At 48.6% G+C, this 72,089-nt stretch overlaps 2 long non-coding RNA genes across 2 annotated transcripts; both read right to left on the bottom strand.

The window, feature by feature from the left end:
- Positions 1–21,978: 21,978 nt before the first annotated feature.
- Positions 21,979–51,562, bottom strand: LOC118910498 (uncharacterized). Its single transcript, XR_005024009.2, has 4 exons — positions 50,659–51,562; positions 29,928–31,448; positions 23,835–25,598; positions 21,979–22,327 (listed from the first exon to the last, which is right to left on the bottom strand). It is a non-coding gene; the product is annotated as an uncharacterized LOC118910498 (long non-coding RNA).
- On the bottom strand, positions 43,668–45,667 carry LOC130682641 (uncharacterized). The gene is made up of 2 exons (XR_008995956.1): positions 45,098–45,667; positions 43,668–44,556 (listed from the first exon to the last, which is right to left on the bottom strand). It is a non-coding gene; the product is annotated as an uncharacterized LOC130682641 (long non-coding RNA).
- Positions 51,563–72,089: the final 20,527 nt, after the last annotated feature.

The raw sequence follows: 72,089 nt of genomic DNA, 5'->3' as shown, positions 1-72,089 counted from the left end.
CAATGCACATTACCATTTTTAAACCCCATAAGAAAGCCTTTGATTAAAAAAATCTTTAAATGTGTTTACCTCATAATTCTTCAAAACCCCTTTTTTGATTTAGCACCTATCACAATCTCATAGAACACCCATGTTTCATGAATCAAAAGCTAATCTAAATTGTACATATGAGCCCATGGGCACCAAAACTGATCCCTTGTAACTAGAGATGCAATGATAAACTGGATCCATTTTTAAAAAAAAAAAGAAAAATCCCAGATTTGCAGTGTCTCCCATTTCCATGGTGTAAATGCTCCTGCTCTGGCTGATTTGAAGGAAGACTGTGTTTAACAACCAAGGGAGACTTCAAGGAGCTGGTTTAGGCTATTTCTCGAAAGTTGAAGGTGTTCAGCCTTCCTGAATAGCGAGACAAACTATGAAACATGATCATAAAGCAAACAAAAAATATCTGTCAACCTTTACACAGTTGACATAGTTCTCAGGAAAAAAAAAAAAAAGATCAGATGAAAGCTTTGTGAAATGGTAAATGAACTGATTTTCCCCTGAAAAGTAATTGGTTTTTTTTTTATTTATTTAATTTTCAAGGAGAAGTCAATTTCATATTCATGCTCTTCTGGTAAATATCTCTACAGAAAGAGATAAGAAAACGAAAAGCGAGGCAACGGAGGTAATCTGAAGGATTAGAGGAGCTTCTATGTGAAAGGAGTTCGGAAACGTGAAGACTGAAAAGTGAATTGGTTGAGGCTACAAAGGCATTAAAGGTTAACAGACAGGCAGGACATGAAAAACTACCGTTGCTGGGCATTTCTCTATGCTCACCGGTGATACATGCATACCTGTGCACACAGCCTGCAGGGACGGCGGCTTAAATCTACCTGGGGGATTCCTCAGGAATGAGTGCAGGCTTTTCAGGGGTACGAGAGAGACAAGGGCATTTGAGACAGAGAACTCACGAAAACCTCAGAGGTATGAAAGAAACTGGCTCGTGTTTACTTAAAAAATAAACAGCTTCTCATATTGAATTGCTGACATACAGATTTGAACTCGCAGCCTTGGGTCAGCCACTCGGTGCTGAATGGATAACAAAGCTGGCACCCCTCTGCCCTGCTGGACGGCAGAGGCCACGCCACAGGCAAAGGGAACCCAGCACATCTGTGCAGAGAGCCCGGAAGTCCAGGAGCGCATCCCAGGAGGGACTGCCAGCGAAAGGAGCTCTGAGAGGAGACGGGACGGACCATCGTCTGAGCCACAAACAAACAGGGATCAAACAATTTCCCAGAAAGAGAGGCCCCAGTTCTGCCCCAAACTGAAATCATGCCCCGTTCAGCTCTGAGGCAGGAGCTCCGCTGGCGGGGCACGTTGTCACTCACTCCACAGCCCCAGGAGACGGAAGCTGACCTTTCTGCCAAAAGATGCACATTTGAACGCAAGCATGTCCCGGATGTTGCCGCAAAAGACCTACAAGCGTGGAGTGTCAGCTTCCGAGGCCCGGGAAACTTCCATTCCTGGGGACGGGGAATTTAAAATGAACATTCGTTCTCTCAGCCCTCAATGCCAGTTTCAGACTTTGGGTCCTGCAGGGAAACTGAACTTCTAAAAACACACTACACAGCGATATTTTCCTTAACAGATGATGCAGTTTGGGAACAATCAAACAGTATGGCCTTCCAATTAAAAGGACAAAAAAGTCCTGGACCTGTGCTAGTTTTAATCAGGAATGGGGACTCCAAGTTACCAGGCCCTGCCCAGTGAGATTTTTCGCAATGACGTGGTTTCACGGGTCACACGGAGCTCAGCCTCAAGATGTTGAGGCTTACTTACTGCACAAGATGTTGACGCACCACAATTAGAATTAAATGAGCATATGGCAGAAGAAATCTGCTCTCAGGGAAAAAAAAAAGAAAACTGGTATCACAGGGAAAATGGCACAAATCAAACAGTCTTGTAGAGTCTGTGGACAGAGGGTCTGGGGAACAGTTGCCGGGAGTGGCTGGTGAGCTGGGCAAACCCAGGAAGATCAGAAGGTGCTTGGCTTCTGCCTGCGACTTAAAATCCAGCTGTGCTGTCCCTGCTGATGTCCACATCTCCTGAAACAATTCAGCAAACAAGCCTCCTTGTTTTGAAGAATTAATCCTTCTAACTAGGATTGAAAGATACTTCACAGATAAGGAATCAGTAGCCAGTTGCATTTTTCACTTTAAATTAAATATTAATGATTTGGCTTCAGAGAGGATTTCCTCGAACACCTCCCCATCATGACTCCAGGGTCATAGAATCAGATGCTCCAGGGCACTTCCTATAAGGAAGCAGGATAGTCACACTAACGGGCATTAAAGGCAGGCTGAGCGGCTCTTCAAAGACGTCACCTTGTAGCAATCAAACGAGCCAGAAGATGGTTCCGATTTCCACTGCTTGTAAACCGTGGGCCTGGCGGGGTGTCCACGGAAGCCCTGGCCTGCGACGTCTGCATGCAGCCATCCTGGCACCAGCCAAGGGATCCTGGTTACTAAATTTGAGACCCTTTTGGTCCAGTTTTCTAAAACAAAGACAATCTATTTCATGGTGCCAGCGGCTAGTTCGAACTCTTGACACCGACCTCATATAGTCGCCTTACTATCACAAGGAAGGCGGGACTCGCCGTGAACCCAGGATTACGCCCTGAAAAGTGCTGTGGCAACTCGTGCGCAGTTCGCCACACCTCCCCACCGCCGTGCCCTCAGCAGCCCCTTTCACTATGAATCTTGGCTGGCCTGGTGTCGCCAGCAGAACGTGACAGAAGCATTGCTGCACGACTCCTAAGGGTGGGGGCATATTTCTGCCTTTGTCTCTGGAGAAGGCCAGGACCCATGCAAGAAGCCCAAACGCCCTGGGGCCACCACGCTGTGAGGACGTCCAAGCCGGCACATGGAGAAGCAGCAGGGAGAGAAAGGTCCAGCCATGGAACTGGGAGCCAGACGTGAGCCGGGAAGCCACCTGGGACCCCAGCCAGTCAAGCTTTCAGACAAATTCCAGCTTCTGTCACCATCTAACCTAAGCACCTGAGTGACCCCAAGAGAGGGCAGTTCTGCTGAGCTCAGCCGAGCCCGAGAGCTGAGACACATGCGCTGTCGTATCAGCCACTAAGCTGTGTCCTCCCACGTTTCAGATCCAAGGTTTGATGCCAGAGACAAGCATGTTTGCTCATTAGACAGATGGTGTCCCTTAGAATGGAAGAGGGTGTGGAGGCAGAAGGTAGTGTCACGTCATGAAGGACAGAGGGGTGCAGGGAGAAGGTACCTGAGCGGCTGGACAAAACCCCCTGGAGACTCAGTTCTCCTCCGCCCTCCTGTGTTGGCACAGGTTTTCCCTTTGCCCAGAATACTGTCTTCTAAACATCTGCCTTAAGCGACCTGTTCACCATTCAAGTTGTAACCTTCATGCCCCCTCCTCGAAGAAGCCCTCTCAGATGGCCTTCCCCAGACTCTGATTTCCCACTGAGCTTCATTAGAGCACCTGGCACGGTCTTGTGGCTGCTCCACACCTTCACCTCCCTTCCAGTGGGACCCTGAGGGCAGGGACAGTCTCTGTAATGGTTTGCTAGGGCTGCTATAACAAATTACCACAGGCTGGGGCCTGAAACAGGAGAAATGTATTGTCTCAGAGTTCTGTAGGCTGAAGTTTAAGACCCAAGTGTCAGAGGGTCGGTTCCCTCAGAGGCTGCGAGGGAGAGTCCGTTCCAAGTCCTCTCCTCGGCCTGGAGGCGGCTGTTTTCTCCCTGTGTCTTCACTTGGTCTTCCCTCTGTGTGTGTGTCTCTGCCCAAACTTTCTCCCCGTGCAAGGACACCAATCAGACTGGACTAGGGCCCACGTGAATGACCTCTCTTTAACCTGATTACCTCTTTAGAAATCCCCTCTCTAAATCTGGTCACATCCTGGGGTTCTGCAGGCTAGGTCTCCAACATGCGAATTGTGGGGAGGGGTGGGTGGACACAATTCTATCCAGAGCAGTGTTTTATTCTTCCTAGTGTTTCCAGATCTCGGCAAGGAGATGCTCTAGAAAAGGAGAGAAGTGGGAAGGGGGATGGAGAGAGGGACAGAGCACTTGGGAAGAAGGACGTGGGGTAGATTACAGAAGGGGTGTGCTTAGTGAGGTAGTAGCAACTACCCCATCGGCGTTTCCTACTACACTGAGAGGCTGATGCTGGTGTTCCCCAAATCTGGAGAAATAAGAAAGAAATAATAAACAGTACAGAGAAGAACAATAGGAAAGTGAGGGACAGGAGATGAAGGCAGGATATGAAAAGTGGTTTAAAGACTGAAATGTGAGTAGCAGAGAGCAGAGGAAGTAGGTAAGAGCTGCTAAGAATGTGAACGGAAAGATGAAGTCTTTAGGAACCTTCCTGCAAGGACCCCTTAAATGTGGGCAGAGAAATAGATGCAATCTAATCTGATTACCAGACTAGAAAGCATTAGTAGAAGAAATGGGCAAGAGGAAATAGAAAGGAAAGAAGTGGATGCATCTGATTCAAAATAACAGAATTTTCTTTGAGCACCAAATGGAAATACATCTCCAGGAACATGCAGTTATATGCCCGTGGGTATATGGAATCACAGCACAAATGCATTGTGATATTCACAGGTTTGCTGCATTTAATTAAAAATAATATCAAGAAATAGTCTTAAATCATCTGCTGAACAATTCATAAGGAATTCAAATATTTTAAAATGTGATGAACAAGATGGAAAAAAAACCAGCTTCCCCTCTGGCTTTAATCCCATTAGAGAAAAAAAATAAGATTTTATAGCTAACAAATTACTATGTAAGTAGAGGAATATTTTATAAACACAGCACCAAATAAATGTCCTGACATCTATATTTCTTTCTAAAGGTATTTAGGTTGTTAAAAAATTGTTCGGAAAATATTCCTATTACAAAGATACAACTTATTGCCACTTCTGTGAAGGGCATTAGATCACCATAGATGTTGAAGCAATATGGACTCAGCTGTTCCTAAGTAAATCTGTACCATGTGGCATGGCTTCTTTGCAAACAATATATTTTTAAATGAAATCCTATAATCCACTTAGAAAAAAGAATTCTATACCCAGTAGTAGCACATGTATAAAGCATTTGGATGGTTTCAGTGCTAAAATGAGAATAGATTCCTCCAGTTACCTTGGTGCTGGGGCATCAGGCACTTAATAGAATGCAGCCTGAATATTCTTCCAGTTAAATACGGGCCACAAGTCAAGGGATGTGGAGAGTCGGGAGGAGGCAGTCAATGCACTTAGAAAGTCCCGGCTGCTCATTATTAAGGTCCAGCCTGGTCACCTGCTACATCCAAATCAACCTGCTCCAATTGGTGCTCGCAACTGTAAATGGGTTTTGTCTGAGCAGTGGGCAGCTGGAACCCTCTGAGCATCTTCTCTTGTCAGGGATGAATCAATCATCTCGAAAGATGTCAGCATCTGCCCAAACCATTTTATATTAGAATAAATGGCAGATGGTGGTGTTTTTATATTTAATCAGTTCCACCAAATGCAGTTTCATCTCTTATAAAACGAAACCATCTGCAGCTTGTAGGTGTACAGATCTCACTAAATGCCTGCTATTGAATCTTTTCTCTGAAAGGTAGAGCCATACATGCTAACATTGGGTGACATTAAGCACCATAAGTCCACAAACCCCTTAAAATAAAACCTGTTTTTAATAAATACTTGCATTTAATAATGTTAAATATTTATGCTTGACATGCACTTCATATGAAGTTTGCAGTAGAGGGTTTTGTTTCATGCTCAGCATAGTTTTCAACCATGTCTGGAAGCCTCTCATTCTAAACTGCCTGAAAATATTTTCACAACAAAAATCGGTCCTCTTCTTTGCTTGTGAATTGTCTTTATAAGCAGTTTATCTTTACTTTGACACGAGTTCTTCCAGACGAGACTGGCCATGGCTGCCTGGGTAGTGAACGCAACATACACTCACACACACACAAACATTCACACACGCTCACACTCACATGCAGACTCACACAATATTGTCAACATGTACATTTGTGTGTCACCACCTGAGTGGGGCCTGACCAGATGTAAAAACTGGAACACTTAATTGAAATGCTGGCAGATGGAACCCCTACTTTCTTGGCCACAGACACCAATGAGCAATCTTACCACCAACGATGGTTTCTACACTTTATTCCTCCCAGAATTGGAAGTGAGGGTCCACACAGCAGGGGTCCTCACAGAGGGCTGGGTTCCTGTGTGAGTCATGACTAGGACACCATGCTGCCAGGATGGAGAAGGCTGTGGGTGCAGACAGCCACCCCCAGGCACAGAAAAGAGCAGTGTGGAATTATTTTAAACACTGACCAGCATCAACCTCTCAGATCCAAATTCCTTATCTCAGCACCCACAGCCCTTCCAGCCGGGCTCCAGCCTGCCTCAGTCTCCCCTCTGCTTCCTGAGCACCTTAAAGACACCCTCGCTGTGAAGCCCTCCCAGGGCTAAACCCTCTGAGGGTTCCGTCTGCTCTTTATATTTATTTGCAGCTGAATGTCATGACTGCTTATTTACCATGCTGTCTCCCTACAGCTCTCCACATTGTTTTACTCTTCTTTGTATCCACCTCTTCTAACTTCGTATGTTAGCCTAGCACAGCGCTGGGAGGTCAGTAAATGTGTGCTGAATGAATAAATGGATGAATGAATGAATTGCAGGCATTTGCTATACTCAAATACCGTATCTGAGGGCAGTGGAAAATAATAGGTTTTATTATTTTTCTTCCAAAGCAACAGAAAAGAGACAAAGTAAATAGAGGAGGAAAGAAACATAGGAGAAGATAATGAAGTGGTGAGCAGAGGAAGCCTTACTTACCTAGAAGTCAAATAAAACTAAGACCCCCCAGAAAAGAAGTAGAATGCAATGTATCCCAAGATTTTTGAAAAAATGCACTTGTAATTAAGCAGCTTCTGTTGGTACAACCAACCTGCACATCCAGTAAGCATCTCAAATGCAACGTGATCAAAATGAAAACATAAAACCTATTAACTGATCACTCCCTGAAGAGTCCTTATCTCTTTGATCATGCGTCTCCCCACTGGAAATGGAGGTCTTTCCTTCTCTTCCTTGCTGTCCCCAACACCTAGAATCGTACTAGCCCTTGGTAGGCACTCTGAGTACCGCCGCTGACTAGACAGATTCTTCCAACATAACCAGTATTGTCGCTCTCTGTAGATGAATGGCTAAAATCAAAGTATATTGAGTCTTTTGAAAACTTCCTACTTCTTATTCCCCTGGCAGATACATTTTTATTGGTCTCATTCCATGTGCATTAAAAATGGCATCCGTTTCAAAATCACAGGGTAGTTCACCTGAAATTTGCCCAAGGAGTGAACATTTTCCTATTTTCTAAGGATCATAGGCCTTTAGACTTTGTCCATTCATTAGACAAGTAATTTCTAGGGAGCTGTGCTACCCAAGCACCATGCGGAAGTAGCATTTTAAGGACATTAAGGGTATCAGGGCATTTCAGGAAGGGGTCATTCTAACATGACACGTCGCTGTGTGTAGAGATGTCACATAGCTCAGGTAATAGACTGGTGTGCCCGAACCTAACAATGTGGACATGTGAAACTGTGTCCTAGTGTCTACAGTAAGTGCCTCTCAAATCCCCCCAAATGAATTCTGGGTTTGGAGCCGGTCATGCCAGCCAAAAGTCCTCAACATCACGACTCATGTTTCCTATCCAGGTAACCTGCCATGCAGTCTGTCTCCGTAGTTCATGAAATGGTCCCTTGAGCCATTCATTGAAATGTACATAGAAATGCAGGCATGAAATCTCTTAAAATATAGCTAGAAATGATGGGTATAATAATGTCTATCTCAAGGGGGAAATCTTTATTGCCCCTGAGAAACTGGTCTGCTCTCAAAGGTCACAGAGTATTCCTCTTTGTCCCAGCTGCCTGGAACCTCAGGGGATGTGATCTTACATCGTGGTGACCATTATTACTGTTATGTGACAACATTCAGGCCATCTACTCTCCTCTTTATTCCCTTACATTTCAGTTTCGTCCTTGTTAAACTTACTGAGTCATTGCTGTTTTTGTTTTTGTTGGTTGCCTGGTTGGTTTGTCATGTGTGTATGTATGTGTGCGTGTGTTCTGTGGATATGTGTGAGTGTTTGCAGGTGAGTATCCTCAGATTCTTCTGAAAATAGAATGGCATAATAAAATGTAATGTTTAAAGTTATTCTTTTTTCACGTGGGTATGCCTTCACAAAGGTAGGGGGAGTTAAACTCACTCTGTCTTGATAACAGCATGAAAAGTCCTCCTTTACACATTGGGATTCGGTCCTGGCTGCTGGGCAGATGCCCTGTGACACACAGTGGGGTCCTCTGCACCTGCTGAAGGGGAGAGAAACCCATCAGTAATAAAACAAATCTTTAACAGAAGAAATGCTGGGCAAGGAGATAAAACTCCATCCTATTCTGAAAATCATCTTTTTCACACTAAAGAGGGAAGAAAATAAGGAAAAGAGCAAGTTTTTATTGGGAGAAATTAGTAAATATTTAAATGGTAAAATGGGTAAACATATTTTGGCATATTTTGGAATTCACCAGGATTATTCTTTCTCTTTGGCAGACATCAGTTGCCAGTGTCTGCCTAGTATCTCTGCCCTAGCTTCTTCTTACAAAGAGCAGCCATAGATTCCCACCCTCTTGGCCACAGGCACATGAGTAGAGCTGTGACCCAAGACAGACCATCCAGAGCCTTCCTTGGCATTTTAGGTACAACACTTAGAGAGAACAGCTCTCTTTTCTCTAGAGTCTGAAACTGGGACTGGTAAGCCCAGAGATGCTGATGGCCAGATATCTCACTGTCTGCAGGAAGTTTGTCCGCAACCCAAGATAAAGAGCATCAGCTCTTATTACTTGGATTTCTGTCACTTGCATCTAAAAAAATTCCCAGCTAGCACAGTCTCATTTTACACAGTGGGAGATGAAAGCCCACACAGGGGAAATAGCTGCCCGCGGTCACAGCACGGAGGCTCCAGGACTCCCACACCCACAGGGCCCCCCTCCTGTGCCACACCCCCTCCAGGTCCCTGGCACAGCCTGAGAGGCGGCCAGTGTCATGTGACCAGCTCACCCCCAGGGATGAGTGAGCGCAGTTCTCCACGTGCCCCTCCTCCGTCCCTCCATCCCTTCTCCTGCCCCCTCTGGTCTGACAGTCACCGGTGATGGAACAGATAACATCACCACTAGGAATTTGTGAAAAATGACCAAAACTGAGAATCTGGCCATTATCCTGAGCCCTGCTTTTGGCTTGTACTAATCAACGTCTTTCCATTCCTTTAATAAAGAACGGGAGCGACGAGATGCTGCATTTATCTAAACGGTGTTTCGTGCTTGTCTCCATCCCTCTCTTGATAAAAATCCCTAACTGCTTTGCAAACATCTCTCCCCTCGTGAGGAAGGCAAAACTGAGTGAGAAAAACACAGAGATCTTTTCCCAGGTCCTCCTGGCCGGACAGAGAAGCAGCCGGCTTGAGTGACACGGCAGTGGAAGGGGCCCTGGATTCAACAATGGCTTAAGCCCCAATTAACTGCTGTGACATGGAGTCAGTTACTTCCTGCCCTGAAACTGTTTTCTTCACCTGTAAAATGGAAAGTACCTGGGAGTGTCCCACGCGATCACGCATGTACACCCCTAACGCAGGTCTTGGTGCACTGCAGGTCCTCAGCTGATGCTAATGTCTTCCCCTTTCCTGTCTCAGCTGATTAGGAAAAGAATGTTTCACATGATACACTAGGCTCCCTGCTCCTCCAGTAAGTTACATAGAATTATCATATCTTCTCGTACATAAATATACATAAGACGAATGGTGTAACATTATTAGCATAATGAATATTCTAACTGTGGCTCTAACATTCAAGCTGGCACTAAACATTAATCCCCAGGGAATACCAGTTACCACGGATGTAATTACCAACCTGTGATGGGTGTACCGAAAGGACTGAACTTGTGAAATCAAGGAGCCATCACACTTTTCACAACACAGGAGGGAATCCGTTACCACAGAGCATTACCACGCACACACACTGCTCCCCTCCTATCATGCCACTCTGGTCTCGTTTCTTTTTCTTATAATGAGTGCCATGACTTTAACCAGCACCACTGATGAGAACTTCACCAGGCTAGCTGCTGGTGGGGACACTTCCCCACGTTTCTCTAGAAACAGCCAATGAGGGCTTTTAGTAACATACTCCCATTTTGTGCATGGGTATCTGAGATGTAGAGAAATTAACTAATAGGAACTATAGCCTAAACAAGAACTACCATTTCGACTGTGTTTCACGGATTACATTTCCAGAGCCACTGGCACGGGTGACAGTTAGCATCACTCCATTGGGCATGAGGCTGCAAACTCAGGCCTGGCAAATAATACTAATACTCAGCAAAGCTCATAGAGCTAAACACCGGTGGGCCAGGGCCTAACCCAGGTCACTGCTCCCCGGGGGAAGACTGAGACGCTGAGAAACTCCCCACAAGTCCAGGCTCATACAGATTCGTGTCAGGAAGCTGTGACTACACTTGGTGTTTCTGCAGTCCGGCAATTAATTTGACATAATTCCTATGGTTTTCTTGAAAAGAAATCCAGGGTCAGCTGGCTACAGAATGGAACCCCTTGAGTGCCCACTGCTGTTAAGCCAGAGCAAAGTCTGCTCCCTGGCACAGAGTTCTGTCCCCAGCACTGCCAGCATCCAGATTCTGGCCCGTAACTCAGATGGGAACAAATAAGGTCACAACTTATGTTTGAAGAAGACATCAACAAAGGCAGAGGAAGGTGCAACAGATCAGGAAGTTGAACTGAATGGAGACTGGCCCTGTCAATGAACTTCAACTGTGCCGGGGACCGTGGCACACATATTGCCCTGTTTGAGTCACTAAGACAAAACCAGGGCACAAAGTGTACAAGGGCCACACAGAGCTCTGTGGGGGCATCAGAGGAACTTGCATGAGAAGGAAGTCCCTGGTTTCATCGTGGCTTCTGGGAAAATCAGGGGAGACGGTCCACAACAGGGGACATTCGGGAGCCCAAATTCTCCTTGTCCCAGGAGACACCAGACAGCTTCTGCTTCTGTGGTGGCCCTGATTCTGCAGGTGTTAGCAGGAGGAAATCCAGATTTCCCCAAATCAGGGTCATCCTAGTGATCCTCTCCAGAGAGCCAATCCCTTCCTTCTCTGAGGATCCGGTGCTGAGGAGCAGGTGAGAGCGGAGACGGAGGAGGAGGCAGAAACCAGCTCCCACGGCGACCTTCCTCTGAGGTCAGAAGACAGTGGAGGCGCTAGACGGCTGGGGTTCCCGTAGGCTCACTCTGGCCCAGGCATGGAAAACGAATGGGAGGTGAGCAGAATTGAAGGCCGAGAGACCTGTCGGGTGACTTGGATACAAAATCCAAACAAGAGGCAATTCCAGAGGTGGAAGGACATGAAATTGATTAGACATGGTGACTGAATGGTACAGAGCATGAGGGAAGACAGAGGTAAGGGGAGCCCCAGGTACCGACCGGGGAAGCTGACTACTAACAAACACTTTTTCAAGATCAGTCTGGAGAAACTGGCATAGAATCGTGAGTCTCCTCATAAGACTTATTCCACGTCATTGATGACAATATGACATACACAATGTTTTGCACTTCAATTCAACATCTCTTTGCTAATTTATATAACAACATCGCATTTGCATTAAAAGTTCTTCCAGAAGAAAGGACAGTGGAGGTGGCAGGTGGGGATGAGGGTGTGTCCGTGATCAATCCCTGGACCAGGAATAGAAAAGCTGTGCAGTTCACTGTCAGGACCAGGTTGGCTGCCAAGCAAGGGTGGGCCCCACTCAACAGGAAGCAGCGTACAGAGCAGGGCAGAGCCGTGCCACTTGCAGAGCCCCAGATGTTCAAAATCAGACATTAATGGTAAAGGTCAGGTGTCAAGGGTCAGAATTAAGGGTGACCCACTGTGCACCAGGGACAAAGGAAGCTATCAGCAAAGGGCGTGGCAGCCATTCAAAACACCACCACAGTTCTGGAGTCTCCTTTGTGTGGTCCTCCCAATCTCTAAGCTCCCACACACTCAGACCCTAGGATTCTTATGTTCGGAAGGGCATGCACGTCTAAACCACCCGATCAGGGCCACAGCCCAGGCTCTGTCTCACTTTCAGGGTTTGAACCAAGCACAGCTTGCCAATATCCCCACTTGTCCCCTGCGGTGTGCCTCAGCCGTCCAGACACAGGCCTAGCAGCTGATGTCTTAAGCGGATGGTGCACCTGCTCAATAAAAAGAAGTGGCTGCACCTGAGTGGGTGGGCGGCCGTGGGTCCTTGCTGGCTGAATCTGTGTCCCACTGACAGTAAATAGAGGGATTTTGTGGGACAGTGCACCTGTGAGCCTGGGCTTGGGCCTCACTTGGGGCCACAAGAAGAGGGCTTTAACAACCACAGACACCAAAAGCACTTTTCTCTCTCTATACCATGCCCTTGGCTATCCCCAAATCCATAATCCATCCTGCCATTGATCTATTAATTCACTCATTTATTCATGTATTCGTAATTCACTCAATGCACATCATTGACAGGTGGAATTACTGACGCTGCCCCCAGCTTCAGGAGTGAGCCTGGGAGTCAGGCTTACACAAAGCACCTTGTGTTCCCGCAGGGCATGGGGCAGGGCCACGTACCATCAGAGCCAGGACGTTCGCTGGAGCCATCTGGAAAGAGGGCCCCACTGTCTGCCAGACCGTGAGGATGCAACCTGGAGCTGCTACGGGCTAAGCAGGTGATGGCCTGAAGCAAAGCCCCAGAGGAAACCAGACATGCAGAGAGCAAATGGGTCCTGATGACGCCTTGCCAGCCCACCCTCTCCAGGCCCGAACTCCCAGATCATTTTCATTAATCCAGCTAATAAAGCCCTTCCCCCATCCTATTTAAAATGTTAAGCCTGCTTTGATTGGGTTACCTCTGATCGCATCCGGAAGAATCCTTATTAACAGATCACCTTCAAGGTTCAGTCCACCGCCCCTCCTCCACAGAACCTCTGGCCCCTGGACAGGGTAGAAACAGCCACCCACATCACAGCTCTGTGGCCCCGAGGACATGCCCCTTCGTACTTTCTCTAATGCCTTCTGGAATACATTGAGTTCCTCAACCAGGTGAGTGTCTAATTTTATATTTTTCTGTGACTCCCATAGAGACTGACTTGGTGCCGAATAATAAATGCTTAATAAATATGACTGTCTGTGTTTACTATCTAGTGGGAGTTTAAATGCTCTGTATCTTTTCAATAGAATTTTCCCCCAAACAACCCGTTTCCACCCCTTTCCTGCTATAGGCAATATTCCTCATAACAGCCCTATTCATGTTCATGCATTCAGTGGGTGCATATTTCCTAGAGTGCTTACTGCATGCTGGGTACAGGTGACACAGGCGTCAGTAAGCCAGGGCTCTTGCCTAGCTGGAGATGGAAATGTACAGGGAACAGATACATGCCACACGTGTGAGAAAGAGAGGAAGGCAGGAGGGCACCCTGGGGGCCCCCAGGAGGAAGTGTCAGCTCTGCGACTTTGAACCATCGGCCACGTGTCAGGTGAGTGCTATTAAAGACAGGTGAAAATGTAAGGATTTATTTGTACACAGGAACACAGATAGAAATCCATCTGCCTAGGCCTCCGAGAAACACTGCAACATGAAGTAAATCTGAAGATACAAGGAAAATAAGCACTCACATTACATCATAAATAGTTTGGCAACTGCTCATAGCATTGGCAGCTTCTTAAACAGAGGTCACAAACTCCCGGCTCCCTTCACATTTGAATTTGAAAACTTACAAATGCAGGGAAAAACAGCAACATCATATTTTCAAAGGAATCCTGCCCTGTCACCCCAGAAGTATATAACCTCAGCCTCCCAGGTTAAAGCAATCAGCATTGATATGCTCTGTTCCCCACACCCCAAAAATCCTATTGCAAATTCATTCAACACATACTTACGTGAGACAGCTGTATATGCCAACAATGTGCTTGATGATAATAATACAACAGCATTTGTTCCTAGAACTTAGAGTCTCATGGCAGATCAGATCAGGAAACATTTTTGATCACTTGCTGTCTTGCCAGTGGGTTTCAGCTCCAGGCAAGTTCGCTGTGGATTCAGTGTGACCAAAGAAATTGACAGCAAAATGTTCTTTGGGGTGAGTTATACCCAACTTTATTTCCAGGTGGCAGGTCAGTCACTAGAATCCCATTCACTCAGAGCGAGTCTGCATACAGCAAGCTGGTCTCGGCCTCTGGGCCTCTCTGTCTGCACAGCTGTCCTCTGGGCTTCTCTGCTCAGTCATCCCACACAGCCGTCCTCTTGGCCTCTCTCCTTGGCGCTGCCACCACTCCAGCGTCTGCTCTGTTCTCCCGCAGCCTTGCAGCCCTGCCACCGTGTCATGCAGAGCACTGGGTGGAGCTCTTTTTATAGTCATCAGCCATGTATTGCCCACAGGTGTGCAGTGAGCTAGTCAACCATGGCCAGGTGAGAATCCTGGCCACAGGAACTCTCATTTTATCCATACTTGCTAAGCACTGTGGCTGCATTTATCATTTATATAGCAAGCTACAGTGCCCGTGATAACCTCATAATATAGTTATTGTGCATTATTTTACTGGGTATTTACAATATTTGCTTACCTAACACCCAGAGCCTCTCCTTTGGGGAAGGACCAGGCTGTGCTTTTAGGGTCCCCCCAAACCACTCTCAGGCTACATGGTGAGGGCTGGACTGGCAAACAGCCCCAACCCCCAGAGTGGGTAGAGAGGTCAGGCCTGGGCCACTGGAGCCCTCTGTCGCTTGGCACAGCAACTCAGTCAAAAGGGAATGCGACCCAACAGGCCAGTCAGAACCGGAGCATCAGCCTCCAGAACACTGGAGGAAAGTAGGAGACAGGAGTTTCCTTCCCCTGGCTTATCTGACCTCGGGGGTCATAGGCTGAGGCTTCCTGGATCCTCCGCATGGAGAAAATGCACCTGAGCCCAAAGCCCCGTGCCAGGGCACGTTGAATCCTGATGGTTCCATTTAACCCTTCCTCCAGTTCTGCCCGCTTGAGCCAGCTGGTCCTACCTTAAACTTTTCAATTGCATGAATCAACGAATTCCTTCTTTGGCTTAAGCTACAGAAAAGAATTTCTGTCTTATGATCAAAGCATCCAAGTTAACAATGCACTGAATTAGCTCAACTCTGGGGTAACGGATTAAGGCAAGAACCACATACCTTTCTCTGGATTCTCCACTAACAAGGTGCTCCCTGGAGGGCCCACTCAGGGGCCCCTCAGCAAGGAGATGAGCTACCATCTAGAGACTCTGCAGGTCATTCCCACGCTGGTCACCGGGAGGATCCACAGCTCTGCTCCAGGAGTCCCAGCACAGAGGGGACTGAACTCAGAGGCCTGGTTCAAGTTGGGCCTCAGCTTTGTGACTTCTCCAAGCACAAGGGGTCTCTGGGAAACTCATAAGCTCGGATAAAACTCACAGGAGAATGATTAAAGCAGATGGTAATTTACTAATAACTCTAATAGCTGCCAGTCATTGAACAGTTACCATGAGACAGAAACTAAGCTACACATTTACACATCTCATCTCTGTTGCCATATAATAGGCTCAGGAAAGAAAAAAATCCCTCATCCATCTTCACATTCAGCAAGGGTCATGACAGCCCAGGAAGGCTTTCTAAGCAGCTGCCATCTGCTCCTGCAGCTTAAACTTCAGGGCCCCTCCCCTGCGTGGGTCCCTTCCAAGGCTCTGCATGTTCTCCTCCTAGACATGGGGTGGATAAAACGGAAGTTCCTGTGGCCAGGATGCTCACCTGGCCCTGGTTGGCTGGCTCACTGCACACCTGTGGGCAATACCTTGCTACTGATTTTATATAAAGAGCTCCGCCCAGTGCTCTGGGAGACATGGTGGCAGGGCTGCAAGGCTGCAGGAGAGCAGAGCAGAGGCTGGAGTGGTGGCAGTGCCAAGGACAGAGGCCCAGAGGACGGCTGTGTGGCCAAGGAGGCTCAGAGGCAGAGACCCATTTGCTGCATGCAGACTTGCTCTGAATGAATGAGATTTTAGTGATTGACCTGCCACGGTGGAAATAAAGTTGGGTTTAACCGTTTCATCCTGAGAACGTTTTATTGTCATTTCTTTGGTCATACTGAATCCATAGTGACCTTTCCCAGGGCTGAAACCCATTAGCAAGACACATGGGGAGAAAGCAGCACCTCTAGCCCCATTCTGGAAGTGTGCAGCTTGGTCCCAGCCGGGGTGTCTCCCTCCTTGCAATGGGCATGAAAAGAAGCTACAGGCTGCAGCCCTGTGGCCACACCAGCCAGCCTATTGCAACAAGCCAACCCTGGCTGCACACCCAGGCCCTGTGTCTAACTGCTGGGAGGGATCTGGACAGCAGCTGTCCGTCCTGCTGGCTCTGCCCCATGCTCGGGGCTGCCTCATCTCAGCCTTAATGGCCAGCTCACCACCAACAGTGGGGATCAGATCAGGGGGTACAGGGCCTGACTGAGCAGGGCCAGCTGCTAACGCACTACTGCACTAGCCCATGTCCAGAGCGATGCAAAGCTGCCAAGGTGACCCTGGGAAGTCCCTCTGCAAACACAGCCCCAAGCTCTCACCACCAGCAGAGCCTTACAGCTGAAAGACACTTCCCAGTGTCTATAATGCAAAACGAGGATCCATCAGCCATGCTGGGAGAAAGACTAAGTTCTCTTTCTACTCATTCAAAAGAAAACATTACAAAATTATTGTCTGATGAAGAGGCAAAGAATACAGAGCCGAAAACTTGAGGGAAAAACAGTCTTGCGGAGGGGTGTCAGGCAGCCAGCTGATAGTATGCTTCCTCTGGCTTTTTGGTATAACTAAAATATTTAATGAATGAATGAAATGTCACCAGTGGAGAGAACTGGTTGAGTGGCACGTGCTTTATTTTAGGAGTGATCTCTGCATGCGTGTCATCCATGGCATGCACACCCTCTCCTCTGGGGAGGGGCCAGGCCTGGAGCTCATTCAGATGCTCTAGCTATGCAGTGAACTCTAGGACCCACCAGGGGCACCTGTTGGAAAAGCTCCTCATGGAGGCCCACAGGTGGGCAGGGCCATTTGCTCAAGGGGACGGCAGCAGACACACTGTAGATTGAAGGAGGCCTTGAGGCCACTGCACCCTGAACATCTCCCCACCAGAGTTCCACAGGAATGGAACCCCTGTCATGTGAACCCCAGGCGCCCGGCTCCTCATACCCAGCAGGAGGCTCAGCTCTGTGCCTATGCTTCCTGCCCAGCCTCTGGGGTCCCCAGAGCCAGGACGCCAGGCGGCTGGAAGGCATGGCCAATGCAGGGGCACCTGCACCGACAGGAGGGCCTCCCCCTCTGACTTGCTTCCCCCCTTCTCTCCTGTCCTCTCCCACTTCCCCCAGGCACTTCAGAACTTCTCGGGCCTCCACATAGTAAGCACGCCAGTGACGGGCAGTCACAGAATGATGGGCAGGTCCGTCGGAGGGCCTGGTTGAGACTTAGTAAAAGGGGCTCAGACAAGGCAGGAAACAGCCAGGCAGCACCTAAGGGAGAATGTGGTAACCAGGATGGAAAGGGTTTTGCAAGTCCTTTGGCCATCCTGTCTGTTAACAAGTTGCCCACGCATAAGAGGCAAGACTGACCACCCTCTTCGTGTGCCTACACTGTCCCCTCAACCGGGTCACCACACTGTGCTTAACCCAGCCAGCCCTCTGCTGTCTAGCCCCATGATAGTTAAGCAATGAAGCAATAGGAGCCTTTAGCAATTTGGACCCTTAGGAAAAGGAGGTAAAGAAGAATCTCGAAATATTTGCATTCATAGCTATACTGCAGCTTTGAAATATAAGAAGTGAATATTTATTTTTTAAGAAGAAAATTTGTCAAAAGAATACAGCATTGAATAACTATGAGCTCTCCGCGGGGCTTTGCAAATCAGTAACACACGACCTCTCCCTTCTTTCCCCTTTTCTAAAGCAACTTAACAAATATGTTGCTGCTAAATGCAAATGAGTCAGCATACTGTTTGGCCTCTGAAATGCAATCAAGTGACACTAAAAGTCACCGCTCCCCTTTGGAGGGCCTAGGACATTTGGACATTTCTACCTCTATAATGAGCAGAAGTGTAAATGTAAGAGAAAAAAATGTGTTGAGGTCACAGTTATGTGGAACTCCTCATCCAGGTTCTTCAGGTAAGCAGATTACAGAAATCACATTTCATCCAAGGGTTGAGATTAATGCAATAAACTGAAATCAAATATGACAGGGAGAAATCAGACATGCTGATGTTAGATAAACTAAGTGACCTTTAACTCCCCGAAGGACAAAGGAGTCAAGTGATATTGAAGGAGGGTTACCTTCCCTTTTAAATATGAGATAAGACACTCACAAACTGTTCCTTACAAAAGGCCACAGGTTTACTTTTGCACACGATGCTATTCATATTGAAACAGTTAAAACGCTGTTGATACTTAATATATCTCTACAGTTTATGTAATTATATTAAATTGTTGTACTTCCTAGTCATGCTGTTTTTAATTTTGATACCACAATCATGTCAATCACCCTAAGATCCTAATTTCACTAACTTTACATAGAGAATATTCCTGAAAATTTTATCATTAAGAATATGACATATTTAGCACCACCTGATGGTACAAAAGAGAGATGAGAATGGACTTTAATATTTGAATTATACAAAGATGTATTATTATATTTGCATATGAATGTATATATTTGGCAACATAAGACATTTTATGGATTTTTAGCATGTGACGTCAATTTTTTAAGAAATTGAAATTTTTGAAGTTTCATGAAAAATCTACCAAAATTGTATTTACATAGAAAATAAAACTACCTAAGTATAAGATTCACAGATCACATCATTACTTCTTCATATCAAAATATTTTTATAATCAAGTTAAATTTATAAACCAAATAAAATGATGTGCTTAACAAAAATTCTTGAATTACTAAGAAATATATGCCAAGAGAGAATGCCAATATATTACACATCAAAGATGCAAAATCATTTCCCATCTCTGAATTTCTCTATATTTAAGATACAAATATTTTTAAAACATGATGAAAACCTCCAGTGTTAACACAGAAAAGTAACAAGGATATTTCAAATCTCTTGTAAAACCAACCTGCAAGATTTGACAAAACTCAGAGGCATAGGTAACACCAAACTGTAATATATAAGGAAAGGATGCAAAATGCAGTGACAGTCAAGCCAAAAAAGGGATTCCATGGCTGTACATTTTAGACAAGGCTGAGAGGATAAAGAAATTGGCATAATTTGAAGAGAAAATGCACCTCCCTTCTTGGGGACAGCAGGCAGAGGTGAGGAGTGGGCAGCTCCCATAATGCGTTTGGCACAAAAGAATGAAGGTGTGGTGGGCTGGACGGGAAATCAGTCAGACCCACCATATACACAGGAAGCAGTCTGTCAGTGAGGCAGGAAGCAGAAGAGCAACTCAGCATCTGGGGCAGAGCTGTTTCTGAATATTTCAGATGACTTTGAAAATAAAATCTGAAAAGAGTGATCCAAAACACATGCCCTGTGTCCCATGAAGAATTCCTGCTAACATGTCCCTTCACTGAGTGGATCGCGTAAATTGTCATATGAATATATCAAAATAAAAAACAAACGCTCATCTCCATATATGGTGAAGAGGAATTTTATGTGAGTTAACATCCATTTTCTTAAAATATTCTTAAATATAGGAAAAGGTGGGTGATTCTTTAATATGATATCGAAATACAACATCTATAAAAAGAATGTCAACTGAGTATGTGTGCATGTATGCTCAGTTTGTATATGTGTGTCAACCCAAAGTTAGCACCATGCTTAATAGAGAAAAACTAGTAGCTTCCAATACAGTCAAGGAAAAGATAAGCAAGCCACTGTCTTGTTCCGGCAGTATTAGCCCAAGCAAACTGGTAAGAGAAAAACATATGAAGTATGAAAGTTAGAAAGAGGAATTCATACTATATGACCTCTATCTTGGAGAATATGAGGGAATCTTTGAAAAACTGTCATAAACAGTAAGTTAATTTAGTAAGATGGCCGGATGCAAATTGTATATCGAGAAATCAATTGCTTTAATAAGCAATGACTAGTTTGATGAGATTCAGTGTATTACTATGACCCAAGCTCATGTTGAACTCCAGCTTATAACCTTAAGTAAAAATAGCAAAGTGCTGAACTATTGATACATAAGAAGTTACCATTTGTGTCCCACTTCTCCCAAGAATAAACTATGTAGACACATATATATGCACAGAATATCTCCAGAATTTCCAAAGAAACACCTAATTCTGGCTGCCTCCAAGGAAGGGTATTTGATGACTGGGAATCAGAAGTGAAAGGGAGTCTCGCTTTTCATTCATTCCCTTTGTAGTTTTGAATGTTGTGTCATATGCATGTATGAACTATCCAAAGTATAAATAAAATCTATTTTAACCAATATGAAGGGGATATGGTATATGCTTACTGGCAGTGTCTCCCATTTCATGATAACTTTTTAAGGATTCTTGTGTTTGGAGCCTTAAAATGCTCACAAAATGTTCTGCATCTCAAAACTGTTGAGGAAAAGTGATGATCTGTCATTGTTATTTCCTTACAACAACATTTAAAGTTGTTTTAAACAGAGAAACACAGTGTTGTTTTTAACCACAAAACATATTAGCATCATTGCATTGTGACGGTCTCACCCATTTTACAGAACTTTGCCTTCTTCAGAAGAGAGGTGGGGTTGTCCGCATGTCACCTGGCAGACAGACGGCAGGGACTCCAAGCCCAGCTCCAGCACCTGCCAGCTGGTGACACTGAGCAAGTTCTTAACTTCCTCATGCCCCTGACTCCCCAGCTATAAGATGAAAATGAGAGCTTCCTCTTCCTAAGTCTGTTGGAAGGCTTGAAGGAGTTAATCGTGTAAAACTGGAGAAGAGAGGCTAGCCTGTGGTCAGTGGTACAGAAACAAAGCCCTGAGTATTATTCAGATTGAGGATCTTGGTTCCGTTCTTTTGAAAATCTCCTAGGTCGCCTGCTGAGAAAGAATCTGCCCTTGGTGTGCGTGTGTTGCTTGAGTCTTTGGGTCCTGATTCCCTTCTTGTGGTTTCTTTGTGTGGGAAGGTTAGAACACTGAAAAGCCAGAAACCTGTGCTCCTCTGAGTTTGACACTAAGGGAACCCACAGTTTACAGACTTCTCATATTTTTTAATTCTCACTCTTAAAAGTAAAAACCACTGCTTTCTTCCATTGGGTCAGAGAGGCAGTAGATCATTTAGCAAAATTATTTGTCACCTTAGAAGAGTGTTACTGACTTTCATAGAGAAAGTTAGGCTACGGTAGAGCAGTATAAGCAAAATCTCGTCCTTATCTCCAAGAGAGCCACTATTTATAGGCTACAGTGACATTTCTGCTAAGTGCTCAAGGTTAAGAGAAGGAGATGAAGGGAATAAGAATTTAAAGGGTTAACTGAATTTTCCACAAACGCAGCTCCATTCCGTGCTGGGAGATAGAGCTAGTGGCTGTGCACATAGAAGGAATGCCGGGGCTACACTGTCCTGCAACAGCCAGTCTAACACCTCCTGTACTGGATGAAAACTCAGTGTTTAAGACTGAAGGGGGCTGATTTCACGTTATATCTGTGTTTTGGAAGATGCAGCTTGACCAGATATTTTCTTTACAAATCCTGGTACCACCTGCATAGCTGAAACACCCTTCGCCACATGTTTGCCTAGAGAGACCGCATTCAAGGTGAATCAAACTCCTCTCTCAGCACAGCCCTTCCTCCAGCCCATCCGAGAGACCGCATTCAAGGTGAATCAAACTCCTCTCTCAGCACAGCCCTTCCTCCAGCCCATCCCTGGGCTGGCTGGAGCAGGCTGCCCCTCTCCTCCCGCCCATCGCTCCCGAAGCCCTGACGCACCTCTTACCATGGCCCCTCTCTCCATGAGGCCCAAGCTCAAGGGCACAGACCGCCTTGCCCTCGGTCCCTTTATTCTCGGCACCAGTACAATGCACTCCACAACAGATGCATATAATGCTCCAAAATTGTATTAGAAACAGAACATTTGTGTTCAACAGATTTTCTTTCAGAGTAAACAGAATAAAATCTCCAAGAACACCCAAAAATACAGTAATGGCATGCAGATGAAGTTCTCTGTCATGAACTTTACTGTCAGTGGACTAGTAGGAATTCCCTTCTGTCCTTGAAAGAATGAACTTCAAAGTCATCCTGAAACCCTAGTGTGAAAATATATGCAAATAGGTAAAAAATGAACTTGCCCTGCCTGGTAGAGCGGGCAGCATACCCCAAAGAGGCCTCTGTGTTTGTGGACTTGGAGACTCGATAGTTTCACAAATAACAGGCAGGTGCTCAGAAGGGGCTCGTCTGTCCCAGTCACTCTGGGGCCACCCCCCTGTCTGTGGTTCTCTCGACCCTCTTCAACTCTCCCCTTCTGAGTTTTCTTGGCCACTTTTCTACACTCTTGATCATTTTACAACCAGCAGGAGAGTAGGAGAAGCCCAAAAAGATGATATCATAATCCTCCTTTTTTTCTAGTGGTATTTATGATAAAAGGCTTTAGGGGGAAGAGAGCTAATTCTGTAGCTGAGATGAGGGCTCTGAATAACCCCCGGGCTTTGAGTATTCGTGCAATGACTCTCTTCTGTCTCCATAGATATTTGATTCAAGCCAGCAAGTGTATCCCAGAATCTGTTAGCTCCCAAACAAAATGCTAGGCATTTTGAAAAACCAAGGGGACCAAAAGTTTGAGCCATGCTCTCAGGAAGCTTTTCATCTCTTGACAAGGTCTATACGTGAGAGATAATTATGAACCATTAAGAAAGTACATAGGATCACATGTTCACATAAGCAGAAAAACACATAGAAACTCTAAGCGCTGGCTGCTGCCCCCCAGCCCCATCAAGCTGCTGAGAAGAAGCCTGGAGTCTTGTCTTTCCTCCTTAACGATGTCGTTGGCACCAGGAGCCTCAATAGTGCAGGGCACAAAAACGCTGCTGATAATGACGACAGCCCGAGAGGTTTTGTTAGCAACGATGCTCTGAGAGCGCTGGGTGCCAGGACCACAGCATCAGAAGGAAGGAGCTCCTGTGGTTACCGCTCGGAGGCCCCTCATGCTGGGGCCCATCCAGCCATCCTCCCTGTGACCTGGAAGACCCCCAACAGTCACCACCCGTGGGCTCTGCCCCCAAAGGAGCTCCCCACTAGGGCATTTTGTCCAAGAGTGGAAAAACTTTGTTCCAGTTTGAAATCAAATTCTATAATCTAAATCTGCAGATCGTAATATGGCATAATTTTTCCCCATCCTCTTTGCATGTAAATTGATCTCTGCGCTGAAACTAGTACCTCAAACAAAGGGGTTCGATTTATGGCCAGTCTTATTCCCATAAATCACCCTGCAGCGTGGTGCTCATGGCCCTTTGGCTGCAGCGCTTACCTTTTATAAATGACACGGGGTGACCTCCCATTGAGAGGCCACCTAAGGCCGTCCCAGTCTCCCCTGCCTGCATCCACTCTTCCTTTGCTCCTTATTCGCTCAGGGACTTCAGGCCTAGTTTTTGTAAGCGTGCCAGCTGTGTTCTGTTCTGTTTTTAGTTAGTTAAATTAGGAAATGTCAAAATTGAACTCTGTGGGTCTGCCCCCCTGTACTTTGCTGGCCTGAGAAATACAGTCATGCCACTTCCCCCCACCCTCCCTCTGCAAGCACAAGCCCTTTACGTTTCATACCTGGGACTTGGACGGAGGCAGAAGCCTAGCCTTTGCAGTGGCCTGGAGTGCTGGGGGTCCAGCAGCTTTCCCATTTGGTAGAAGCCGGACGATGCCCACAACAGTTCCCCAGGAAGTGTCCTAGTGGGCTTAGTGCGGCATGCTCACAGCCAGTCAGTTCTGTGCCTCCTCATCCCATCCAGCATCTCTAAAGTCTCTGGGAAGCCATGTGGAGGCATGTCAAGGAAGCAGGAACTCACAATGGCAGCTGCGACACAAACTAACATGCAGGTCAGCCCTCGCCAGGCCCTCTCCTGGTGGAGCATGCAGTATTGGGGGAGAGCATGGGGACACTGAATTCGTACCCCCCAGGGTGGTGACAGAAGTCCCTGAGCCCAGACCTGAAAACATTTATTTATAGAAAAGCTTGAGGTGTTCAATGCTGAAGCACAATACACAGAGCAGAGGTGGTGTCCTGACTTCCCAGTACTCACCTGTTTACACAGCTAATGTCCCACGTTGTGATGTAAGGGTGCCGTGACCCCAAGAGCCAGCCACCAGAGGCTTCTCTTCCCTGGTCAAGGAGGGGGTAGCACCCCCATCTGCCTTCACTGAGCCATGCCACCCTTGGCAGGCCTACTAACCTCTTGGGCTTCACTTTATTTTCTAGTAAAATGAGGCATACGGGTTTTGTTTTAACCCCTGCTACCTCTTGAAGTTAAATTATTTTAAGATGTTTGTAGTCATGAAAGATGGATGTTATGAGCACTTCCCAGAGAACGCTCCAGAGACCCAGGGAAGGATTGTGTGATCAGAAACATTTGGGAAGTCCTAGGTTTCCCATGGCAGGACTTCTCAGAACCTTTTTCCAGTCTCCTTTTCTTAATTATTTTTATTTTATAGGATTTAACTGATGAAAAATGACATGCTCCTTGTAAACAAACACTACAGAGGTTTATAAAATAAAAACAGATAATCCCACCTTCTGTACATCAACCCCACCCCTAAGGGTAACCAACACCAGGCTTCGGTATGTCTGTGCGTCCTCTTGAAACCTTTGTGGCCATGACTCTCTAGGAGGGGGGCAGGAAGACTGTGCCCCAGGTTGTCAGACTCCAGAGCCCTTGCTCACAGAGCGCCTCAGGTCTGGGTCCCGTGGGGACACCGCTCTGTCCTGTGCACTAAGGGGGGGTTCCTGGACTGAAGAAGAGGACTGCTTGTGACTGAAGACAATTCTTTTACCAGGTCAGTGAGGTCAGAGGGAGGCAAACATACCACTATTCATTCATTAATCAAATGAGAAAAAAAGGCAACACTGGAATAATTTAAGACCCAGCACCTGGACCGGGTCATGGTCCAGTGCCGTGTTCCACCTCGTATGAGTCAGATATGTTTTCACATACACTGCATTATTTAATCCATAGATTATCTATGGATTCAGTGGCATTATCCCCAGTTTGCATGACTAGCACTGCGAGCGTTGTTCCTGTAACCTGGTTGCACACCTGCTGATCTTTTCACTGCCCATAGTTGCCTCTGGACTCATTTCTTCAAGTTGCACATCCCAGTCTTCAGGGAGCGAGGCCGTGAGCGTGACCAAGCGCACAGATGGTGCTCCAGGCAGCTCGCCTGAGATCTGGCCAGGTTCAGAGCCACTGTGCGGGTTGGAGGCTGAATGATCGCTAAGGCCTTGCACTCCATGCTTCTCTCCTTGACACCGTCTGTGCCCCTGCCTCCAGTCTATCCTCAAATGCAAGTGCCTTCACTACAGAGGCGACCTGGACACTTTCCAAACATAAAGAGCAGAACACAGGGAAATTAGACACTACTGTGTGTCTTCACAAGCTGGGGGCTGAACTGGGTTTGTACCACCATACGAAATCTCCTTGTTGGCCTCCGAGCCATACATCCCTCAGATTAGCACAGTTATTTATGCAGTAAACATTCATCAGGAGCTTCATCTGTGCCTGACACCTAGCAAGGCACCAAACTGCTCACCTGGGAACAAGACAGATGCCTGTCCTCCAAGAGTTCTCGGACTGGTGAGGAAAGGAGGCCACACCTGCATCTGCAGCATCGCAGCAGAGCACGCAGGCACCAGGGGGGAGCGCAGAGCAGGTGGAGACGGGGAGAAACAAAATCAAAGCAGCAGAAACCAAAAAAACCCTTGCATTCAAACCCTGGGATAAAAACATGTTTTAAAGTGATCCCTAGAGCTGTATTTGAAGCCAATCTATAAAACCCCTGCCCTGGCACATTCTTCTTAGACCCACACGTTTGTGTCATCCCCACGTGGATCTGCATATAAGAGATAAATGACTTGGGAGATTCAAACCGTGTTCAAAATGCACTCAACTCTTGGCAGTGAAACAAAAGCTATTCTTGTGAAGTATATACATGGAGAAAATTCTCAATATCTAAGATTAAATTGACAGATAAAACGTGTGGAGTCGGAGCAGCACAAAGGGCTCCATTACAGAATGACAAACCCTGCCTATGGTGTGCTGTCCAGTCAGTGGAAGCCAGGCTGTTATACAGCAAGACCGTTTTAAACTTCAGCTGAATTAGAGCCATGTTCACACTTCCTATTATTATGTGGGGCAGACCCCATGGGAAGGACCCACACATCACACCATTCTACAAGTGGCGGCTTGTGGAAACTTCAGGCAAGAACATATTTTATAAACATTACACAGTGATTTTTCCCATTCCCATTTTGGTACTATCTGTGTTTAATTAATTGTCTTAATTCAGCCAATATTTTTATAGCTAGAAAGAAAGATTTTTTTTTAAGTATGAAGTTCTTCTAAAGTCAAACTATTCTACAATTTTTAATGACTTCTAAATTTATCTCATCTGGTTTTTTAAAATTATTTTAAGGACTCCAAAATTAATATGCATGATAAGAAGCCTTTTTATCTTCCTGGGGGAGAAAAAAGCAATAATTGTGTAAAAGAGAGCCTGTCAGTGCAATGACTGAACAATTGGCAAGGGAAAAATAGGTCAGGTGCAAGAATACACGAACCTAAGTGGCAGCCTATTTTGATAGAACACTTTTTATTTCATTTTTCCATTAATAATAGAAATGTACTGTTCTAGACACTTCTCCAAAGAAGAAATTCAAATGGCCAACAGGCACATGAAAAGATGCTCCACATCGTTTATCACCAGGAAAGTGCAAATCAAAACCACAATGAGATAACACCTCACACCAGTTAGGATGGTCGTCATCCAAAAGACAAGGAACAACAAATGCTGGCGAGGATGCGCTGCTCTCCCTCCCACACTCTCGGCAGGAGTGCAAAGTAGTTCAACCATCGTAGAAAGCAATATGGAGGTTCCTCAAAAAACTAAGAATAGAAATACCATTTGACCCAATAATTCCTTTTATGTAAATAATTGAACCAATCCTAGGAATTTACCCAAAGAAAACAAGATCCCTGATTCAAAAAGACATATGCACTCCTTTGTTTATTGCAGAACTATTTACAATAGCCAAGATATGGAAGCAACCTAAGTGTCCATCAGTAGATGAATGGATAAAGATGTGGTACATATACACAATGGAATATTATGCAGCCATAAAAAGAAAACAAATCCTACCATTTGCAACAACATGGATGGAGCTAGAGGGTATTATGCTCAGTGAAATAAGCCAGGCAGATAAGACAAGTACCAAATGATTTGGAGTATAAGAACAAAGCAAAACTAAAGGTACAAAACAGCAGCAGACTCACAGACTCCAAGAAGGGACTAGCAGTTGCCAAAGAGGAGGGGTCAGGGAGGGTGGGTGGCTCTGTGGGGAGGGAGCAGGGGATTAAGGGGCACTATAATTTACAATCACAATATAGGTAGGTCACGGGGAAGGCAGTCCTGCATGGAGAAGACAAGTAGTGACTCTATAGCATCTTACTACACTGATGGACAGTGACTGCAATTGGGTGTGGAGGGGGGACTTGATAATATGGGTGAATGTTGAAACCACAAGGTTGTTCATGTGAAACCTTCATAAGATTATATATCAATGATACCTTAATTAAAAACAAAAGAAATGCATTATTCTAGAATTCCTTACTTTAAGGATAGGAACTGAAGCCTTTATCTAGAAAAGCAATGAAGAGTCTTTTCGTTGTTTTTCCATTAGAGCCACTGGCTTACAGAAACATATATTGTGAGCTGTATGTTAAATTCAGTTTACTTTGGTTGGGTGTGTAGGACTTTTTAGATACAAATAAATATGAATCATTTTACTCATTGTCTTTAAATTAAGAATAGGACACAAAAATTGTTTCCGTAAAAACCACAAACAATAGGCAAAACACTGGTAAGCTATGTTTAGTTTATAAATAAGAGGATGGAAGGAAAGGAGGAAGCACATGAGAAAGCCATGGGAGAACAGGAGCAAGAGGTCAGGAAAACGGGGATGAAACACAAAACCAGAGGGCAGAGCACAGTGATGCTAAATCCTACATGATGCTCAAGGAAGGCCTCTTTGAGAAGGTGACATTTGACCTGAGACCTGTATCTTAGAAGGAATGGTCTCTGCAGAGGGCACAGCAGCAGGAATGAGCAGAGCCTCACAGACAGCAGGAAAACTGGTGTAGCTGGAGCCAGGCAGCCAGAGAACAGAAAGGTAACTGTCAGTTAGACCTTTTAAGACATGGGGCAGGGAGGAAAGACTTGCAATTGTTATTATAAATGCACTGGAAAATTTTAAGCAGAGGGGTGGTATGCACTGTGTTACATTTTTCAGAAGGTCGTTTAGCTGCTTTGGGGAAAGGAATTTAGGTGGGAAAGACTGGGTGTGGCAAGACCAACTCCAGTTTAGGAGACAATAACTGTAACCCAGGAGAGGACTGGTACTGACTTGGTGCAAGGTAGTAACACTGGTAATTATGGGAAGTGATCAGGTTGGAGGGATACTTAGGAAGTAAAACTAACAATATGGGGTGTCCAATTTGATGTGAGGTGTAAAAGAAACAGACAATCACAGATGAATCCTGGCTCTCTGAACTAAGCAACTGGGTGGACGGTGATGTCATTAACATGTAAGACTAAAAGACAAGTAAGACTAAAAGACAGGGTTTTGAGCAGCAGAAATGGGAATCAGGAGCTAAGTTTTGGCCTTGTTAATTTTGAGGAAACTATAAGTCATGCAAGTGGAGCTGTAGAATACACAATTGGATATGAATCCTAAAATCCTTGGCAAAATAGGAAGAAGGTGCACCTTTGCAATTCACCTCCACACATCATCTCATTTATTTCACTATTTTGATTATGCAGCTGTTGATTTAAAGTTTGGGTACCAAAGTCAATTATCACCATCATTAAGATATCCTACTAGCTAGCGAGCATTTTTTCTGAACTTAGAACCAGGCAAGTGTCTATAAAAATCGTGTAAGACTTTGAAATGCACCAAAAAAAAAAAAAAAGATTGTGGGTCTTACCTAGTTTACTCTTCCCAGTTATCTCCACCTTTTATTTTCTTTGAACTATTTCACAATAGTTATTGAAATAAAAACAGTTGTTGAAAACTGATAGTAATGCAAGTGATTCTTTTCTATAGAAATGCTGGTTGTGTTTGGGAGTGATGCAATTAATTATTGCTTTGTTGATTTTGACTGGTTTTGCATCTATTTGGAAATTAATTCAGTGTCCCTGATTGCCTCTATGTGTGTATTTTGAATTGATAGACATTCACTTGTATCACTCTAAGGGTCATGGCCCTTGTGGATCTAAAGGACTTTTTAAAAGTTATCCCTTCATGTAGGTCTGCTTTTAATATTAGAAATTCAAAAGTCATTTTTAAGGAAATATTTGCCCCAAATTTTGAAGGATTAGTTCTTGAGAAAGGGAATTACTTAAATTTTGGAAATCAGTTTTGAAACTTTAGACATCTGAGTCAATTTACTAGCAAATAACTAGTGAGACTTCTGATAATAAAAAAGCTTATAAACTGATAAAGTTTATAGAGAGATTAAGGGAGTCCACAGTCCACAGATAATGAATGCTATATTCTAACTATTATTTGTGTGGTTTTGAAATTTTTGTAACTGAATGTCAAAACTGTTTGCTACGCACCCAACCCCACCATCTTTCGCCATAGACACACACCCGTCTTTGTCTGGTAAAATAGCAATCCACCTCAGAAGAGGTCTTCTTCCTTTGATGAAACATTGCTTGGGCCTCTCCTTTAGGACCTAATTAACATATTGTATTCAAGCAAAGGCAAACATCTCCCCTCTGGTATGAGGAACTGGCTGCTGAAGGTGGGGCTAAGAGGTCTGTTAAAGAAGCCCCAGAGTCCATTGAGAGAAAAGAAAAGGGACAGAGCCAGCCATTCAACATTAAGGGCCGGTCAGGAAGTACAGTGGTGGTTCTGACCCAACATCTGTAAGAAAAGATATCAGTGGTCCCAAAGAGGAATTCAGAAAGTCCTTGGGAATCTCTTTGCTGGCGTGGGCTCAGTACATGGCCTAAGCTTGTTGGACAGCACTGCTGTGGCACAGCTTGTGCTAGTGACTCCTCAGAGCTTGGCTCCCGGCACTGTGCCCTGATCCAGGGAAACGCTGGCTAAGCCCAGTGTGGATGAGGAGGACTGTGCCCCAGAAGGCCACCAGTAGACCATCACCCCAACTGGTGCAGAGATGGAGGACGCAGGACATCAACACACAGTGTAGAAGTGTCCCCAGAGCTGTGCAGGTTCGCCTTCAACACTGTCACCATGTGGTAAGAGACAACAATGGGAGATTGCGCAGCTCTCTGGTTGACATTTAGAAGCAGAGTTAACTGAACTTCGTTGGATTAAGTAACCCTTTATTCCCAGGATTACATACATTTTGGAGGGTGCCCTCAAGAGGCAGGTATATAGAGGCATACATACACTCAATAAATTATTTGGGAATTTAAAAGTGATATGACCACAATTGTATCTGAAGGAGTTGAAGCAGGTTACAAAGTTATGCCAGCTTTTCTCTAATAAAATTCCACATTATGTTCTAACTGGACCTCAGAATGAATAGTAAAAAAAATCATAGTTGAAAAAAATGCAATTTATATACTCTTTACATCTTTCCAGCTGCTTAAAATTCAGTTCCCACCCCTTCTGTAGGATGGGGGAGTGAGGCTGGCCATGATTATTGTCTCTGCTTCAATTTACCTCTCTGGTGATTTAGGTAAGATCTGAGCCAGGGTCCACCCACCAGATCAGACATTCCTGGTCCCAGGTCTTCAGCCTCAGGCTGCATTCTGGCAGCAAGATCAGGATTCAGTGCAATTGTACCAATGACCGCAGAGCTTGGAGCAGAATGCACATTATAGAAAACTGTAATGGAAAGTATCTTTGCTTCTAACGCCATGAGGACAAAGATAAGGCTACAAACAAAGGCTCTGAGTTCTATAAAGAAAGGTCCTGAATGAGTCCACTTCAAGCCAGCCCTTCAGATAGGTGAGAGGAGTCCCCAGGCAGAAGCCCCAAAATAGACGTGGGGCGGGGTGGGGAGAGTCGGGGGCCACCACTGCAGTTCTCACTTCCACAAGACCTGGAGTTACACTTCCATGTAGACCTCATGGTTGCTGAGAGGGGCCCAAGGAGGGAGGGCGGTTGGTCCAGGTTCTCCATCAGTTCTGCCCCACCTGCAAGCACAGTCAGGTTAGTAGAGGAACTTCAAGTACAGACTTCACCCAGAATGAAACTGGCCTAAAGCAAGACATTCTTGCTAACAGCCTCCGTGTTTCATACAGACTTAGGGTCCAGCCTGGGATCAAAGTCCCTTTTTGTTCCCTGTGTGTTTTCTCGATGGCCAGCTCTCTTCAACATCTGTAAAACAGAAAGGAGTAGGTGCAGCTGGGTAGTTCATTCAAGCTTCTCGGGTTTTCCTTGATACGGAGAAGACCTAGGCTAGTAGGGGGCTCTAGAACTCAAAGCAAAGTAACGTTAATCATTGAAACGAGCCAAATGCCATTAGTCAAAAATCTTCCTGAGATTTCTGTGTAAAGGGAAACGAGGCTATTTTTAGCATTTTTATCTGTCCTAAATCTATCCAAATGGATATATTGGGGAGCAGCAGATATAAGCACTCAATCATGAGCAACGTCCTTGACAAAGAAAGCTCATAAAAGGACCTGAATAGGAAGAGAGCAAAAGCAAAGCAGGTGAGGGAATAGCATCGCCGGGTGGGGGGTGGGGTGGATGAATTACCTCCCCCCTTGGTCAGTCATTTAAACTCCACCTTGGCCGGTAGGGCAGCAAAGTCATTGCAGTGCTATAAATAGGAACGGAGCAGTCAGAAAAGGCATGATTTGATCCTGTACACCTTCTAAATTCCAACCGAGGGTCCATACTCCAAACCTCCCTCCCAAAGCTCACAGAAAAAAGGTGATATGAAATTTTTTCTTCTACATAAATCTGAGACAGTTTCAGTTGTGTGAATCTAAAAATCAAAAGAAAAAATTGCTGCACAATAGAGGATTATCAACCTACCTGGAAAAGGAGAAGACAGCTGGGTGCATCGATCACTTTGAAAATCTTGGGTCAAGTACCATAAGCACAGTATCATTCATTCATTCCCTCCCGCCCTTCTTCTGCTCTGAGTAGCTGACGCTCCAGTACGAGAGACGTCCGGGACACACAGCCTCATAACAACTTGGACAGTGACAACAGCCACAGAGAAAGCTGGGTAACCCCCCTGCCCCCCGGCTCCTTCAGAAGGGGCAGGGACCGCTGAAGCAGCTGAGAAGCTAGAAATAGTCTTTGACTCCTGTTTTTTTCTAATTCAAGTTTTTGAAAATTCTCTCTCCTGAAGCCCACGTAGAACATAAAACTGAGTCTGGCTGGGAGCATGAGAAAAGGCCCGGGGGCCCGGCCAGGACCACGGTCACCGGGCTGGATCCACACTTTGGTGGAAGGGGCAGCCGCTGCCTGGCTGGCGGGCATGACAAGAAACAGAAGAGCAGCTGTGTGATTCACACTGGGCCTCGCACTTACTCACCTGCAAAGGGAGATGACCATGTAGAATCCTACTGTACAGGTGAGAGAACTGAGTCTGAGTCAGGTTAGATAGCAGCCCAGGGAGACACAGCTAATCAGTAGTGGGCAGGGACTGTGGAGCCAGGCATCTCTGGCCCTGAGACAACCTGCCTGCACAGGTGTTTAATAAATGAGGAGGGGATGATGTGGGGGCAGGGTCTGTACCAAAGGGGCTTCCAGGGGAAGGGGACAGGGTGTGCAATTGTATGAACTGCTTTAAGAAGCAGGAGTCATGGGGGCGTCTGGACACGGGGACAAGGAGGTTGGGGCCCTTGAAGATTGGTGGCTTGCATGCACCAGGCATTACTTCCGTCCTCCAGACACCGGGAGAGGTGAAGTATAAGGACAAGGTTGGCTTTTCTTTCTAGAGAAGGCAGCACAGATCTGATTTTATCTTTAAGGCTTGGCCAAGATCCCAGTTGCCTCATAGAGTCCAAGGTGGGGCTGGCTCACAGGGCCCCTGACGGCCCCCACCAGTGGGGCCCAAGCAGGGTGCTGGCAGCTTTGGGGAACAGAGCCCCAGGGCTGGAAGTCAGCGCAGAGCCAGGAGGAGGCGGCTGCTCCTGCCACCAGCCCCCTAACAATGAGCCCTGGGTCCCTCCCCAAAGGGCCAAGAGGGGCCACCCACTGCAGACCCTCAAACTCGGAAAAATGTCACATCTGGGCAAAGCAGTCAAGAAAGCCTTCTTATGCACAGACGGAGAACCTTGCAGGAGAGGGCTCCTCAGGCTGCCCACATGGGGGTCCTCTGCCACTCTCAGGGGAGACACGTGCCCTGGCCAAACAGGACTTCAGATCTTGTTACACCTCCTGAAACACGGGCCTGTGTCCTGGGCCTCTGGCCTTCCTTCCCAGGACAGGCCCTCACCACACTCGGAGAAGCCAGTACTTCTGAAAAACGCTGCCCACAGAGGGCCAGGCAAATCTTCCCAGAGAAAGGGATCCTTTGAGTAACATCTACTAGTCAAGCAAGCCACTCAGTGGGAATACGCAGTCGATGGATTTCCATAGGGATCAGGGAGCCTCCGAATGCTAACACTGGGGTCCCCCTGGGGGCGCACAGGGAGGGTCCATATGCAGTGCCTCCTCCATGAAGGCCGGAAGCCCCTGAGCATATTCTCCACTAGGGGAAATGCGGGTGCCCTGGACCCAGTTAGATTCAACCTAATTCTTCCAGGCCCCACCAGCGTTCAAGCTCCAGTGTCAGGTCTGGGGGGACAAACAAAGATTCCCTGCCCAGGAGGCCCTGAGATCCCAGCGTGCAGACAGTGGAGGGCCCACAGGTGCCACATGCTGGGACAACATGGCCAAGTCCACCCACCCGGGCCCTCCTCACGGCCTTCAGCTGCATAGCTCCTGCTACACCCCCCCACCCCACTCCACACACCCCCACCGGCCTCCACTGCTTCCTGCACGTCCCCCTGCAGCCCCACCTCCCATCCACTTCATCTGTGCTTCGAGACAGACGGAGGCCTATGGGCGCACACCTGGGGGTGTCTGTCCCACAGGCCACCTGAGCACTCTCGTCCGTCCTGTCCTGGGCAAGCCCATGGAAGGTCAGCAGAGGCAGGGAAGTGAAAGCACAGGGAGACTTGGGTGGCACGGGACAAGGTGTGCAAGGAGGAGGTGCCAGCGCAGTGCCAGGTCTCCAGCCTGGGTCACTGGGGACACAGTGGCATCATTCATTACAGAAGTGAAGTGTAAGCGCGAGAGCCTCTGGAGGGCCATCCTGAAGCGCCTGTCACCACTTCTGAGCACCACCGGTTCCTGCCCCGGGGCTCATCCTGCCCCTGGAATCGCCCTTCCACGCCCCGGGGCATAATGACTTCTGGATGCTTCTGTAGCGAGGACATCAAAATAGGTTATAAGGTTTATTTGGGGAAGAAAAAAAAAAATGGCAATTATTTTTTAGTAATTAAGGGACAAGTACTCTCTTGATCTGCAGGGGGAAAAAAACAACAGAAGAAAGAAGTGTTTCAACAACACAGATACAGTATTGAAAAGCCCCAGAAGCTGATCTCTTGACACTAAGTGTCAATCCTAAAATGGGGCATTTTATCCCCTGAAAATTAAAGTGATTATTTAAAAGGTTTCCAGGGCTTTCTGATACATACTCGGAGGCAGAAATTCTGGGAGGGGAGGTGATGGGACAGACACGGCCTCTAATGACGTGTCTGTCACATGATCCCTGTGAGCAGGACTTGCAGTCCAGGGTCTTGCTTTCCTCATATGTGACATAATGATAAAAGCCCCTCCCCCACAGGGTCTGTGTGAGGCTTCCCAAGCGAGGAGAACCCTAACAGCCAGCTTTGACTGTTCTTGCCAAGCAGCAGGGGCTGTTCAGGGGCTTTACGCATGTTAGTTAACCCACTTATTGGCAACCTCAGCCGTTAATTTTATCACAGTCCCCATTTCACAGGCTCCTGGTCCCTGTAACCTCCTGATGAGGCAGAGAATTCATCTCCTAGAAAGATCCTGCACAGGACTATTCTGAGGATAAAACAGTGTGAAATTCTAGGATGGAAACCAATATTGAGCAAAAAAAAAAAAAAATTAAGCATAAACCATGTTTCCTCCACTGCAGGCACGATTGAAGGATACCTCCTTCTGTGTCTATGCCAGTAGCAGGTCAGTTCAAAGGTCTGGAATCCCAGCCAGAGCCTGCCCCCCTCAGAAAGGACAGCCCTGCAGCCCCCTGGCCCTTGGACTGCTCTGGGGAATCCTATTTATTTAGATCGTGGCTATTTTACTGCCAGTTGGCTTCATTCTTGCTTTCCTTGGAGATTAGAAGCCCTGGGAAGGTAGGAAGGACTGTTTACACCCTCCTTCAAATCTCCACGATAGGTAGCTGTGCACAATGCGCATTGCTGATTTTTAGCACTATCTGAAAATGCCGAAGAGCCCCAGAATAAAGAGAACTAACAAACAGGACGTTTCTCTGCAAGAAATTCACATTAACAAAGCCAAGAGGTACTCCTCTTAAGTAGGTTAAATGTTCCAAATGTAGTGATGAAAAGTTAATGCTTTCTTTGAAAAATCATTGCATATGCGGCCAACAGCTTCCTATGCCTTTGCACCAGCTGCCGAGCTAAGACAAGGGCGGCCCTGGCACTCTTCTTGTTCCTGGATGACTAGCTCAGGATGGGGCCGCAGGGGCCCCGTCTCTGAAAGGCCACTGAGTGCAGGTAGCAAGGCCCTCCATGGGAGCCATCTTTCAGCACCGGAAGCACAGTGGCTCCCTTCCCCCTCTGCAGGCCCAGAGCTCCCACCACAGGCTTCCCTGTGGGTTTCTAGCCTGTCGGTTAGGTTTGGGGGAAGTTGTGAGGTCAGCAGGTAGAAGGGGGAAGTGGAGAGAGGCCAGGAAGCTGAGGCAGGGAGAGGCGATGGGCCCTCCTGGGCTTGCTGCAGTCAGACCCGCCCTTTACCTCCTGCTGCTGGGCATCGAGACCCAGAGGACCTCCCATCAGGGCTTCACATGTGCCCCCAAAGGCCCGCACTCAAATCACTGCCAGAATCAAAGGAGAAAGTTTCATACGCAAGTGTCCTTGGGACAGGTGACCAACCTGACTTCTGAGATATGCATGGCTGAGAGCTCTAAGGCAACGTTTGTGGGAAAAGGAAAGAAGGCGTGGGTAGCTCAGTGGGGCACAAAGAGGCAACATCCCCTCACAATTGGGTCACAGACCACAGGGGAGTGCCGACATGTGGCCCCAACTGAAACAGGCGGGCCCATGGGGCCTGGGTGCCTAAGCATGCCCAGCTGGCTCCAGAGCTCCTTCACCATTTGCTATTTTGTCTTTTTGGGGGACCATGCCAAATGATCACCCCAAAGTGTCAGCATGATGTATACTGCTCAGCTTTCAAGGACCAAGGTCCTGGTACCCCCTCCCCACCTCTGCCCAGTGTGCGACGCGGGGCCTCAGCTTCCCCATGAGCTCATTGCTCGTGAAGCTCTAACAGGCTCCTTTCAGCACTAATGCCCTTTATTCCACGATAAATCCTGGCATCGCTAGAATCAGAACAGCTTTTCCCAAAACCTCATTGTGATGGTTAATTTTATTTGTCAGCTTGACTGAATCTCCGGGTGCCCAGATATTTGGCTAAACATTATTTCTGAGTGAGTCTGTGCAGGTGTTTCCAGGTGAGCCTAGCATTTGAATCAGAGGACTCCGTAATGAAGCTTGCCCTGTCCAGGGCGGGTGGACACCTTCCAATCCTTGAGGGCCCAAAGAGAACAAAAACGTGGAGGAGGGAAGCATCTAGCCCTTTCTGCCTCAGTGGAGAGCTGGGACATCGCACTCGGCCTTTGGTGCTGCTGTTTCTCATGCCTTCGGATCCAGACTGGAATCTGTCCCCTCTGCTTCTCCGGTTCTCAAGCCTCGGGACCCAGACGGAATCACACTATGGGCTTCCCTGGGGTCTCGGGCTTGCAGACGGAAGATCACGGGACGGTGTGTATATATATACGCATAGATCCTACCAGTTCTGTTTCTCTGAAGAACCCTAATATACTCATCAAGAGATTCATGGGCCGGTGACCCCACGAGGGGCTCCCACTGGCCTCGTGAGCACGAAGGTGGCTTCCTCCACGCCAGCCTAGAAACACCAGAAGACTCTGCCCTGAGGCCATAGGTGCAAAGCAGAGGCTTATAAAAACTCTTCCTTCCTCCTTCGTCCCCTTCCTTCCTCTTACACTGCCTTTGTAATTCTGGGTTATATCCTACAGCAGAGCCTCCACGATTTCCATACAGAATGCTCAGCATCTGGATCATAATGAGGCCGACTCAACACAGAAATCGAGCTCTGAGCTTCCAGCTCCAGTGCCCACCTCGTGACACCAAAGGACAACCCTCTCTAAACTGCCATGGGTCGCAGGCAGACGAGGCGAAGTCTGATTCCCCCTCCAAGGCCTCAGGACCCCGACTGGTGAGCTGTCCAATCCGGACGGACGGAAGCGCCTGCTGCAGCGTGCGTGGCCTCTCCGGGAAACCCGCGAACTCCGTCACATCCTAGTGGGAAGTGTGCGCTCTTTCTCACCACATCCCACCAGAGCCTATTAGTACAATTCTTGTTATAGTTCGTTTACCGTAAAAAGAATCATTAAACACATGTTCCTGAAAAACCGTGCAACACAGCAGGAAATCAAAACACCCTTTGTTCTGGGCACGGAGGAGCGCTGAGCAAACGGAGCTCTGATTTCCAGAAGCCCAGCCGTCCCGGGCTGCCCCTTGGTTTGGCGTCGCTGCGTTCATGTTCTGCTGCAGCATGTGGTATATGAGCGACCACAGGACTTTTACTGTCTGCCTCTCTAAGTCTGTCCTGCTATAACTTAAGAAAGAACTTACGGCATCTCTATAAAACTATTTGGTTTTAACTAGGTTGTTAAATTTGTTTGCTGAAGTCAGCTGTAAGGCGTTAAGGATTTCAATAGCACAGGGTGTCAAAGACAACTACTGCAGTCAGTGTGGCACTGGATGAGATTTATTTTGCAAACTTTGCCAACCCCAGAAAGGAGATTATATATTTTGGGAGATAGGGCGCCATCCTAGTAACAATGTTCACTTCACTTTTTTTTTTTTTTAACATCGAAGAGCTATAAGTCTCTTCCTAAATATTAACAAAAGCTTGTTGCAAAGCATAAGCCCCAGAGTGGGGGGATCGGCCGGCAGACTGTGCCCCCAGGTGTGGGCTGTGCCTTCACCAGGGAGAGGTAGTTTCTCCTATGGGACACGAACTGTCTGCTTTCATGCTTCCTAAAAATTGACCTGTAGGGTCAGCCCATCCCTATGTTTTGTTTCTCACAGTAGCTGAGTACTGGGTGGCCACCATACTATTCAGATACTAAATCAATGACTTTTTCCCCTCCCGGTACTTGTCTTTGTGACGTCATAGCCATTCCAAGGATGCCCAACCCATAGAGCTGGTAGTTGATGAAACTAAGAAGAAATATGAGCCTATCAAATTCATTTCTAAAGGTATTATATTTAAATGAGTCTTTCTCAACCAGGGACAATTTTGCCCACATCCCCCACCCCAGGAGACGTTTGACCCGGTCACTTTTTGTTGTCACGTCTGGGGAGGGAGGCTACAAGGGCAGCTAGTGGGCAGAGGCCAGCTTCTAAACAGCCACAATGCACAGGACGGTCTCATAACCAGGATAGCCCTTCCCAGAACTCGGCAGTGCCGCTGGTGAGAAAATCTGATGTACCCATTATGGATCCTCCTTCTTACGGAAAACAGGATTGTTCTCTGCACTCCAGTGCTCAGAAAGCCCGAGAGCTATGCTGAGATCATCTCAGTTAATCTTGCCTCTATAAGAAAGAGTCTTTTCTGATATGACATGAAAATTGTGTTCTACAAAATCCCACTATGATCAAAACTTGCAAAGGACCTCAGTATCCCAAGTCCAACCACAGATGTTTCTCCCTCATCTCAGCCCCTCGACAGCAGTCAGCTCCGTCCACCACGTTCCCACCCTGGAAGCCCCTCGAACGCTAACTGTCACCTCTCCAGCCTCACCTTCTCTGCCACCTCCTCAGGCCGTCCCCCAGCCAGTTGCCCCTAGAGCTCCTCAAGACTCAACCAGATCCTCTCTTCTCGCCTGGGGAAGCCCGGCCACACCTCAGCCTCAGCCTCGTCCCCACATGCACAACTCAGAACGCGGGCGTCGGCCCAAAGCTCTCCACAGCCCATACCCACCTCACTGCCTGCCTGTCCTCTCCTTAGGCCATCTCACTGGCAACTACTCAAACAAACACCTGAGGGGTAACCTGGGGTCATGATCCCTTCCTAATCCAGCATGCCCTGGCTGGCCTGGGGAATGGCCCGCATTTACCCAGATGTGGGGTTGGAGCCCTTCACTGTTCTGCACAGCCTGTTGCCAAACTATCACCAAACCCTGCAGGTGACTCCCAAAGCCACCCACCCCTCTGCCATCTCTATACCACACCCTTGCCCAAGGCACCATCCTCTCCAACCTGGGCCTTTGTGGTGGACCCCTGCTAGACTTCCTGCACCTGCTTGGCTCCCTCTGACCTGAAGCCACAGTGATCCTAACAAACGCCTCAAGTTGTGATGACCACCCACCCCCAGCCTGCCGGCAGACTCCCAGACACACGCGCACGCACACACATGTGAAACCCTTTGCTGGCTCTCTCATGCTCTTACAATAAAAGACAACTTATGAATCTGGCCTGTAAGACCCTCTATGCCCTGGTTCCTACCACTCATTCTCTGACCCCCAAACACACTGGGCTTTCAGTTGCTCACACATACCTCACTCCCTCTGACCACAGGTCCTTCACCCATGCGGTTCCTTCTGCAGAGAGCTCCCTTCCCTCCCTGTGTACCCTCCTTAGCTCTTACCCATCCTTCAGGTCCTGCCTCAAGAGCATTTTCTCCAGAAACCTTTCCCACTCTCCCCAACCTGGAATATCCTCTTTGAGCACATTTGTGGATATACAGTGAAAGTTCCTGTGGCCAGGATTCTCACCTGGCCATGGCTGGCTAGCTCACTACATGCGTGTGGCAATACCTTGCTACTGACTCTATATAAAGAGCTCTGCCCAGCGGTCTGGGCAACACGGTGGCACGGCTGCAAGGCTGCAGGAGAGCAGAGCAGAGGCTGGAGGGGTGGCAGCGCCAAGGACAGAGGCCCAGAGGCAGAGACCGGCTTGCTGCGTGAAGACTCACTCTGAGTGGATGGGAGTCTAGTGATTGACCTGCCACCGTGGAAATGAAGTTGGGTATGACCCTTTCACCCCAAGAACATCCTACTGTCATTTCTTTGGTAATGCTGAGTCCACAGTGAAGTTGCTGGGGCCTGAAACCCACTGGCAAGACACACTGAACCAGACTTTTTAAGCACTTCCCTGTTTGTGATTTTACATGTTTTATTTATGTCATTGTTTGGCCAATATCTATATCTCCACTGACTATGTGCAACTCGAGGGTAGGGACACTGGGGCCTTAGGGACATGAAATAACTTGACTGAGTTCCATGAACAAACACAGGCACTGACAACTCTTAACAGCCACCAGCTCCGTGCAGTGGAGTTCCAGTTAGAGACGTGCAAATATCCAAACTCTGGTTTCATCTAAATACCACTGAAATAACAATTAGATCTTTTATATAGAATGAATGAACACAATAAATGGATGACTTATGCTCTCTGCTTGCCCTTTTCAGATACTTGATCTGCTTTTACAGTTTTCAAAATTTAAGAATTGGCTACCCAGGGAGAAACATACCCACTTTGACAGTTTTCCTTCTGACGAAAGGTTGAGTCGCCACATCTCACTGCTGCTACATTTAATGAACAGTGTCCTGCACCTTCTGGCCAGGAACAAGAAGGGGAGAAGGGCCACTTGGGGCCTTTTGCAGCTCTCAGCCTTTGTCTGGAAGTGGAGAAGCCACTCCGCCTTCAGGGCAGGCAGGCACGCTCTGTATGGAGGATCAGCCTGACTCTGGAAAAGGCCTTCTTTTGTCAGTTTCACGAGGAGAAATGCTTTTAAAATCAGCTGTAGCATATCCCTTAATAAAAGAGTAATTGGCAGCCAGTAATTATGCCCCACCTGAGAACATTGCAAGAATTGCAGTGAAATCAAGTTGTTTCCATAAAGGAAAACTATAAAACACTGGAAATATATATTTAGTAAAGAAATAGGATGAAAAGGAAACACAGCTCTTAAAATAGAGCACATAGGAAAGTTAACCAAAGGCAAGATGCTCAAGAAAATGTAAATTTTATGGTTTCCACAGGGAAAGTAGGATGTGCACTATGCAGAGACCTACCCAAAACACGATGACAGTTCATTGCAAAGTGCTGAGTTAATAAATAGGTAGCTTGGTTCTAATTTTCCATCTCTAAATTTAGGTTCATTGCAGTACACCACTCCGCGTCCTAAAATGTATGCCAGAAAGCCTTTATTAGCGTCCAAGTTGACTTCATTCATTCTGTTCTGCACTTCAAAATGTGAGCCACCTCTTGCACGGTCCATGGATTTCAATTACCTGTTTGGTTGGGGATTGATCTTAATTTGTTTCTGGGACCACAGTTAGATCACATTTATTGCTTTGAAAAGAACACAAAAATCAGTGCTGGCTATGCACACCGCTCTGGGTACCCAGGCTTCAGGAGAGGTGGCGGCTGACGGGTCTGGCCATTAGCACCTGTACTATTCCCAGGCTCTGCAGAGTGGGAATTAGAAGACTGAAAATACACAAGCCACTTGAGCCTTTAGTCACACTGAGTACGCACAGGCCTTCCTCCTCTTTCCCTTCCTCCCTTCCCCACATTGGCACAGGGAAGGAGCTGGAGGTTGAGTCCTTCTTTCCAGCAAAATCAACCAGAACCTAGGCCAAGCTGGCAGCTCAGCTCTGCCCTGTTAGCAGCAGAGTGACCAGCTCACGTCCCCGAGCACCATTTCTTCATCAGCAAGATGGGACCGAAATGCCCACCTTGCAGGGATTTAATGAGAGGAGGCTGAAAGCAGCTCCCACCCAGAGCCCGTCAGCCACGGCCCCGGGCGGCCTCCCCCAGCTCGGAGTTCGCCTGCGGTCTGTCCTGATGACAGCCGGCCCAACCGTCGCCTCCTGCTCCCCTCATCCCTCCTCTCCCGCTGTTCTCCAACAATCCCACGACTCTGGACCCCTCTTGCCTTCTGTATACTTCTGAGTTGCCTGGCACTGATGGCACCCCAGCCAGGCCAGGGTCCCCTGCTTCCAGATCATGAAGGGGCTGAAGTCACCAGAATCGGCCCCTCACAGGTCAGGGGGCAGCTCTTCTCCCCGAGACAACAAGGTCCGTCACAAAATGATATCCCAAGCAACACTCTGCAAGTGCCACTGGGTGTATCATCTCCTCCAAGATTCTGTACACGAATCATGACTTTGTAAGAAGGCAAGGTTTCCCCTACTAAATGATGCAGTATCTCAGGCAGGCAGAGAAAGGCCCCAGGCGAACATGTCATGGGAAGCTCCATCCCCAGACCTGAGGATGGACTTGGGGAGGGCAGGGGAGCAGGAGCCAGGCAGTGGGGGTGGGGGGGCAGGGGCTGCTCTGCTCAGTCCAGCACCACAGCGCCCACAAACCCACCTGCCTGAAGACCCCTCCTGTCATATACCCTGGCTTCCCGGGTGCACAAATGCAAGGTGAAAGACAGGAATGGGGCGAGGAGGAGAGGACCAACTGGGAGCTCGCAGCTGCTGTCAAGGAGGAGAAGGAGCGGGGAAAACCCAAATCTACTCCTCCATCGGGTTTGCTGGAGCTGCCCGGACCCCCACCACCACCACCGCAGCCCTGTCAGCACGGGGCGCTGGCCCTGCAGGCGGCCTACATAGGTGTGAGGACACACCACGACACCTTGAATTTTCCTCTTCCCGTGACTCAAAATCTAATTTTCCCTTTCCCTTTTTAGAACTTTGAATGATGCTATTATTGAAGCTTCCAGTGGTAGGCACCTCCCAGCTCACATGCAGACCCTGTCCCAGTGACCCGAGTGACTCACGGTACATTCATTCAAGAGCGTGGTGCTTACTTGCTCTCAGTGACCACTGCAAGGACACCCCAGACACATCCAACAGGCTTAACATTCAAAGCCAGGTGAAAAAGCAATATGCAAAATTCCATCTGCCCCAAGATTGCAAACATGTAAAGTACTGATGCGCAGGGGTAGAAACCAGCCGTGAGCTAGAAGAGCGGATGCCTTAGGGTGGCAGGAGAGAGTGCCTTCTTTTTTCAACATCTATAACACAGCGTATTACCTTACAGTTCAAAATGCAAACACTGATAAGTGTTTAAGAAAGACCCTGCTCTGAAGATGCATTTGTTAGTCAATATTTTTTATTTGAGACTATAATGTTTGAAATAATTTGGAATTAAATGAAATTCTTTCCATGGGAAACATAACAGAGGACATGCTCCATTTTCCAGGCTAGCTCACAAACACCCTTTTGCTCTGATGGCGGTGACCGAGCACTGCCAGGGCCCAGCCTGTTCTCTTCCAATGGCAGCGCCCAGTGCGAGGCCTGGTGCAGACTTGGGGCTCGGGGCCGACCAGAGCCAAACAGCGAAAAGTGGGGGGCTGTCTGGGAGCAAGTGGGGAGAGGAGGGAAATGACAAGGTCTCTGGACTCCTCCTGAGAATGAGGCTCCCTGCCTGCCCTTCTAGCAGAACCCCAGCACATGCATCTGGGGTTCGGGTCCCAAAGATCCTGGGATTCCCCCACCCTGTAGCTGGGCCCCACCCTCTCTCTGCAGTTGGCATGGAGGTAGAGTGGCCCCATTTATGAACTAGTGCCCCAAGCACTATGGTCACTGGCTGCCCACGGGCAAGAAGACAGGACCACACTACTCCCAGGACACCCTGGTGCAGTATCGTGCATGGCCTGTCCAGGGGGCTCAGGGCCTCTGGGCCTCCTCCCACCCCTCTCAGTCTGAGTCACTCCCTGGGAGAAGGATGTGCAGCAGGCATGCCATCCAGGGTAGGCCCTGTCCTTCCCACCCACAGTCAGCACCACTCTCCACCAGGCCCTTCAGCAAACTGGTTTGGTGAGGCTGGTGCCCCAGGCGGCTGGGGCTGCACCCCTGAAGCTGTGACGCATCATGAGGAGAAGCGGACGCTCCTTCCTGGTGCCTGAGCGGGTCTCCTGAGGACTGCAGGCTCCCTGAGCCGAGCTGCTGCTCCCCGCCTGGGCTCTCACGGATGGCTTCAGCTTGGTTTGCAGAGCGCGTGGAGAGAAAGCCCAGACTCGTTAAAGCAAACCTCTCGTCCCCTGCCCTCTGCACCCAGGTTCCCGGTCATGTAAATCATTTCAGTCTCACCCACTGCCTTTCTTCTGCCAGTTCCCTGCACCTGTCACCACCTGTCCTGGAGGTGAGTGTCACTGTCACCTGTAGGCCCCTCAATAATCAGCAGCTTCTAAAATGGGCAGCCTCTCTTTCTGAGTCAGCTCACAATAAAAATCCCAGAATGCGGGCTTGCAAACTTGATCTCAACCTCTCTTTCTAACACATTCTGCTCTGCCTTCTGCTCAGACATCACTTACTTGAAGTAGATGGTGAATCAGAAAGCAACTGCCGACTAGGCATTGGAGCAAATCCCCGAGTGGCCTTCCCCTGAGACCAGCCCCAGCTCAGTCAGTTTGGAAGCAACCCAAACCTAGTTACTCACCTTAACCCCAATTCCCTCAGGCCCAATGATGGAAAGCAAGAGGGAAAAAGGAAATCTCAGAGAATGATCACCATGGGAAATACCTGTAGCCCTGGCAGTTTGGACAGAAGTGGCCCAGTCACCTCTGTTCAAGGAAGCAACACAAGATGCGATGTTCATGGTCTAGCGAGCGCCTTTGCCCCAGCTGTGTGCCTGGGTTCGCCTTATGTTAAAACCAGTGTGGCCTGAATGTATGAACCAGGCCTAGGAGGAGTCGTAAAGGGACACCATCCCTCACAGCCAATCCCCACAGAGAAATCCACGGGGCAGCAAGGCCACGACCACTCCCTCTGATGGGCTGGCTTGCTCGCCACCTCTTACATCGCCCCTCCCTTTTTGTGTTTTGAGTATTCCCATCATTTCTGTTCAATCTCAACCCTCCTCTCCTCTCTGTGATGAGTAAACCCAGCAGGCCAGGCAGTAGAGATGGCTCAGTACCTTTTCCCTTGGGGCTGTCACAAGTACTGCCTTTGATTAGGGGTGCATTTGCTTTACTTGTGTTTGAGCCTCAGTCTTTGCTGTAAGTGGCCCGTTTCTGACGTTGTGCTGCGAGTCTGGCCATCCACCTCCCTTCCAGCCTCGTGAGACTCAGCCCCCGTCTCCAGAGGGGCTCCGGCCAGTCCTGAAGCCCCCTGGGACCCTCCCCCACATCCCACCCCCTCCAGCTTGCGCTGATGTGGCAGCCAGCTGCCTCAGCCTGTCCCCAGCCCAAGCTCCAGGCTGCAGTCTGGCCCCACTCCAGGACTTCCTATGGCCAGCTTCATGCTGCCACCCCTTCTGCCACCTGCTTCACATGTATTCACATTCTCTGTGTCCTCCTCTGACAGCCGCTGTCTCTCCCATGCTGGTTAGCAGTCTCCTCAGACACAGGAAGTCCAAAGTCGGCACTCCTGCCTCCAGCTTTCTCCATGACCAGCATTTCCCTGAAAGCATCACCTGGGCCTCAAGACAGGGACTTTTTTTATGAGCTCAGGGTTTTGTCTGGGAGGTGTTTCAACTTAACCAGAGTGAACTTCCAACCCCTCCTTTAATGATCAAAAGAAAATCGTATCTGATTTACACAGTTACCTTAAATAAGCATCCCAGTGATGGTGCCAATTCAGGTGATTAGAAAAGGTAAAATTGAGTCAAAGTCCTACAGGTGTAACACTCAAAATCAGGGAAGATTTAAAATGAAAAGCTATCCTCCCTCTGCTCTTCAGTCCTACTCTACCCCTGCCTGTGTTGGGTGCACATGCAGAGACTATTGAGATCTCTTGCTTCTGTCTGTACAATGTGCCCAAGATACCTTCCATGAGCCACATTACTCAGTTCATGTGAATGCTGGGGGCAGTTTTCATATAGATTTTTAATGCATGTAAACTGAATTACCATTAATCCCAGGAGATGGATTCTAAGAAGTCGACATGGTCTTACCCACTGGATGTCCTCATATAAGAAATTCTCCTAAAACAACGTCTTCAGTGCATAAATTAATTTAAAATTGAACAGGGTAGTTTTACATTTCGAAGATAATAAAATTAACCAGACAGAACTGAGAGAGAAAACCAGTATCAAGGCTGAATGAAAAGAGCTTTAAAAACAAAGCCATGCAAAAGCTGAGTCATTTTTGACAGAATTGCATGGCCCCGTGGAAGTCCCCAGCCCAATCTTAAAAGGGGGTCACGTAATTCTCTTCTATGAACCAACCAGTTGCATCTGGCCCTGTGGAGACAGGCACTAGGGTGAGTTGATAACACTGTCACATGGAGTAGAAGACACCAACTTTCTTTAATTTTGCTGGCATGCTTTATCGCAGCATTAAACCAAGCAGACTTCACGTCGGATTAAGGAGATGCCCTGGACCTTTTTTGACATATGATACCAAGTGGTGAGACTGCAATAAAAAAGCTACAAAGATACATGAGTTTCATATTCAAGATCATCTTTCTGTTCTGAAAACCCAAACATCAATGTCTTAGCCCCAGAAAGTAAAACTTACAATGAATAGGATGTGAAACTGGCCAAACAGACTGCTCGTATTTCGCCATGACGCTAAATGAAAGTGCAGAAAGTCCAACAGCTAAATGAAAGCTTACGGTTTCTTAGATGAGATCTCCGAGGTCTCTCTAATCATCATACTCAAATGTTAGCAACAATAAAATGCACAATTTGAATTTGTGATTTAGTGACTTTTTTTTTTAATGCATTTGGGGTTCTTTTAAGAGTTCTGAAATTTCCATAGCAGCTGCATGCTGCAGTCCTGGTGGCATTTGGGGAAATACTTGTCAAATCCATATTTGGAACCAAAACTGCCTGTGAGCAAACAATTTTTTTCCCCTATTGTTGAGTGAAAATTCCATGAGCAAAAAATTCTTGCATTGTGTCCAGTAGAAACATGTCTTTCCACTGAACATGCTACCATAACAAGCCTGCCTGCAGTGTTTACACTGGAAGGAAGTAGCAGGAACATGCGTGCTCTTCCTTCCTCCTCCTCCTTTCCACCTCACCCTGCGCTCTTTATCAAGAGGGCAGGAGTGAGCTGGCGGGCAGCCAGCGATGACAAGCGCCACTGCCCTCCTCTGGGTCACGGAGCGCCCTTGGATAATACTCTCCATCTGCAGTCCCGTTTCCTTCCCCGTGATGTGGCCGTCTTAAAGGAATCGCTTAGAAGGTTCTGGCTTGCCACTGTGGCAAAGGCTCTCGCACCACAGATCTGCACACTGTGGCCCAACTGGCTGAAGGACGCCTCTGCTCATTTCCCAGCCAGTTCAGGCCTCAGCTGCAGTTTTCAGCTTTCATCAAAGCTGAAGCCCATATCGTTGCAACATCATGTGTGAGCCTGGGTCTGCAAAGACCAAGAGGAAGCACAGAGGGGACGTGGAGCGAGGCTGGGCCAGCTGCGCCCCATTAGGATGGGGTGGAAAGGTGCAGCTGATTGGCCCAGGGAGAAGGGGCTGTGTGCTGGGGATGGGCAAGGGGAAATTGGAGAGGGGCATCCAGGGGGGTGGCGTTCCACCCCACTTTGCTGCCACTTCCCACCCTCCACTAAGTTCCAGCTACCAGACTTGGCACTTAGGAATAACAACCCAGCCACCAAGGACTTAGAGGCTAGCGGGGGTGCAGGCACACAGAGACACAGCTCATTCTAATATGTGTCAGGCTGATGAAGGCATGAATGAGAAAGTAATCAAGAACCCTGGGAACATATAGAGAGGAAACAGAAACATCAGAAGGATAGCCTGCAAGGATAGCAAGGGAAGTAAAAGGAAGAAAAAAAAAACCGCCACCAGGACATTTCTCCCTTCGTTTAAATCCTTTAATTGAGCACCTACTCAGTATGATTTATTAAACACCAACTACATACAAAGCACACAAATAAATAAGGAACAGCTTCTGCCCTCCAGGATGTCAAGACAGAAACACGAGTGACTGTGGAAAAGAATTTGGAATCAGTTGACTGCTGCTGCCAGACACCCGGGGAGCGGGGGTGGCACGAGCCCTGCCTGACTGGGAGAGTCCGGAGGGCCTCCCAGAGACGGTGCCAATGCAACGAGCCCCCAAGATGGGTGCGATTTCGACTTGCCAGATGGGAGGTTAGTGTGCGCTGGACCCTTGGGAGCCTTAAGTGGAACAAAGCTGGGTACAGAGCTTCTCCCGCCTAAGGAGGTTTGAAGGGGTGCGTCTTGCAGGCTGGCACACGCCCCTGAGCACACATCCCATGCTCTCTTAAAACAAGGGGCATTTTGAGATATGACCTGCCTGTCCTGCAAGGAGGGCGCCAGGCACAGGAGAGCTGGACTCTGCCCACCGGCTGGCACAGCTGTCATCCAGGCCCTTCCCTCGGCCTCCGGTGGGGGCATCTGCCCTCTGCCCCTCCTCCTCTCAATGCCCCAAACTCCGCCCCAGCCCCCCACACTTCTACCATGCTGTGCAACCTTGGGCAAGCTACTCAGCTGCTCACTGCCTCGAAGTCCTCCTCAGGAGAACGGGGCTGAGGGAAGGCGCTCCTCACGGGTCCTGCGGAAGATGAGGTGGGAGCCGCCAGCGCGTCACCCACGGGAGAGCTGACACACAGGCCCAATCACGTCGCCCCTGGTAACCCTCCTGAGGCTCCCCATGGCTCTGGAGCAATGCCAGGACCCCTGCTGCTGGGGCACAAACCCTTCGCAATCTCTCCTGCCTTCCTGTTCTCCCCTTCGTAAACGTGGGCTTCACACAGCGCACGGAGCAGGCTTTTCATACATAACTATAGAATGAATGCATGAACCTTCCCTAGGTTCCCGTAAGACCCTTCCCCCGGCCATTCTGAACTCTCTGGTGCCTTAGACATGTCATCCTGGAAGAGAGCTTGCCTTTTGCCCGCCTTCATACCTCATCTGGCTGGCCCCCTGCTGGGTCCTCTGAGGCTCACCCAGACTGAGCTGGGTGCCCCTCTGGGCCTCAAGGACACCCGGGCCTACCTTCCCTTCACAGACGATTCCCGAAGAGTCATGTCACGGCCGGTCACCCGTCTAAGCCCAGGGTTCCCTGAGGTCCAGGATCAGTCATAATTATTTAGAAGTCTCTGGAATGATGCCTAAGCACTGCCTGGCCTTAGTAGGCACTTCATGAATGATTTATGAACACATGGATAAATGAATCAAATGTCAGTTGTGCGGTATCAACGATACCAGGGAACAAATCAATGCGTTGCTTCCTTTCTTCCCTCTGGCGCCGTTTCTGTAGACCGCCCAGTGCACACCGCATTCTGTCTCACAGGAAAGGAATGGGCCTTCGTTTTCCTCCCTTTTCCTGCCAGATTTACCTCCTGCTGCTGCACTGACAGCCTTTTGGAAGGTCCACCTTTCCCTCAACGTTCTCATGGTGATTGAGAACTGCAATCGCCACCCAGCAGTCCAGGTCAGCACGGAGAGGCCGACCAAGGTCCACCAGTCCACGCTGACAGATGAAACAGCCAAGAGACGGTCATCAAGCGTTGAGCAATAAAAAGCACAGGGGAAAACAGAGACAGACCGGCTCCCTTGGGCAGCGCAAGAGCAGGCCTTTGTGAGGAAAGATTCCTTGAGGAATCTGGGGAAACTACATTATAAAACTGCAACAGCCGACAGGACAGAATAATAGCACAAGCATCCTTCCTGCAGCGAGAGCGCTCAATGCCCGTGTGGCCCAGACCCCTCTACCTAGTGCTTTTAACAGTCACTTCCATTCCCACTGCCTAGGCATTCAAGGGTAGGAGAAATTGGGGAAACACACCTCCCTTTCTAAGTCTGCAGTTGGAACCTGGTCAAAGGGCACCAAGTACATTTTGACATTTTAGTTTTTTCTAAAGGAGCCAGGGATAAGAAAATGTGGCCACTAGGCCATGAAAGACTGAAATAAATGGCATTGTTTTTCCACACCAGACCAGCTGTAAAGATGCAAAGAAAATGCAACATGAAGAAACTAGGAAAAATCTTGAGTGTTTCAGAATACCTGTGAGCTAGAAATGAGCTGCGTGCCTTATTACATATTGCCCAAACTGGGACATTTTTTAGAGCAAATGGAGAAATTATTATTAACTGCACCTGGCCAGCTGGGTGTTAACCAGAACTACCCAGGCAAAGGGGTGAGAGTGGCCACCTACCTCTGAGGGGTGCACTCTGTGGATTCAGTCCTCAGGTGAAGAGGGTGGCATGTACCTAGACTGTAAAGGCCAGGTCACACTTTATTTTTAAAGGAGCTCTCTCTGGACTTAGCTCTTTGACTCTTCTCTGATGCAGTTTCAACCCAAACTGCATTGGCATTTCTTATCAGCAGAAGCAGGCAATAAAGTGTGGGAAGGACTCTAAGAGAAATGGGCCAGCGCTCTTGTGAAATTCTTTCAACACAGCCACATGCTTCTACAAACAGGAAAACATTTAGCAAGAGGTGTGCAAGCCGGTTATAGACGCAAGCATGTGATTCCAAGGTGACTGTCATCTGGCACACATCAGCACTTCTCCCCTTTAAAAATAAGCCCAAAAAAGTGAAGCTTTGCTTCACATATCCAAGGGTTCCTCCATCACAAAAGTAATTCATATTCCAGTCAGGTGATTTATAGCAAGAGATGAGAAACAGATATGTCACCTGCACTCTGACGACTTCACGATGTCCCCAGAACTTCAGAGCCAGCTGACTCCAGAGCACTTGCCATGCCTGCTGCTTCGAGGACAGAATTTGAGAGGGGCCTTCTTCAAGCCCAGCACCCTAAAAGAAAAGCACCCTAAAAAAGCTGAAGTCAGAGAGGCCTTGATTAAAATAGTAGAGGGGGGAGTACTCCGCAGCAATTTCTTCTGTTCACTGGCCAAAGTTTCACCCCCAGATCCTTCGCCAAAAGAGAGACAACATTAGACCTGGGTGCTCTTGACAGTTCCTCAAAAGCAAAGCCCGAGCCCCCCGCACCTCACACTCCCACTTCATGATGGTGCTCCTGGCTCCAGGGCACAATGCGGACTGGTAAGGAAAGCGCTGCAGAGATGCTTGGGATAGCAAGTGGGGTGCTTCTCCCCAGAGCCTGGTCACTGCCTAACTGGGCGCCAGAGGAGCCAGCTGCTATGCGGCCTGCACGGCGCACCGGGCTCCAGTGGGCAGTCAGCCCTTCAGGGCTCCGCCGGTTTACCGACCTTAGCCAAGTCCTCCCGTCCCGTGAGACAAGGGCAGGACTCGGCTGCTCCTCAGATGGCGACACCGTGCAGAAAGCTGGCGCCAGGGAGTTCGGGTGCTGCACAAACACGCCAATGGTGAAGCCTGTATTCAGTGGCACACCCCGTGAAGGACATACGACTCCCCTGAATTCTGTTTTCCACTGACGGTCCCCATAAAATCTCTTAATTCTCCGACATATTGTCTCTAGGGCCTCTCCTTCACCCTGCATATTTCACACTGTGAACAGGGAAAACCTATTGTGAGCCAAGGTGAGATTTCCTTAACTCAGACTTCACTGATTTGAAAGTCTCTATGCTAGGCTGAGGTTTAACTTGGCCCAGCAGCCCTCCGTCTTCTTTCACACAGCAATTTAAATGTATAAACAGTATTTGGGGAAAGTGTCAAAACGCATCCGAGAATCCATTGTTTCAACACATCCGAAGCGCTCACAAATAATTGTTACAGGAAATAAGTCACTGTTAACTATTCAGTATCATAGCTCCCTAATGACTCCTAAAAGGCAGTGTCTGTCTTAGGTGTGTAACTGTAACTCTTCCAAATAGTCTAAGATTCAGACTGGGTTGTTCCCTGAATTACTGCAAGTGAGCATCATCTCATTCAATCCGAAATGAAAAGGGTCCCGTGTCTAATGAACATTAACAACTAGATTTTATGGTGTTTGATGTTAGTCCCCAATAAGAAGGTGGTATCAACAGAACCTTCTTTCATATTGGAACATGGAGATCTACATGTTTCCAATCATTCTGCCACCGAGCACTCTGTGCCCCATCCCGTGCTCTGTGCGATACGGGCTCTGCGAATCTAACTGGGGACACAAGACTAGAACCTCTGAGAATAATCAGACCCCAAATTCTGTGGTACTGACTCCAAGCAAAATAGGAAATTTCAGAAGGCAAAACATTGAGCAGAGTAGCCCTGAGTCAGGAGGCTGTTTCAAATCAATGCCTCCGATGCTTCGGACAGTGCCTGTGCCCGGGAGCCCTTCCCACCGCCCCCAGGCCCCACCCTCATGAGTGGCCTGTTTGACACCTCCTTCGAGGGGCTCCCTATGGGAACCTGGCTCTCTTGTTCTGACTGCACCATCAGCCTGCATGCACTGGCGCACATCTCTGCCACTGAGGTTCGAACTTCCCAGCTCTGTGCATCTAGTTGTCCTTCACAGCTTACATGGACCAAGAGTGTGCCTCTGAGAGTGGACAGCATCTTGCCAGGGACCAGGCACAAATTAAACTCACTAGCACTTCCTTCAGTGAATGGATGAATGAGTGCATGAGTGCACTTTGTCCTGTGTTCTGTATCTTTGTGGAAACTTCCTGGCTTTTAAAAATTAAGTAGTAAATTGGGGCTGCCACATTTTTGCCTGGCAGCCCTCTCATGTCAGAGAGCAGCCCTGTGGAGTGTAGATATCATTTGTAAATGTCAACTTTGCCAGGGAGTTAGCAGAGGTGCTAGTATATATCCCCTGAGTGGAAAGTCCCTCAGTGATGTGGACAAGCAAGATTCTGGTTTCTGTGACCCACACCTGCAAATTCTCAAGCATCCTTAACTCAGGCAGGGCTGCAGCCCTGTTCAGTTGGCCTTTTGCAATGGCCACCCTGTCCCCAAGCATCTGTAATCAACTCCATGGCAACAGCATTTCTCACATGATACCACCTGTTCATAACAATAAGTTTACCCTCTGGAGACAGGAAATCCAATATTGTCAATAACTCATGCAGCAGAAAAATAAACCGATGTTCCCAAGGTGGGCTTACGTCAAGGCCCTCTAACAAACAGCATGAATTATTTAGCTCATGAATGTGAGCAATGCGTGACAACATATGGGAAGGATTTCTGGCACCTTCTTTTCATATATATTTGTGTTTTCACTTATCTGAACCAAGCAGTCAGCTGGACTTAATTCCTTTCTGACCAGTTTTTCTATTGTTACCTTCCCTGATACATCTGTTGCCAAAGAACCTTTATCTCAACTCCAAAATCTTATTTCAACTGAAAACTAATCAGTCTTTAACCTTTCATAACTTCATGTGGTTGATCCATTTGTTTCCAAAGTTTGAACCGCTCCTTAACCTTGACCAGGTGCTAACTTTCAAGGTTCTGATTGAACTTGATTCTAACCTGTGCTTCAATTTTTTTTTTTAAGTCTTCTAAAGCTCCTCACCCTACTGGCACCTGGTCATGTTTAATAACCAGACCCAGGAGTTTGGGGAGCTGTGCCTGGCTCTGCCTCTGCCAGTTCAGGAACTCCTCGAGGTGCTGCCACTGGAGGGAAGGGCCTGTCTGTGCTTTACCACTTCCCTGCCCTTCCCCTTGGCCCAGGGCAGGCAGGACCTCAGAGAGCCAGCTTCCTTGTCTCTGGAAAGACAGAGACCCCAAGGGCCCCCAAACTTCCATGATGCCCACCCTCTGCAACAGCGTCTTCCTCAGTCTGCTGCGTCGACCACATCCTGGACTAACTGCAGAGATGGGCAAGCTGAGGCCGAAGTGCAGGTGGCACAGTGCCAGCGTGGCCCCCAGGAAGGACCACTGCCTACACTGTCAACACTCCTGCTTGCTAGCTGTGAACACCTTGGCAAGTTCGGTCGCCTTCCTGTGCCTCAGTTACTCAGATGTAAAAGAGCACCAGCGACAATATCTAGGCACGGGGATTGTGAAGATTCATTGTGATGCAATAATCAACACACCAGAGCCTGACACCCCAAAAACTATCCCGAAATAAATACTTAATCTGTCTGCCTATGTATTTATCTCTATATACCCATACCTATCTATATCTCCTTCCTTTCATTGAGTACGAGCTTCTTAGGAGCATATACCATTCCTGACTCATCTTTCCACCCATCAGAGAAGGTAGTCACCATATGCTAATTGACTTAAGGTTGTTAAATTCACATTTTAACCCAACTCTCTTTAATTTAAAAATATTTCAACTACTACAAAACATTGCTAAATAAAAATATGGGCTTCTCTTTTCTTTTGCATACCAGGTATCTTGTCAATGGGTTTCAGCCCAAGGCAAGTCACTATGGATTCAATGTGACCAAAGAAATGACAGTAGAACATTCCTGGGGTGAAAGGGTTATTCCCAACTTTATTCCCGTGGTGGTAGGTCAGTCACTAGAATCCTGTCCACTCAGAGCGAGTCTGCATGCAACAACCCGGTCTCTGTCTCTGGGTCTCTCTATCCGCAGCCGTCTGTCTCTGTCCTCGGTGCTGCCACCACTCCAGGCTCATCTCTGCTCTCCTGCAATCTTGCAGCCGTGCCACCTTGTCTCTCAGAGCACTGGGCGGAGCTCTTTGTATAGAGTCAATAACAAAGTATTGCCCACACGAGTGCAGTGAGCTAGCCAACCCAGAGCCAGGTGAGAATCCTGGCCATAGGAAACTTCACTTTATCCACCCCAGGCTTCCAGGGATTTTTTAAACCTCTGTACATATAATCTTACATCTAGGGAGAGCATCTTCAGCTCAGAGCAGCAAGAAGCTTGGGACTAGCCCAGCAGAGAGCTGCCACATAACACATGTGATATCACATGCACACACATACACATGCACCGACAGGCCAGGGGGCAGCCAAAGGTAACTACTGAATTATAATTAGATGCTCATCTTATTTTTGTAAATGCTTCACACAATGTCACCCACACACTGTCCTGTAGGAAAGACCAATGACTTACTTATTTGGGCAACATGGAGGCACAGGGTTGCTGTCTACATGGTTCAGGTCAAAAATAAAGTTTGTCCTAAAACACAGTTGAGAGGCAGTTGAAGTCAAGGTAAATGTCTTGGTTTGAAATAGCTGTGTACTTGTTTGAAGCATCCACTTCACACCATTTATGAAAGATATACTTTAAAGAAATCTTCAACACTGAAGGCATTTTCAGCAAAATGCCTGTGAGTTTTGACTGTGTACCAGGTACCACAAAAGGTGCTGGTGACGAAATAATGCTCGGTGGTACCAAAGGTGCCACCATGTGACAAGGACAGCAAGGTGATTTGTGGGCATTAAATGATGGCTTGTGTGGTGGCAGCCACAGGACTAGGAGCAGTCCTTCTGAGCTTGCAAATGAACTTTACAAATGAGGCCTGTTTACCAAAGCAGGTCAAGTAGAAATTCAAGTTTATTCAAAAATCACACTTGGAATGGTGTACAAATGTTCCCAGCCAAGACAATGCATGAAAACCCACAAGAAAGCATGCCTCAAACATTCTTCTTTCATTGCTAAAGTGGGTTGTTAGGGGAAGAGCCCCAGAGGAGAATGTCCAGGGCAGAAGGGAAAATGCCGTATCCCACCAGTTTATCCCAAGAGGATGACAATCTACATGGGGCTGAAAGATTTCTACAGCAGGTGATTTCTCGCACCAGAGGCCAGTCTCTCCAGGACACTGGGTGCCCCCAGCGCTCTGCCTCATGCCAGTCCCCAAGCTGAGTTCTTCCATTCAGTCAGCAAATGCTCCTGGGTGGCCACCGTGTGCAAAGGATCGGCTTCATCAGAAGGCAGCCGAGTGATAAAGCCCCAATGATGAAATCACTTGAGTTCTGTTGTTGCGTCTAAGTAGCAAATTACTCAAAGGCAGGCAGACTATGCAGATAAAGATGAAGTCAGAAAATCCTGTGGATAAAGTGAAGGTTCCAGTGGCCAGGATTCTCCCCTGGCTCTAGCTGGCTAGCTCACTGCACACGTGTGGGCAATACGTTGTTATTGACTCTGTGTAACGAGCTCCTCCCAGTGCTCCAGGCAACACGGCTGCAAGGCTGCAGGAGAGCGGGGACTGGAGTGGTGGCAGCCCCGAGGACAGGGACTGAGACGGCTGCAGGGGCGGAGAGGCCCAGAGGCAGAGGCCAGCTTGCTGCATGCAGACTCGCTCTGAGTGGACAGGATTCTAGTGACTGACCTGCCACTGTGGGAATAAAGTTGGTATAAACCTAATGTGACAAGAACATTCCATTGTCATTCCTCGGTCTCACTGAATCCAGTGAACTTGCCCGGGGCTGAAACCGACTGGCAAGACACAAAGACCAGGCCCTTCCTCCCGTTCTGCCCCTTCTCTCATAAGCCAGGAAGGCTTCCTAGGGGCCCTCCGGGGAGCAGGGCACCGGGGTTCTTCGTGCAGAGATATAGGGGCACCGCCCCCACTGAGGCCCTCCTTCCCCTTCAGTCCACCCAAGACGTCCATCCAAAGGTGCCCCCGAGAGAGTGCAGCGGGAGGGCCCACAGGGCCTTCTGCTCTTCCCACCATAGCCCTTGATTAAGCCTCACGACCTCTGGCTGGAATTCCTCTCCACACTCATCTTTTTGGCGTCTGCTTCACCTGTCCTCTGTCACCCAAGTCCACTCCTGTTCCTTGCCCGCTCCTGTCTCTGAGCCACCCATCTTCCGCCCTTTATTGTTTTGCCTCCTGTCAATCACTGCATGGCTCATTACAAAATTAGCATCCCCACAGTTGCCACAACCTACAGAAGACTGTTTTTGCCTAAGGCTTTTTAAAAATCAGATTCACAAGAGCTATTCTAGATAAACATATGCCACCCTTATATATAACCAGAACTTGGGAAGAGGGTTATGCATCTTCCTTCTGATAAAAAATGTCATTCTTCCACCACTCACCAGTGCTCACCAGCCCCCAGCCCAGCCAAGTCTATTCTGGTACCTGAAATTCTATTCACTCCTTTGAAGTAAAACTTATAGGTTCTCTGGGAAACTGAATATATACCAGCTGCATGTTTCCCTGATGTTGACGTGAGTGATCAGCTCAGTTGTCAACATCTGGTGATAGGCAGGCCCCAGCTGGAAGGAGGACCAGAAGAGGCCAGGGGGACCCCAGGGCCGGGCAGTGCCATAGAGACCAAGAGGCAGGGGCACTGAGCACTCTGGGGACCTCATCTTCATCCCAGCACCTGGGCACATGGTTGAAAAGTAGGCAAATCATGACCTCCCTCATTCTGACATACTCCATTTGGAAGGCACCTTTATTGAAAATCACGATTTATGACTTTCTATCTCTATAATGCCCTTTCCTTCCAATTGTACAAATGTTATAATATGTCATTGCACCAACAAACTTTAAATGGGTTGGGTAGGTTTTTAAGAATTTCTTAGAACAAGGCCATATTTTGACATTTAATGATGGCGTCAAGCCCATCTTGCCCCCCTTCTCAGGTGTTCACTGTGCAGAACTGTTATCCCTTCCAAATCAAGAGCATTTCTAGAAGCAAGAGGCCCAGCTGGAATCCACACAAAGCCTGCAGCTGCAATTTGCAGTTGACATGTCAGGGCAGGTCTGGCTGAAAGGCAGGTGGACCCTCCAGGGATCTGTCTGCATCAGGAACCCAGGGGCCTCCAGGGCAGCTCAACTGAAGGTTGGAGAAGGCCGGGAACACAGGCTCCATCGGATCACAGCGGCTGACCTCCCAGCGCTAGAATGCCCTTGGCTCAGGTTTATCCTCTGGAGGTTCGTAGGTCCGCCCTGGACCACAGGAGATGGCGGTGTACCAGAGAGGGAGGGTTCGGCGAAAGTGACAGAAAACCTAACCACAGCAGCTTAAACAAATAAGGGGCTTCTTTTTCTGGCTCAGTGGCCCCTTCTGAGAATGCCCTGCCCACCCCCACCCCCTGCCACTGTCTCCTGTTGACAAGAACAGCCCTCTTGTCACATTTATGTTTGTTCCATCAGAAAAGGAAGAGGTCAACACTGTAACAGGAATTCTAACAAAACTTGGCTTCCTTTTGTCCCTTTGGCCAGCACTGTACCATGGGGCCATTCCTTGCTGGAAGGTAGCAAAGATACAGGGGACTGGAAATGAGGTTGGGGCCACCAGCCAGTAGTATCTTCCTCCAGGGGATCCTGTGACACAGGATTGGGTTTTAGAGTAAACAGCAATCAATACTCACAGTATTGTGACGAATAGAGAACAGAGTGCTTCGAACATACCAGAGACTGCCCCCCGTGGGGACAGAGCCACCCTCACTGGTGTGTCCCTCCACCCCCGCAGTGTGACCCCATAGAGCCATCAGTAAAGCCTGAAAGGAACTCCATGGCATGCAAAGGTCCCCCAAGAGGAGCTTGAGCAGGAAAGGAGGGCACAGGGAGGAGAGAAGGGCCTGTCCTGTGCCGGTAGGAGCCGACAGAGGGTCCAGGGGCAGCTGAGAGCTCCGCCTATGCTAAACGCCCTGCTGAGGCCCGCGGCTCAAGGGCTTGGGAAAATACAGTGGCCCTCGCAACTAGAACCTACGAACTGTGTGACAGAATAAATGAAAGACCCAAGGAGCATCCATTGGGGCACAGAATCGAGAATTCCTTTGTGAACACAGGTCTTCCTTCCAGAAGAAGAGGGAAACTAGAAGTTTGTAGAATCGAATGTATGCCAAATACTTTGCCCAGATTGTTTCATTTAATCCTTATAACAACCCTATAAATAGGCTTGTTTTCATTTACTGATAAGAAAATGGAGGCTCAATGATCTTGAACAACTAATCTAAGATCACTCAGCTAAAAAAATGGAAGAGCCAAATTAAAACCCAAATTAAAACTCTAAATCCAAAATCCATCTTCAACATTGCACATGTTCGGGTGACTCAAATTTTTCCTGAGAATGATTTTTATTGTTTACAATACCCCACTTGTATCAAAGATTTAAAATAGCTACCCCTATAAAAACCCCATCATCAGTGACACAGCAGAAGGGCCTGTCTTATCAATGTCAAAGATAATGAAGATGTTGGGATTTTTCCCAAATATTTTAGAAGCAGGAAGTCCCAGAAAAGACCCCCAGAATCCCAAACTCCTCTAGCAATACTCCTTCTACGCCAGGTTTATCATCCTTGCTGCAAAACCAAAAAAGTCACCCATTCCTTAATCCTGGCAGAGCCAGGATTAGGGAGAGGCTAGTCAGCTATTAATGGGTGCCAAACATCTCAGTAATCAAAATAAATGATTTTCAATGAAATATCTTTAAAAATAAAACTTAATGCAAAGAGTCCATGATGAACAAAATATTGAAAACTTTAAATGAAGACAGGTTGATATTGGGTTTACCAGTCATCCGTTTCTGAAGCAGTTGCTTCTGACCAGCCTCACGGAGGCCTTTGAATCCCCTCTGGACAGCATCATGAGGGCTGACAGTGGGCTGCAAACAGACCCGGCAATGCAGGGCTTTTTGTATGCATGTGGTTTTTTATCGCAGAGCTTCTGTTTACCTTCTCTGCTTGGTTGGAAATCCTGGAGGGCATGGGGCTCAGTATATACAAGGTGCCCACTCTTCCTTTTGCCCCGGGCCCCAGCTGGGCCCACTTGCTCAAAGTCCCCATCACTTAGTCCATGTAGAAAGCAGAGAGGAGACGGGCCGAGGAAGAGAGGCTTGGATGGCATCAGATCTCACTACCTCCTGTGGGCGGATTCCACCTCAGCAAATTCTACACACAGATGTTACCACGGTACCTTTTAAAGGTTCCCTCTTTCTGAGAGACACTGTAACTTTAAAATGGCCTGAACAGTGTTGGAACAATCTTGTTCCCCACAGAAGACAGCCACTGTGTAGTGGGGAGCAGGCGTGAACCATGTTCTTATTAATGGGGCACTGCTAATTACTTTGGCAATAGTAGAAAGGCTGGAAGGTGTGACACTGGGTACATGACAAAGCAAACAAGACTAGATAAATTTGCATTAAAAAGGTTGCAAGAGCAATTAGCACATCGTTAATATGATATAAATGCTAATTCATATGGATCCCGAGTGACCCCCAAATTTCTTTCTCCAAATCGGTGTAAGTGTTGCCGCAGAAAACTCACCATGTGACTCCCGCAAAGGCGCCGAGCAGCGACCTGCACAGCCCCTTGAAGGGGTGCAGATCCCAGCATGTCAGCCACGGTCCCGGAGGCCAGCCAGAGTGCTCTGTGGTCAGAGGGCGCTGGTGACCTCAGCAGGAGCTATGAGCACAAGGTGGCCTTCAAAGGGAAGGGTCGCAGCGCAGGCTGGAGGGGCATGGAGCTCGGAACAGCTAAGGTTTCTGCCACAAACCAGCAGCTCATAATGATCAAAGTGTTCGCCTTAAATAATTGATTCATTTATACCAGTAAAAAAAAAAGAAAGAAAGAAAACTCCGGAGGGATGTGAACAGTCTAAGATATAATCACACCGCTTGGGAATGAGAGCTGCTCAGAAGCGCCCTGTGTCTGGCAGAGCCCTGGGGGTGTGATGACGGTATGTCGCGTACTTCAAATGACCGTGGCAAAGGAGTTCACCAGGAACCATTTCAGACAGTTCATTTTAAATAACACTGCCAAGGAGAATATTCCACAAGAGCGTCCTAGCACCCCTTGTATTCATCACTAATCCCCTAGGAGGAAGGAAGAGACAGAATGGGAAAGGGATGCGAGCGGCTGCGGTGGGGTGAGAATATCCCGCTGGTGTCCTCACCTGGTTCATTGAACGGTGGGATGTGGTTAAACATGCGCACACTAACACACGCATGTCCACACGCACACATGCTTACCCACAGGCACTCCCATGCACAAGCAGCCTGTGCCGGGCCGGGTCTGCTCCTATCCAAGCATCTCCCTGGGTCTCCCTGACCCGTCGATGTTGCAGTTTTAGGAAACAGCCTCCAGACACCACGGCAGCAGCCACAATTTCCCACAGCAGCCAGTCACCAGCTCCATCGTCCAGAAAAGAGACCATAACTGCAGTTGAATTCCAAAGATGCACGGAGCACCAGGTGTGTGTAGATTCTGCTGGACACCAAGGGGGGAATTCAGAACAAGTGTCCAGGAGGACAGAACAACAGAGCCGAAACGTACAGGTCATGTGTGGTCACTCATGGTCAGTGTCGTGACAGAGCAGAGCCAAGCCAGAAGATAGCAGGGCTTCCTGACAAACGTCAGCCTGAGCTGGTCTCCGGCCCTGAGGATGAGGAAATTCCAATGAAGGAAGAGAAGCATCCCAGGATGACGGGAAGTGTGCAAAGGTGCGAAACAGGTGACTTGAGACTGGTGGTCAGCACCCACCTCTCCAAACCAAAACCAGGAAGTAACACATAGCAAATAGACGGACAGGGAAGCAGGACACTTGAAATGGGAGTTAACCTGGAAAATGTGAGACACTCATGAGATGGGTGTTTATCAGACCCAGATCCCAGGATACAGTCTCAACTGCCAGTGGCTTTTCTTTGAAAAAGTAAAATTTTCCCATTTTCACTGCTCTTCATCTTAAAAGAAGACACTACTCTGGGCCTCTTCTGTGTCACCTGGTAAATTTCCTAATGACCAGGCATCTCAGCACCTGTTGGACTTGTGTTTACAGTGGCGCTGGTCCTCGTGACTTGCTTTAAGGGATGCAGGCTAATGAGAAGAGAACAGAGGCCGACTGGACCCAAACAGGGCAGCTGTGGGAGTGGCCAGCATCCTGCCTTCGCAGGGCACTGGGTGACGTTCAGAGCACCCCATGGCAGAGCTGGATCACCCCAGACAGGGCAGCGAGTGAGGGCCAAACTCGGCAGGGCCCAGCCACCAGCACCACGACCCACTCCCACGTCACCCTGTGAATTTCAGCTTTAGTGGATTTCAGTTCAGTTCTCACCAAATTAGAAAATGTGTTTTGTTTTACGGAAGTGCAGGAAGTTCAAGCATAAAAAGGTCAACTCCTAGTGATGTGCTTGTACGAATAAATCTGTCTAAAACAACACCAAGTGACTGAGATTCTTTGTGCCTTAAAAGGAGTTGAAACATTTCTCAACTTCGAAAAATTCCGCTGCAGACCACGAACTTCACGAGGCAGGAACCGTCCTACCCGTCTGTGAACCTCTGCGTCCAGCCTGCTCCCGCATGAGGTAGGGATTTGATAGGAAGTGGCAAAATCATGCCGATGTTAGGGCAGGTGGCATCTGTTGGGGGCAGGGAAGGCGATTCTCCAGGCACTGTGCTCACCCTTTGGCAGAGCACCCTGTGGTGGACAATGGCAACGTGTGCACTTTGGACAGCCCAGAGCTCCCCAGAGGAATGGAAAGTCCAGGTGGAATTCAGCTACAGCCAACAGCAGGGAGACCAGGAATCGGGGGCTCCCCATCACGCTGAAATTCCCAAGCACCTTTCCATTGCCCAAGGGATGTTTTCTCTTACACTTCTCACTTGATTCTGCCACACGCGGTGGTGGTTCAAAGGAGAGTTTAAAGGACTCATTCTGCTTTTAAAAAGCGACAAAGCTCAAGCTGATTCTTCTCGGGGAGAAAAGCAGGTAGACGGAAGATGGGCCTTCCAGGAAGAGGTAATAAAAGGCCACATCCTAGATACTTCAGTAGTTTGGTTTGGCCTAAGTGGAGTGGGTGTGGCGGCTCGGTGGAAGAGACCTGCCACGCAGGAAGGGGCCAGGCCACGGCGGGCTCACAAAGCCAAGCCCAGGAACATGGGGGAGCCTGCATGTGGTTCTCCCTGTATTTCTGTGACCCTTACCGCATTCCAGCAGCCATGCCTTTACAGTGGGAATATTGCCTCAATATGACAGAGGGAAAGAAAAGAATGATTCTCGGACCTTTTAAAATGAAAATACACTTTTGAGCTTTGTGGAAGAGATACTGGTGCAGGAGAAGAGCGATCAGAGTAGCCTGGGTCTGGGCAAGGAAGAGACCCGGAGGGGAGGCCAGCCCCCAGACCCGCTGGGAGCGGACACTGGGAGCCTGCAGATCTGGGAATTAGCACAGTGGGAACCCAGCGTACTGGCTTGGGCGTGCGTCAGGGCAGATGCCACCCGCCAGCCCCCCAGTGCCCCGGGCATGTGCTGAGAGGCTTCCAGAAGGGGTGCATGGGTATTGAGAGCTTCCAGGTTCCCAGGGACCCAGAGGCATTCAAGAAAGCAGAACAGTGTGACCTGTGATCCCAGGAGGGCATTGAGAGCCGCTAAAAGAGACCCCTGGGAAGGCCCTGTGCCTAACACCACTGATGGACACGCAGGGAGCAGGTGACATTCCACGATCCCAGAGTTTCTGTAGCTCTTGCTAGGTGACAAGCAGCAAGTAACCTAGAGAGCCCCCACTGCCCTTAGGACAGGCAGGAGAAGCTGAGGGGCCCCTGCCGAGGCCCTGTGCTTTAGGGTCCCACATGTCACAATACAAAGCGAATTTCATTTACTGAAGAACACGTGAGCACCTTGTCACTTACGAGGAGGCACCAGCCCTGAGCACATTTGTGGCCCACTGAATCATGCCCCCAAGTCCCTGCACTGATGCCCAGAACCTGTAAATGCTACTTGATGTGGGATCCGGTCGGTGTGATTACGTTCAGGCCCTTGAGACAGGGCGCTTATCCTGGATCATGCGGTGAGCCCTGAGCACAATCATGAGTGTCCTTATGAAAGGGAGGCAGGGGGACTTCGACACACGTGGAAAAGAAGGAAGCCATGGGACCGCGGACACAGAGAGAGCGGTGACATGTCCACAAGCCCAGAAATGCCAATAGTCACTGGAAGCTATAAAAGGCAAGGAACAGTGTCTCCTCTAGAGCCTTCCGAGTCCCTCTTTTTAAACTATGGTCATCTCACTTGAAACCATGGCCAGAAAGGCCATGACCCCTGGGTGCAGGTGCTCGGCTTTCCGTAAGGGGCCCACTCAGGTGCCGGAGGCAGCCCGGGGTTAGACCAGGCTGGGTGCTTCTCTGATGTGGCTGGAATCCAGCACCGCCACACGGGAGACCCCACGCGCATGGAGGGTGGGCCTTGAACCAGCAACACGGCCCTCCCCTGGGAGCCTGTTAGAAACACAGGTCTCCACCCCTCCCCCAGGGCCGCTGACTCGGGATCTTCAAGCTACGCGGCCCTCCAGGCACTGCTCTAGACAGCAGGGTATGAAGACATCTAGCACCCAGCCCAGTGGTCCTCAGCTGGGCTGCACATCCTGGCCGCTGAGGGGCTTTTGAAGAATAGTGCCTGAGCCCCACTGCAGACACGCCAACTCCGAATCCCTAGGAAGGGGGTACCCAGGAGCCTGCAGCGTCCCGTCGGGATCAAGAGCCGCTGGCTGCGTCAACAGGTACGGCGCCTTGGGGACAGGGCCTCGTTGTGACTTCCTTGGGCTCTATGCATTTTTCCCTCCCTGAGTCCTTTACTCCATAAAATAATACTAAGAATTATATTTCACTGTATGTTGGTAAAAAGATAAATATGTTAATATTGTATATTAAGTCATTTTCTTCAATCTGAAGGTTCCTGTTTCAATTCTGATTAAAAAAAAAAAAAAAAAAGTTAAAACGTTTCATAGGTCCCTCAAAGCACTGTGGGCCTCAGGCACTGTCCCTACCAGGCTTAATGGATAAATTGGCTCTGATTTGGGGTCCTGCCTACATAAAAGTAAGGCATCATTGGTGAGAGAAAAGAATTCTTAGTAGAGCTGTAAAGCTAATGGCTCACACGTACTGAGACCCTGGTCCAAAGGAGAAGAGGAGGCGGGGAAGGAGGGAGGGGGAAGGGAGGGGGAAGGGGGTGGGGGAGGGAGGGGGAAGGGAAGGGAGGGGGGAGGGAGGGAGAGTGGAGGGCAGGGTGGGGGAGGGTGGGGGAGGGGGAGGGGAGGGTGGGGATGGAGGGGGAGGGGGGGAGGGGAGGGGGGAGGGGGAGGGGAGGGGGAGGGGAGGGGGAGGGAGGGAGGGGGAAGGGAGGGGGAGGGAGGGGGAAGGGGGTGGGGGAGGGGAGGGTGGGGATGGAGGGAGGGAGAGGGGGAGGGGGGAGGGGGGAGGGGAGGGTGGAGGGGAGGGAGGGGGAAGGGGGTGGGGGAGGGGGAGGGGAGGGGAGGGTGGGGATGGAGGGAGGGAGAGGGGGAGGGGGGAGGGGGGAGGGAGGGGGAAGGGGGTGGGGGAGGGGGAGGGGAGGGGAGGGTGGGGATGGAGGGAGGGAGAGGGGGAGGGGGGAGGGGGGAGGGGAGGGTGGAGGGGAGGGAGGGGGAAGGGGGTGGGGGAGGGGGAGGGGAGGGGAGGGGGAGGGAGAGGGGGAAGGGGGGTGGGGGAGGGGGAGGGGAGGGAGAGGGGGAGGGAGAGGGGGAAGGGGGGTGGGGGAGGGAGAGGGGGAAGGGGGTGGAAGAGGGAGGGAGGGGAAGGGGGGTGGGGGAGGGAGAGGGAAGGGGGTGGGGGAGGGAGAGGGGGAGGGGTGGGGGAGGGAGGGAGGGAAAGGGGGGTGGGGGAGGGAGAGGGAAGGGGGTGGGGGAGGGAGAGGGGGAGGGGTGGGGGAGGGAGGGAGGGAAAGGGGGGTGGGGGAGGGAGAGGGAAGGGGGTGGGGGAGGGAGAGGGAAGGGGGTGGGGGAGGGAGAGGGGGAAGGGAGGGGGGTGGGGGAGGGAGAGGGGGAGGGGTGGGGGAGGGAGGGAGGGGAATCTGAACACAAGTGAAGTTCCAACCAAAGGGAGGGGGCAGAGCGTGCCTCTGCACACTCTAACAGCTGCACTTGGAGTTGAGAAGACCAACACCTATTTCACACCTACTATTCACCCACTGCTCTTTTCCTCATTCATTCCTATGTCTCTCCAGTTCACAACAGAGCGTGACTGTGTGTCAAACCCTCTCAATTCAAAGGTGAGGACATTACCATCCCTTCCTTCAGTGGGCCAAACCCTTAGGGCAGGCATCCCCATACCTGCTTAATTTCATTACTTTCCCAAGAACATGAATGCAAGGCTGTCTGTTTCCTAGAACAACCGAACTTAATTAAAGCAACATGACTATAAAGAAATCAGCTGGAAACATGTGAAAGTGAAATGGAGTAAACGCTTCAGATATCCCCTTATAATTACAAGCTGTGTGGCCTGACAGCTGCTCCCAGGGGAGGCTTTTATAAATTATTTTTATTATTAAGAAAAAAATCTGGCTTGAAAGGATTGTTACAAAAAGCAGATCCTTGCCAGTAGGAATCTTGAGTGGACTGTATCTATACTAGAGCTGTCCAAACACGGAGGAGAGAGAGCCTGGGACCAGAGACCACCCTACATGGTGGAGGGTTCAGACCAGGGAAAACAAGAATTCTGCTTTTCATGAGCACTTCTTAGAAGACGAAGGGGGGAGAAGAAAAGCAGTATTCAGAAGTAGCAGTGAGGCTGAGTAATTAGGAGAACAGTACCATCATTCAGTGCACAAAAGAGCGGGGAGCTTGGATGTGAAAATTAAACATTTTGTATGTGAAAGTTTCAAGTAAACAAAAAATTAATCGCTATATTCATTGGCTCTTGCATTTTAGAAAAAGAAAGCTACCGTGTCTGTGTCTCTGTCTATGTGATTTCCTGGGTGAAGGATAACTCTAAAGCGTGAATATTCCTAAATGAGATTGTCTTTAATATGAGGAAAGACAGGCAGTTGGTAACATTTAATACCTCTGAGGCCCTGCCGGGCCAGCACACTAGAATTGCTGAAACTCAGTAAAATGTGTTCAAATCTGAGTTCACATTTGGTGGATTTTATTCTTTGTGTGTTCAACACACTTTATAAATACTAACTGGCGCTCCTTAAGTCCGTGTAAAGTATTATTCCATCCATTATATGAACAAGGAAACCCACGTAAAGAGACCTGGAGGCATCAGAGAGGATCTGCCGGAACGGGGCTTGGAAACCTCAAGTTCTCAGAGTCTTTCCTACAGTTGTGAGTCTGTTCGGAAAGGACAAAAGGCCCTTCTGGTTGTGTGAAATCGTGCCCAGCATGGGGTGGGCACTCAGTGGATATGTGTGGAAGGGGGGAGGCAGGAGAAAGGGGATGGTGAGTGGGGTGGGATGGGTCAGGACTGGGAGTGGGGCATCATGTGCCTTGTCTCAAGAAATTGTTCCAAGGTCTTTGCAAAGGCAGTCGGTAGAGAATAATGTGGTTGATGAGTTTGATAATGAGAATTAAAGGGCTAATTATATATTTTTTTTATCCTAGGAAACACAAAGGCTATTTATTTATTTACCAGGTTCTTCAAATCCTCTTTCTCTATCTTCATTCATCCAAGTCTTTAGCCACTTCAGTTTTTAAAGGGAGTCCACCTTTGGCCTAAGGTTGTTCTCTCTTCTGGGTGATAGAACCGGCACTCCTGGCCCCAGGGTGCCCAGCATGTCTGCTCCTTCCCATTGGGATCACCACCCTTGGGACTGGCAGTGTCTATCCTTGCCTCTGGATACACACACAAATGTGTTTTCAGCCCGTGGGTGAGAATGCACGTGTGCCCTGCACTCTTCATTAGAACCAAGGCTGAAGGACACTTGGCATCTCCTTCCAGTCCCAAAGCACTTAGTCCGTCCCAGGTATGCAAACAGCAGTTTAGACAGAAGTCAGCGCTGGAGCGCACGGTGTTCATCCACAAAGGTGAGCAGCCAGCACGAAGCGCCCAGCCCTGGGGCACACGGGATACCGAAGGTCCCTGGCAGACTGTCACAGTGCAAGTGTTAAAACCATTTCCACTGGTGAACTGGGTCAGACACCACAGAAGGGCATGAACATCCTGACAGGTACGGTATCAGACGTAGGAGAGGTTCTGGGAAGGGGCAATTATGGGGCTAATGGAACAGGATCGCTGGTGCTGAGGGTGGCCTTTCTTGGCGACAGTGAAAGCCTGAGGGTCACCAATCATCAACTGAAGATGAAGCATGCAGGTCAGACGCCCCCCTGGAAGCATAGGTGACTTTCATCTCTTCTAGCCAGAGGGCAGGAAAAGATGAAGATCAGGCTCAGGACTTGATTACAAGGGTTGCAGAGCTCCAGAGAAGGTGGGGTTCTCCATGCCAAAGGAGGACTGATTGAAAGGGAGCAGGACCCTGATACTTGGAATGGGGACTTCTGGGTCAGAGCTCACGGAAATCCCCCAGGCCCCTCTGGGCCTGCAGAAGTGGCCCTCTCTTCTCGTCTAAGGCTTGAGCTCCTCCTTTGCTTAAAAATGCTGCAGAGGCCTCTGGCCCACAAGCAGCAGGTGCACCCCTGGGCCCTCCCACCAACAGACAGATAACGAGGCTCAAGTCACAGTAGCCCCTGGCAGGGGAGCACTGGGCCTGCTCTGGGATGAAGCTGCAGGACCAGGCCAAGCAGTGCTGACGGTCCCAGGGGAGCGGGTGGGGATGGATCAAGATGGGCAGAACCTAGTTGGCAATAGGGAGCTGCCCGTGTGGGCACACTCTTCCATAACAGTGTTAAACTCTGGCAGGCCCCCAGGCAGTGCTGACACGCTGCTGGGGTGGCCCGTAGTAACTGGGAGAAAGTTAGCAAGGGAAGCAGAAATGCCAAGACTGCGATCCAGACAGTGGAGGAAGGGAGGAAGCAGGCATTCCAGAGCACACATAGCACACGGGGTCAGAAACCAACCGACCGTGTGCCACACGAGAGCCCAGGAGACGCTCCACCTGTCAGCCTGAGAGGGTGTGCCGCGGAGAGGCGGCTGCGGGAAAGCTCAGCGGCGGCTGTCCTGTTGCTACAGAACTGGACTCCCTATGGAAACAGGGCAGGTGGAATCGTCAAACAACAGGAACAAGGGGGGCAAATGACAGGTGGGCAGCACCGCTGCAGGGGCAGCCAGACAGGCCTGAGCCAGAGAAAGTTATGGACCCAGCAGGCCTGGGGTGGTTAGATAGGTGTCCAAAAGGGTCTTGCTCCATCTGTCCACTAAAAATAAAAAAATGCAAGAGGCTGAAGGAAAACAGCCCCCCAAAATGCCCATTTCCAGCCCTGACCTGTATCTGGGCCTGAGCCAGTGTTCAGGCCTGGATCTCACTGACTGAAGGACAAGTAGGTCCCCTGGGGGTAGGACCTGAAGCATCCCAGCGAGTGTATGTGTGAATGGGGCCCAGCTCCTCCCAAAGAGGCCACACCCATTTACTCAGCTACCGCACCCTGAGGACAGGAACCCCCAGACCCTCCGAGGACTGTTGGGCACAGGTTCGAGATGGCACTGGTAACTAGGGACCTGAGGTGTGCCCCTGAGCCTTGTGTTAAGGGGAGGCGGGTGGAGCCCGTTATCAAGGACTGGCTCTCCTGGGTCCAAAGACCCAACCCTGACCACCTTCCCGGCCCAGAATTGTATGAATCAGACAGACTTTAGACGTTAGAACTACTACATTGTTTCTTGGAGTAGGAAGTAAGAGCTCAGTGGGGAAAATTGAGTGGAGGCCTCTGAATTGCGCCACCACACACGCATGCCCACAGAGAGGAAATCCAAAACAATGTTACATCCCAGGGGAAATGACAGGGATCAAAGACCTAGGGGATGCAGGAGTGAGCCCCACACGTGCCTATTTAATTCACCATCCTGGCCCCTAGACCATCCCAGCACATTCTATAGGATGGCAGTGGACATTTCCAAGCTCAGCAAAGTAACCCCATTCATAACTGCTGGGGGAGCAGCCTTACTAGAGCAGGTCAACACCACCTCAGGCCCAGGGGATGCAGCGTCCATGTGGCAGATGCGTTCTTCTCCACTGCTGTCAGGAAGGACAACCAGGGAACTTTGCATTCGTGTGGGACACCTGGATGGTTGCTCGGGAGAATGAAGAAAAACCAGAAGATTGGGGCAAGATCTGGGGAGAAAGCACATGATGGATGGTTGGGAGGAGGTACAGAGTGTTTTTACCCTGTTTATTGAACACCAGCTCTATGTCAGTCTATATTCTAGACCCTGGAGGTCAGTAGTGAATAAAACAGGAAAGGAAGAGATAAAAACCTGTCCATGGAGAGCTCTGCTGTTGTTATTACTGAAGCATAAAAGATTGGGGACGGGGTGTGAGTGCTGAGGATGCTTAGAGCAGAGGACAGATCAGGTTCCACACAAAGGGCCTTGCAGCAAGAGCCACAAGGTCAGTTCAAGGTCACTCTGGGTACATGAAGAATGTACTGAAAGAGATGCATATATGTAGAGAGAAAGCGTCTATGAACCCATGCAGACCAAAGACAATGAGGACCTGAACCCAGCACGAGAAGACAGACAAGGGGACAAATGTGGCAGAGAGTTAAGACACAAACCATGCTATGGGATGAATGTTTGTATCCCCCCAAAACTAAGAGTTGAAGCTTAATTCCCATTGTGATGGTGTTAGGTGGTGGGGGGTCTTTGGGGGGTGATTAGGCCGTGAGGGACTAGTGCTCTTATAAGAAGAGACACAGGCAGGTGATCTCTCTCCGCCAGGTGAAGACACAGCTATAAGTCACACTTCTGCCCCCCAGAAAGAAAGCTTTCACCTGCCCATGGTGGCACCCAAATCGAGCACTTACAGCCTCCAGAACTCTGAGAAATAAATCTCTGTTGTTTTAAGCTTCCCAGCAGCAGCAGCCCGAACTGGCTAAGAAAGGCAGGATTACATACTTACTGAGAGTAGGAGATGAAAGACTGGCTCTGTGTGCGACGTGTCTGCTTTAAGGCTGGGCTCCTGGATAGACAGGGAACCACAGACCGAAACAGGGACTTGGGAAGAAGAGAGCAGGAAAAATGATGACCTCAGCTTTGGACCTGTGAGTGGGAGAAGCTTGTGGGAGGGAACCCTCTCACCCCCAAGCAGAACTTGGGAGAGACATGCACGAGAGAGGGAGATTTATCAGCACAGAGGTGATGACTAACACCAGAGATTATAAGAGGATCAGAACATTGTGAGAATTCCAGAGATGAGGACAAGGTAGGAGAGACTAGCACATTGCCTGAGCTAAGGGCATCTGAATAAGTGATGCCACTGAATGAATGCTGCCCCTGGAAACAAATGGAGGGGCACACAGGAAGGCCCACCAGGCCATCAGCTTCAGTGAGCAAAAAAGATGGAGGAATCATAGACAACCATGAGTGCAGAAGGGCAGTGGTGCCTCATCTCCAAAAACATTTATGACTGATCTGCAAATTCCCCATGTAACCCTTCATCATAGTTCCGTCTCGGGCAGTGTGTTTGCTGCCTTCTCCCCTCAACAATGAAAGGTATAAAATCCAGTCAGCACACAGATGTGCATTGTGAGATAACTAAACAACTGCCCTTATTTTACTTGATTTATTTTTTGACTCCAAGGAATTGGGATAATTTGGTGTAAGTGGCTACATGGAAGGTCTCAAGCCTGCGGCTCTCTGTGTTAGTACCTCAGGGGGAGCATTTCTGCCACCAGAGCTGCCCGTGAGAGCAGAGCCTGCAAACAGCCTTCCAGGTCAAGAGGGAGATGGTTTTGCTTTACAAACCAACACATTTGCAAAGGAAACCACATCAACTACCTTTAGTCACCAACACAGACCTCCATTCATGAAGATTCAACCAAAAATCATCAGGTATTTGAGAAGAAAAATGAAAATATTCCAGAGAAAGAAATGGACAACTGATCCCAGTGAAAAGAGAATTATTAGAAGAAAATTTTTCTTGAAATCCTAAAGGGATCCTTAAGAGAGTTCTCCAGAAGCAGACAAGACAATAGAGAGGAGAAAATAG

The sequence above is a fragment of the Manis pentadactyla genome, chromosome 2 (genome assembly GCF_030020395.1).
Source record: "Manis pentadactyla isolate mManPen7 chromosome 2, mManPen7.hap1, whole genome shotgun sequence".
NCBI classification, from domain to species: domain Eukaryota; kingdom Metazoa; phylum Chordata; class Mammalia; order Pholidota; family Manidae; genus Manis; species Manis pentadactyla.
Note: the sequence above shows the minus strand (reverse complement) of the source record. Positions and strands in the feature narration are given on the sequence as shown.